We start from the raw sequence: 53,917 nt of genomic DNA on the forward strand, positions 1-53,917 counted from the left end.
ATAGAACAAGTCAGCACAACCAGCCTGTGGTATTTCAGTCACCGTAATCATGAAACAAAATCAGTGGGGAAAGAACAAAAGTGATCAGCATAATTGTGTGGAAAAGTAGCTCTGGCATAATTGGGTCATTATAGCAGGCAGGGGAGCTTTCAGCAGGTGAGATCCTCTTTGCTGCCCCTGGCTGTGAGGAGAGGTGGGGGTGTCACCCCCTCGTTTTATCCCTCGGCCAATCATCATCTCTAATAGATGAGACTCCACAGGAAGTGACATGTTAACTAACACTAATTATGCTCTCTAGGAGAAATTGCAATTAGGCCACATGTTAAAACCTTTTGCGGCTGCCACGTCTCCCCCTGTGTCACAGCCACCGTTGGTCCTGTGGAAGATCACCACCAGTACGTGTCCACCAGTCTGTGTGTGTGTGGGTGCCTGCACCTTTGACTTGGAGGAGAGCTGGTTCAGGGGGTCTGGCCTCGGTATTTAGCAGCCTTTTGATTAGAATAAATGAGGGCGCTTTCATCTCAGTGAAGGATGTCATGAGCTAAAGGGCAGATACCTTTCGGTGTATCCAGCAGTGCCAATGACAGGTGCTGTCATTTAAACCTGGTCATCCTCAAGAAATGTGTTTTATTATGGGCCTGCACTGTTACAGTAACTGAAAAAGAATGTGGACCTGGACATTTTAATTGTGCTCATCCGTGATGTTAAATATTTCATGAAGTAATCATTCATTCATTTATTGCCATCCATATAATGCAGGATCGCAGGACACCGGAAGCTATGCTGGCATTAGCTTGGCATAACTTGTTGCCAATCGCCCATGTACCAACCATGGTGACCTTTTTCTTAGCCAGGCAGTGCATTTACTAGTCCGTATGAACTTTTTAGTCCATTAGCTTTATGTCTTAATGGGCATATAGAAACAAATAAACCATTTACACTCATATTCATACCTAAGGTCAGTTCAGGGTCACTATTTGGCCTCTTCCCCCGATGGATGTCTTTGGACTGTGGGAGAAAGCTGTTAAACCCCTGCAGATCCAGGGAGAACATGCAAACTCCCCAGAGAAAAGTCCCTGGCCCTGCGTGGCACTTGAACGTCTTCTTTAAGTTATGATGGAACTAAGCATGTTGCACTATGTTGATCAGCTACAGGAGTGTACATGCAGCAATAAATCAAAGCAGACAGCCATTTAAGTTGTTTTCCGTTACATTTTTATTTGACATTTGTTGGAATTTCAGTTAGGGACAGAGCTGCACGGTGAGATTGCATAGGTGTGATATGAAGAGGCAACACAGCAGAGGTTTTTGTGTAAAACCAGGTGATTGGTGAGCACAGAATGGTACCTGTGTTTCAGTGGTCTTTGGATAAAATTAGTGGTCTTTTATAAATTGGAGGAAAAAAATCCCTAGCAAATCCTGCTACAGAGCCACAACATGCATGGATGGATCTCACTGGTCCCCAATAGTCCAGTTAAACCCCTGTCTTAATCACACATTATGAAAGTAAACACTTCAATATAGGCATATTTTCTTAATATAAGATATCCCTTTACAGCCGATGCTCTTCACAAGACAACAGGTTTAGTGCAGCGGCGTTGTAAACATCTGTTTTTCTTTCTGTGAATAAATACTCTTGCACCAGCATCTCACCACTGCTGCACATGTTGAACAATTTCACATTTCCATTGACGTTTTGGGACAATAATAATACTTCCTAAATTCACAGCTTTGACTTTTGTTCAGCCGACACAGAAAGCTAATTAACAAATGAGACTAAGCCTGAAAAATTAAGACATAAATTATACTTTTTTGATATGTACTGTGGTGGCAGCTGTATCTCAGTACACATCAATGTGAATATAGCATCCATAATATTCTTTTTTTTTTAAATCAGCTGCTAAAATCTAAAAAGACAGCTGAATATATTCAGTGGTGTTCCTCAGCATCTCCCTGAGCTCTTACACCCTAAAACAAGTGAAGGAAATAATGAGTTAAGCATGGACCTAAATATAATAATAATAATAATAATAATAATAATTCACTTTTTAAACAACACGAATTACCTGTTTGGCTTCTGACCAGCAGATGGGGCCAAAGCAACTCTTCCTCTCTGCAGAGCACTAGCAGGAACCTGCGGGCCTTTTGTTTGCTGCTTTTCCTCCATTTGAAAAATATCAAAGGATAGACAAAAGTGATATTTTGCAAAATTCACTGAAATAATTTTTTTTCAAAAGCAAAGGGGAAAAAAAAAAAATGAAGATATGAAGAGCTAAAAATGCATTACCAGTAATGGCTTGTTGACAGGACAAGGTGGCGGAGGTCTGTTCGGGGGGTCTGGCCGGGGTTTGGGTACTGTAGAAGGCTGAGAGTTGTTTTTAGGGCTCCGAGAAGCTAAAAGTCCCGACGGTGGTGGAGGAGCCTGCTTTTGCGCTTGCTCAGATTTCATGGAAGGTAGAGCTTTAACCTGAGGAGGGGTTTGTCTCTGAGGTGTAGTTCTAGGTTGCTTCAGAGGCTGAACGAGTTCATCTTTCTTCCCCGGAGGGACGGGAGGAGGTTTCACCCCAGGGCGTGCGGGAGCGTTTCTGGACTGAGTTGAGCAAGAGGGACTGGGATGTGGAGAGGGTTTACTCTGGAAGAATCGTGGGAAATATTTTAAGTCACAATTAAGAGGAAAACAGAATACTGTCTAGGACATAATTGCCTACCACACGGTCCAATTCCTGCTTTTTCAACAAGAATGCTGGGTTGGCGTGACCACTCACTTGACTGTCAGCACATAAAGGCTTCCCCTCCACTGGGATGGAACAGCTGAGAATTTAAAAAGCACCAATCCATCTTTCAATCACTCAAACAACTTACAGAGTGACATACAAGAACAGCCTTAAATTATTGTTCCCCTATGAATTAAATACCTTGGCACTGGCGGTGGAGCAGAGGATTTCAGTGGGCTGAGTTTGTGCCCGTAGCACCTCCACAGTCCCACAACAGCCAGAGCCACAAAGATGACCAGGGGGAGACTCAGCAGCATGGGTAGGAGGTTGCCTGGGAGGAACAATAGAAGAAGATTGGAGTGAGAAATCCTCATCATTATCAGTATATATATTATAATCAACACAAAACAGAGCTGTCTCACTGTGGTTGATGACAGGGCCACTGTCCAGACTGCCCCCGAAACCCTTCTTTTCACATAGAGGAGGAGCCCAGCCAGCATCACAATGACAGTTATGGTTGTTGTTGCACAGCTTGTGAAAGAACATTAAAAAAAACCTGTATTAATCAACCCACCCAGGCCCAAGCCACTACGATTACGGTAGTACCCCCGGGTAAATGCAAAAGACAACACTGGCACTATACTGTATTGGTAAACTGAATAAGGAAATATCTGCATCTTAGACTATTTTTCGTGCTTTCCCACCCTCGTATGGCTTTGCTGTTCCTTAGTCAAAGAAACTCACCCCGTGTCCATTGCACTTGTTATTGCACTCATCAGCTCTGAGGAAAGATGCATTGCGACATTCCCCATTAAAACAAATCTGTTGGAAGGAGAGGAAGTATTAAAGATGACTGACTCCCATAAAAAAGGGGGGTGGGTATACACAATCTAAAAAAATTAATGCAAAATTACACGTTTGTGTCTCACCGAATCGACTCCACACTTGGTGCCCGTCATGACCAAGCCTGGGTCCAGAGTGTCACTCTGAGTTTCTTCGTCCACCTGTCCAGCCTTATACACGTGTGTTCCCATACACCGGATCTTCTCGTTGCCCACACTGACGGTGGTTTCAATGCGAACAGCATTGTTTTCAATGGGCTTGGAAACAGATGTTAAACACTGAATTTTCCCACATTTAGCATTCCTGGAAGATATAATGAAAGACGAGGGTCAAACCTTGGTTGAGAGGGGTTAATCCCATGAAATAAGATGATTTTGAGGTTTTTGTATCTTTACCTGTCCTTACAGGTCTTGTACCTCCCCAGCAGATCTTTTCCACAGTTTCCAAACATGTCCCCAGCTTCATTAACCTTCTTGAAACACAGCTCAGGGGCTGGACGTCCATCTTTGGTCAGAAGACAGAAAATACAGAGAAACACTCATTTTTACAGCACGCAAAAACACACACCAAACATCACAGGAGTGTAAATGTGGCTGACTGATGGAGACCAGATGGTAGCCTTTAATGTGTCTATGTGACTCCCGTGGAACTACAAAGGCTCTCCAGGGTAGGGGCTGTCACAGTATGTACATGGAAACCATCCAATAACAATCCCTAATCCTGTAACCTGCTGACATATTATCACTCCACTATGATATACACCGGATGCTAAACTACTATAAATGCTAATGTAAGACATTCATTCAATTGGGACTCCCTGAAAATGAAATAACATCATTGGAAGAATAAAAAACTGTGCTGAAAACAACTGTAAATTGAGTATTATAGCGACCAATAATAATTTACAAGTAAAATATTCTGTACTAACGTGTCTTCCAACTGTGTCATTTATAGATTCTGCCCTCTAGTGGAAGAACTGCTAAATTACAGATACACGACTGGTCTCAGTATTACACACTAATTTTTCACTGCAAGCAGTGAGCAGATAAAACCGAAAGGGTTGGTGCAATATTGAAAGTTTGAAAATAACAGATCACAGGCCACCGGTCTCACCCACCTTGTCCCCAGAGAGACTGACACTGCTGCTCCAGGGTCAGACACATGCCGGTGTAGCAGTAGGCTTGCCCACTTGCACAGGTTGTACCATCTACCAGGTAAAAATTAGCTGGACAAGATTCTGTTCTGCCATCACAGTATTCTGGAAGGTCACATGATCCAGAAGGGGCTCGACACAGAACACCAGGGCTCTTCAACTGCACAGAGAGAGATAATAAACTGAAAATTCTGTCACAAACAGCAGAAAGATATGACACCGAAGTAGATAATATATAATTACTGCAAAATGAAAGCAGTTCTGTTATATTTTAAATACACTCTGGTGCTATACAAAATGGGAGTCATATATGGTATATATATATCTATATAGATCTATATATATATATATAGATCTATATAGATATATATAGTCAGTGTCCAAATAATTATGGCTCTGACAGTCTGAGCAGTAAAGTCTGCCTTCCCAATTTAATCTGTTGTGCCACAGGTCGCTATGCATCAACACAACAACAAAGCTAATTGCAGAGTACCCTGGAGAAAATCATTTGGTTATGTAAATACTATAAGTGATTTTTTTTTTAGTAATATACGTCTGAGCCATCAGATCATTTTCAGGGGTCTAGGTAATTGAGTACCTGGGCTTTATTTAATAACAGTAATCAAAGCGACTAATTCATGGTAATTCCTCTCCCCAGTTGATCTGTACCTTGCACTTGTGGCAGCAGACGCCATGAGCACACTCAGCTCCAGCTCTCAGAGTGCAGTTGTTGGCGTTGCAGCAGAGACTGGTACATTCCTGCAACAAAGGTTTGAGTCAGTTGAGGACACATGCGTCCAAGCAGGAAAGTACGCAGGGAAAAACCCATGAGAGAGACACGACAAAGACCTCTTCTTCACCGCAGTCGCATTCCTCGCCTTCCTCCAGGTAACCATTGCCGCAGCGCTGGCCTCCGTACATCACTCTAGTGTTTGGCAAGTTGAAGAGACACTTCCCGCCTCCAGAGGTCAGGTAGCTCCTCAGCTCTTTCAGGTTGCAGTCGTTAAACACGCGTGGAAAAGGGTGACTGGAGCACGGTGGGAAAGAAGCGTAAAAACCATGTAAATGACACCACCTTAGATGCTTTTCATTTAGTCTGGACTACTGGTAAGCTTTACCCTGTAGCAGCCGCCATGATGCAGCCTCCGTCTTCGGCCCTCGCCTGGCAACAGCCTGTGCTGTCGTGGGTCATCCCGAAGTTGTGGCCCATTTCGTGCGCCATGGTTGCGGCTACGCCCACAGCTGACTCTGAGTGGTCCTGTTGAACATGAGGGTTAAAGAGGACCCAGAAATCAGTGTGAAACTTTTTTTGTGGCCCATATTGAAATTCAAGACCCTTGAAATATACTTTAAATAAAAAGTATTTTCTGCACACTGCAGTGCTTCTGACTGTTGCATTTAATGTACTTTACCGTATTTACTCCACCAGACTGGTAGTCAGAGCACATGGCTTTAAGCGGAGCCAGGCCAATGGTTGTACCCTGAAATGCCCTCCCCCTGGAGACACAAAAGGCCACTGTAGATTAGTTCCATCTGGACAATGGCCACTGGGATGCAAATGGTGCTGGTTACTGTCTCACACACTAGAGATAAAACTAAGCGAGGGATCTGCTTGGCAGAAGAGGAAACTGACAAATCATTAATAAAAAAGCGGGTAAAGGAAAGGGCCGCTCACGTGATGAGCTGGGCATTGTCGTTAGGCAAAGTGCGGAGCTGTTTGCTTCTCCATGACAGGAACGCTGCCAAAGTGCTGTGAGGGTTGTCTGAGACACTGATCATGTCCACGTTGGTCCACACCTCCAGACCGATTAATGCAACGCGGATGTTTAGGACCTTATAGTACTGTGGAAGAGCACAGGAACAGTTTCACACATTTTGACTTGTCGGTGCTAAACATAGAGGTGACACATTGACATCAGGCTTTACCTTATCAACCAAGTTGGCGGCTTCTAGTAACTTCAATTTAGTCTTCTCGAAATTGCTCCCGTGTTTGTCAAACTATAAATTACACAGGCCGTTTATGAAACAGAAACAGAAACGCCCACATACACCCACGTTTCTTCAAAACAACGACAGGATGTGCGTTTGAGATGTGCATTTACTATATTTATGTGTGATGTCAAATTATGCTATTTACAAAGCCAGTATCATAAATGGAATTTATGACATCCTCCTGCAGTCCCTATATGGACATCCTTGTCTGGATTGAGAAGAAAACGCTAATCTTTATGTTTTATATCACACAAACTTGCTCATGTCATAGAGAAGATCCATCTAACAACTAATGTTGTTAGTCTCAAACTCCTCCTCATTGCTGCTTGACTGTTGTTTATCTGGTCCTCACCTCGGCCTTGTCAGCCACTAACAGCAGTTCTACATATTTCATATTCTGGCTCAGGTCCCTTTTGTTCTGAAAATGGAAAACAGTTGAAATGAATCATGTGGTGTCACTTGTGGAAACGCCGTTTAAGGCAGGCGATCGTTTCTGAACTCACTCTGCTCAACTGCGGTGACATCATCCCATGGATGAAGTCATCAAGCTCCTCCTTGTGTCCCGTGTTGCCAGGGTGATGCAGGCAGCTACCTCTGGGTAGCTGGAGACTCTCCGCTCTAAAAACAGCGTGCTGCTCTTCGCCCCCGGCAGCAGACAGAGGCTCTATCAGGTAGCTGACGCTTGTGTTCAGGGAAATCAGTCCCCTGAGAAAACAAGACACCGCTGATGGTTCCATCAGGAAATGAGGGGGTGAATGTTGCTGTCTGGCTGGATGATGTGTTACCCAAAGGAAACTGCTATTTAGATCTCAAACCTACTTTGTTGAAATAATTTTTTATATGTGTGGATAAAACCAGATGGCTGCACATCAGACTTATTTTGTTTGTCCACGGCGGTTTTATGGAGCAGAAAAATGTGTCCCAGCTGATTTACTGCTGTTTGTCAGGGAAGATCAGCTGGAACTGACCGAGCATTGCACGCTCTCCCTGCCTTTCCCCAGAACTGCTCACGGACGCATACGTCCACACTCAAACGCAGACACGCAGCGGCGATTCAAGCAGCTGCAGAAAACATCTGCAGAGTTCAGACGCCCACATGTCATCAGCCCTCTGTGTTTGCATTTCTCTTGCATCTGCAGGAAGACATCTAATATCCATGCTCCCAGTCTCCAGATGTGCTACACACAGAAAAAAAAAACTGGTGTGCGGTCCAGCCACGACTGCCGGTGCTTTGCCAGCTCCTCCCGGGGTGCCGGTCCCTCCTCTTTACAGCAGGAAGGAGCAGCTGCCCTGGATCCACACCAGGAGAAAACACAGGATCTCCACACTGAACCGTACTCAGTGAACCAACTTCTGGAGCCAATGACCTACTAACCTGCACACTCCGTGTGACTGTTTCCTGTCACATTATCTGTTTGGCCACTGTGAGATCACAAAACGAGCAGCGGGGCAACAACCCACATCTGCATGTATCTGTCCAGCCATTTTCTTCAGCAGTTTCTAGACTCCAAATATGATGCTTTAACTGGTTTCACATGCATCAGCCCAGTGGGGCATGAGCCATTTGATTTGTCATGAACTGATTGATGCATAAATGTTACTTTTGTCGCTCCTTTTTGCAGAAAACCTGTCAAGTTTTTATTTTTGGGATCAACTTTGAGTGTCCAAAAATGCTTTTCTCTACCTGAGTCCTGAGCACGTGCTCACAGCGACACTTGAACCATCCACGCCCCGAACCTCCCCATGGTAGAAACAGTGTCGCTGAAAGACAAAAACCATTAACAGGCAGCTGTGTATGGATGCAGGTGGTGCGGGATCATCCCAAAGTGTGAGAACATTTTCATAATCTTACATTATTGGCAGGAGAGGATGACTTCCGATCTCCATCCGCCGTGTACCATATTTCCTGATATCCAGGGACCAGCAGCTGCCTGGTGAAAGATTTAGAGAAAATAAATATTCGCCTGCAATTGCAACAATATGCTGGTCTAAGGGAACGATGGGATTCTGGAGCAAAGAGAGGAGAAAACAGAAAAACTCACGCAGCTCACAGCCCATAAAATATGGACCCCGGTGGAGACGCCACTTAAAACCAGACTGCTTTAGAGATTCAGAAGATCTCAGAGAAGAGAGGAAATACAAAGAATGTTGTGGCTGTAATGCGATCCACATGCACCTTTGCCAAATAACTCCTGCAAATTTCATTTGTTTTTTTTAGGTTAACCAAAGAAGCATCAAGAGAAACTAATTTTATGGTGTTTGAATGTTCAGCTGTGTGTATATTTAGACCCATTTCTGTCATCATAGTAGCCCAGTATTTGCAACGTGGCTTATTTTCCTGCCTTTCTTCCCTTTGAGCGTCTCAATCCATTCTTCCTGTTTTCATTCATAAACTGCAGCTGCTTTCATTTTGCTCTGCCCCCTCCGATCTTTAACCACAGTCGGACTCGCACTCTTTGAACTAAAGAGAATTCATTGTATTAGCCAACATGTGAGATACTATTCATGATGTAATCACTAAACTTTGCCTGGTCATAGGGTTCTTTTCTAAGGAGAGTTATTTTTTAAACAAATATACAGCACTGGACTGAAGATGAATAAATAATTGAAGTGCAAAATATGCACATTTGATCCCAAGATAGATTTCTGAAATCATTAAAATCATCCAAACTTAGCTTAGCATTATGGCCCCCAGTTAACAGTATGCCTGGAGAATCCTACAATAAGTGAATAAATCTGTCAACTCATTTCAAGCTATTACCTCCACCAAGGATTTTATGTCTCTGTCTGTGTTTGATTGTTGAAAAACTTGAGAGTTTAGGAAATATTGGTAATGGGCCAAGGAACCAATGATTCTGGTGGGACATTTGGTTTTCCAAAGATCAGAGGCCAAACAACTACAACGTTACGTACTGTAAGCCTGTATTACTACTGCCTGTACATATACTATACTACGGGTGTAAATCACAATATGTGGGGAAACTAGCTGCTTGGTGGAGCTCTGTGCTCCCCCCTCCCCCCACACTAATTAAATTAATATGATCTTTGGTCTAATTCAAATGCTAAATTTGTCTGCATGGTTAAAAAAAAACTCTTGTGACTGTATGATACTGGCGATTTGGATTATTATTGGTTAGCTTCTGCATCTTGTTTTCGGACATCACAGGAACTAAAACAAGATAACCTTCTGACCATAGCCCCATATTTAAGACACAAGCACGAGAATAGTATCAAGCTTCTCATCTGCCTCCAGGCAAAGGAAGTGAATAAGTGCATTCAATGAAATGTCAAAGTGCTCCTTGAAGGGATGAAGTGGATGATTGAATGGAAGATGGGGATTTTTCTTTTCTTCACTCAAATGCCCTAAAGGATCAAAAAAACAATAAGGGCCTGTTTACAGTGGCCACAGAGCAAGTCAAGAGACAGAAAATATCTGAAGTTTTCTAATTGCAGGGTATCAGTCTGCAGTTCAGGGGTTAAGAGGGAGTGTACAGTCACACACACACACACACACACACTTTAAAATGACTGCTGTATCCGGTCGATGTCACCTTGCATGGAGTACAAGAGATGAACTTTTCACCTCAATTATGTTCTGTCTAATTTAAGCTTCCCTGAGATTCCCATCATGCTCTTATCTGCTTAATCCTCCCTGTCACTCCAACAGGCCCCTTTAAAAGTTGCAGACGACTGACTCAGCTGTACAGCTGCTGTCTGCACGTTGGAGACTCATTTTTAATGATGAGACACGTAACGTTTAACAATGTCTGTTTTGGCTTAAAACACATTAAAATAATTCCTCAATTGTTGTAGCAGAACTAAGCGGCGGTTGATTCAAATCACAAGACTGTCTGTCATCCTGTTAGAAAACCACAGGCACCACCCAAAAATATCTTCTAAGTTGTGGTTAAACCGTTCAGTTTGCATTTTAAAAGTCTCTCTAAAACATTCTTCCACCCAATGAATCATAACTTGTGCGCCACAAAACGAAGATGGGTGAGAAGAACACGTGTGTGTGGCATTCCGAGGGGCTTTGGGCATCCATCTTCCCCCACTTCTCCCTAAGCCGGATGGCTTTGACCAGTCGAAATTAAAATCAATTAAATTTGACTTACCTAAGTATTTTACATAACATCACTGCAGTGTCCAGTTGTCCACACCAGCATAAACACTTCACTCGAATCCATCAATGTAAAATAAAGTGGTAACCACCACAGAGTGAATGGAACTCTTTGGGCTGAGATTTTAGGAGCTCTCAGGTCGTCTGTTATAAGACTAACAATGGCAACACGAACGTATGTAACACTCCCCCCTTGATGCTCCTTATTGACGTAATACATTTTCTATGTTTGGTCTTTGCACAAGAATACCAGAACACAAAGAAAACGTGTGGTCTGTCGGGCATTTTGTGGCAGACCGCTTCTCTGTAAGGTTGCCAGACAGCCACTAAAGCAGATGTGCCCATTATTCAGCAAATTTTGCATCCAGAATTAGCCTTCATGCACAAGTTAAACACAGTAAAGCACATTCTCTCCGCACCCACAGTATCCGGACCAGCATCGACATGGGAAAATCTAGAGCGTTTAGACAAAACCGCTATCTCTTAAATGCTGACACGGATCACATATCAAGACCATAAAATCCTCTCTTTGATGGCGTTTTGGAGGACGTCCAGGTTCTGGACAGATGTGGGGATTGAGGAGCGTGATGCTGCGGCCTGAATTAAGACTGGCTGAGACAAAGGATTGGTTCAGCCTCATGAAGGGAGCGAAGGGGGGCTAATGCTAATGTACACTTGGAAATGGAAGGGAGGAGAAGGGGATGTTGGGTAATGCATTTTAGGGTCAGTGGGTCACATTCTCTCTGAGTATCAGATGACATCACTACGCAGCAGTGGAGGGAGGGAGAGGGAGAAGGCTGATGTAGAGTTTAAGTACACCTCAGCCACAAATGATGAAGAGACTTTTACCAGTGTTGTGTTACGTGAGGCCTGGCGAGGGTTTCCACAACACACAGGCACAGATGAATACATCCACGGAGACAGCGCTGTGAGACTAAACAGGGAAGAAAGGGCGAGTGGATGAATCCCTGCCCTCTGCCACTCGATCTGCCATCCGTCAGCGCTTTGCTCTTTGTCTTGTCCGTGTTCTTCGGGATTGCTGTGTCTGTGTGTCGCCTGTCTGCGTGTGGCCGCGGCCTCTGAAAGCATGTGGGAGGCGTGTATTTGTACTGGAGCCCTGGGGAATGTCAGATCAGTGGAAGGAGGTGAGGGGAGAACGAGCTGCTGGTTTTTAGAGCGGACGGTGGCTGACGCATGAGGTGAGAACAGGGACAGTCGTAACTATGATATGTACGCTTCCCCGAGTTTTGGTTCAGGTCTGCGGCCAGACGGCCTTAGCGAGGACATTAATCACCAGAACAAAGTCACGGAGCGGATGAAACATTAATATCCTCAGCGTTCATGTCTGAAGCAGACATACTTCATAACCCGCCTGTCTCTACATTCTGCTTTCCATGGCTCCCCCCCTCCCCCCATCATCATTCAGTTCCTACTCCATTTCCTCCCATCTCATGCTGCATTTACATCCCTTTTCCTGCGCTCTGAGTCAGCAGCGCCAGCCTCTGACAGGCTCTTAACCAAATCAAAGCCTGACTGGGTGCAGCACTGCCCATTCATTAAGATAAAAGCTCAGGCTGCAGACCGCACACTCAAACAAAGAGACGCACCCATGCACGCACTCGAGGGTATTTGACACGCAGGAGTGCGGGAGGACGTAAATTAATGGATTCTGTGCTGGGAGTCGTGTCCAGCGCCTTTTTTTCTGGGGTTTGTTGAAAGGATGGCGAAAGCAAAAGAGGTGGACAAATGTGAAATCAAATGAGAGCGGTGTGTGAAGATGAGAGGTGAGAGGGGAAAAAGAACAGTTCGTAGAGTCGCCGATGGCTCCTTTAGCTGCAGGCTGTCGGGGAAACTGTTGCAATCGGGAGTGGTCAGGACAGAGAAGAGGACACTGGCTTCATTTTCTCTGGCTCGTCTCCAGCTCAGACACTGATCTTCACACATACTCCCGTGTTCTTCATTATCCCCCTGCCCGTACTCTCACATGGCCCTGAACTCTCCACATTAGGCCAACAGAGGAAGCAGCCATGGAAATGAAAACACAGTAATCCAGGAAAAGAGGAGACGAGGTGGTAGGAAAAAAAACACTGAATAAACTACTGAATAAACCTGTGGGAGCTCCTTTAGTTTGGTATTTATGTGTGTTAACACTTCGTGTGTATTTTGTTTCATTTGCTGTTGCTTTCAGCATATTGTGTGGTTGCATGGGTGACAACATAATGCCTTTGCAGCTATTTAACAGGAAGCCAAAATGTAATCGTACCTGCCCCTGCAGCTATCACAAGAAGCTATCTCTTTTAGCTAACCTCTGCAATGCTTATTAAATACATAATAAAAAAATAATGAAGAAAAAATTGTTATGCTGCAACTTGCGTGTCTGTTTTTTAAGATGGGACTTACAAAAGTGTTTACGCCAATGCCACTCCATATCTTATAAATATCTGCCAAATTTCACTTCAGCTTTTTGACGAAACCATAGAGAAGTGCATGGTATCGTTCAACTCGCTGTACATTTTTTTGTTGGAGGTTAGAGGAAACCATCGAAGGGTTGCACAAAAACGGTTTCCAAACATTTGAGGGAGTTTTGTCAGACTATTTTTTAGGCTTTAAGGAGGTCACAAATGTAGTCAGCCTTCTGTCCTTGCCAACCTCGACCCCTCTCCGGAGCACGCAGACAAAAACAAACATTGTGTGATTGATTAAAATTCCTTATGCCCATGAGGAGATCTGACTGTGTGACCACCTGCTGAGGAGTGAGAGCGGGGGTGGGGGGGGGGGTGGGGGCGATCCCTGAGGGGACGCTCTGTGAGACGGAGCGGAGACGTTGTCTGGTAATGCATGTGTGAGCGACGGGGGGAGTGATGGAACCTGCATCTGCTGATGGAACCAACTCCACTCCAGCTGTAGACTAGACGAATCTAAACGAGAGCACGCGCAGCACTGCGGGTGACACCCTTCACATCCCCGCACATCTGTGCAATCACACTATGCCATCACCTGCTGCCTTTTCCTGTTACTAACCTTCTGGTTCCGGACCAGCAGATTACAGGATGGTATAGGTGCAAGCGCAATCTCACTTCCTGTTTGCCCAAAGCACGCAGCTCGGGTGTCATCCTTCCTCGCCTCACCCAACCCCCTTTGCACCAGAGGGGTTATAAACCTAAATCTTGCTGAATTGTGAAGACATCTGCATGTACTGATGTATAATCTGTTTGTGCATAATTAGATTGGAGTCATTTAATAGTGAAAATTGAACATTGCGGGACATCATGTGTGGAAAAACTGCAGTGTGGAGCTGTTCTCATCTCACTTACTCATTTTTCTCCAGTTCTAGTTTGAGCTCCTGGCCCTCAGCTGTAATCACAACCAGCACCTTGGAGGGATGCTAAAAACACAGAACACGTGTTATTTATGAGGTGTTGTGTTAATATGTAATGTTTAATTCATTTTTTAGCAGAGGAGTCAGAGGAACAGACTGACTCACCTCCTGGTTGGCAGACCTTCTGTGTCTGTGGGGCTGCAGCCATCGAGGATAGGTAATCTCATAACTATGGACGTGCTCAAGGACGCTCCTCACAGAACCCTGGGTAGCTTCTCCTGAAGAACAGCCCAAAAAGTGAGATGAAGGTGGTGCAAATACATTTTTGGGACTCTGTGTTTGAATTCTGGCGCACAATCACGCGTGTGAGCGCATTCTGGTGCACTTCACATCATGATCAAGGGAATAGTGAAAGGGAACAAACGTACACCCAATAAAAGGTGCTCACAGATATTTGAACTTGTAATACTGTCTCACTTCAAATATTTTTGAAACAACCTACATGCGGTGGCGTTTGTAAGTAATTTAGAATGTTAAGAGATAGGCTACTCTGCACTGCAACAGGAGATTGACAGTATTGCTTTTAGTCGTGGCTGTGAGAAACAATCGGACTCACCGTGGTAAACGGCTCCGGCAGCCGGAGCGCAGAGGAGGGCGATGAGAGCCAGACACACGGAGGAGCGCACAGCGCCGACAGGAGGACGCCGCCGCCCTCCCGGACGCATTTTAACAGCGAGCGGCCCCGGAGACGTCTTCCAACCTGAGACATAAATGTGCGCTCGGCGATCTGCGTGCGTCTAATCAGGTGGAGACAGCGGCGCGACGAGCCGCCGCCGCCGTGGCGATGCTTGCAGGACGCGCGTCTCTCAGCCCCTCCCCTTCACACACGCACGAATGCGCGCGCACACACACGCGCGAGATTTTATTTTATTTTTTTAAATGAGAGCCTTAAAAGATTTAGGCTTTATTTTCCACCGACAGAGACATTTTTCATGAAAATAAAGGTTTTTCATAGTTTCCCATTTGAAATTTAAATTAAAAGATAGTTTTCAGGTGCGTTTTAACGTCCAGAATTTGACTCATTTGCGTTAAAAGTAGAACTTTGACACCCCCCACACTCCATTTTAAATGGGAATAAGTGTAAACGTGAAAATCAAAAAAAGATGAAACGTGTGAACTAAGCGGCAGCGCGTTTCTCCACGGTTGTAATTTATGTGTAAATATGCAAATATGGTGCCAACAACCAGACTTTGGTTCCTTAATTTCTCTTTCTTTAAATAAACGATGAATCAAAATGTGAACATAATCTTAAAGTCTTCTGCCATCTTCATCTACAAATTTCGATGTCAGGACACCCCCAAAATGTTAAGTATTCCCAGATTTTAAGGGCTTTAAGGATTTTATAACTAAAAACAGCAAATATTTTAATTTATCACGAACTACCATACAAAATATACTGATGTTAGTTGTGTAAATTTTGCAATCTGTTTAGGGCAAGTAATATATAAACAGATGTTTCATTTCTTTCAGGCCAACGTGTAAACATGCCATCTTTAAATAACTCCATTTGCCTGGACATGATCTTTGCCCAGACTGCATGTTGAGGCGGGCGCAGTATGTGCTGACCTAAAATCGCCAAAAGCCAATTTCATCTCCAGGAAACGGCAGTTGTCTTCTGTCTCATTTGTCTTGTCCAATTTTAGCACATTATTGAAAGACTTTACTCTTAAATGTTAACATCTGAGTCTAACGCCGGTTACATAAAGTACAGTGCAGGAGCCGCGGCGCTGTGGAGATCAGGGAACCAAAAATACATGTGCGCCAACACTAGACACCGACCCAGACTGCTACAGTAACAAGGCTACAGTTGGCTTCTCCCACCTTCAGCTCCAGCAGCCATTCATAATGAGCCGCTCATGTCGGAGTGATATGATAAAAATGCAGCAGAGCACATGTCAGGAGGATAGAGTGTACGCGGGGTGTGTGAGGGTATTCTTAGCACCGATGACAGCGCATGGCTTTGAATCCATTCACATCTTGAAATGGAATCCTGGCTGCAGAACAAGGCCGCTGGTAGCTGCCAAGGTATTGGCTTCTGCTTCCCTCCGCTTACTCCTCCGATACTCTCGCTTGTTCTGCAAACTGTTACTGAAATAGCTAAATTGATCTCCCTGAGGTTCTGAGACACTCGCCTGCAAAGAGGAACGTAAAAATACACCGACGAATGCGGCTCCGTGGAACTCGCTGAAACCTAAAGTGATGGTAAATGCCATTGATGATATCAAATGAGGATCTATTTGCAGAGAGCAAAAGAGAAACAGACTCAAGGTGAACATTTAAACTGTCACTGTGTGTCCTCTGTGGAATCACCTGCTTCCCTGGAAGCAGCAGGTGATTCATCTTTACGCTTTTGAAACATTCAAGAAATAAAAAAAACCCAGATGTTTAATGTGTGAAACTAGCAACATGTATAGCTCGTGTATAACACCGTCATTCCTCTTGGGCAACATGTTTGCAAAACCTGGCTGTTTTATCATCTGTCCGCAGCCGGTGCTGGTCCACTTAAATGGTCCTCAGTTCCTTTTATGTTTAGCCTCTCTTCCTCTTGTTCTAGGGGTTGTCGTGCTCCAGGATGTCAGGGTGTTCCTGCCAGAACTGCTCCCCTATAATGTCGCAGTGGTGCTCTCGCACCCTCCGCCTGTTGCGGGTCACAGTCACATCCGTCTCCTCCTGACAGGGAAGCTTCGTCCGTTTGGTGACAGTTTCCTCCTGCTGCAGGTCAAGAAGAGAGGGCATGATTAGGGTAAGATGACTGAAGGAAGATGCTGTTTAAAGAAATAAGCAGTAAAAAATGTCAAGAAACAGGTTAGCTTGATCAATCCATACACCTATTGCACATGCGTGTAGCATCATGGCATTTTATTATTTTAATTATTTGACATTACTTTGTTGAAACTTGTTATAAAATTGAAATTAGAGGGAGTAACCTTCATAACATGCATGCTTGCATTGTGTTTTTTGGAGTGATTAGCATACTAATTGCACAAGTATATACATATATACATTGAGCCCCCCCCCCCCCCCACATAGCTGAACAGACCAACAAATGTGAAAACACACTTCACTTTTTCTTACTCTACAGCTATAATCAGTCACTTGTGCAGAATAACATCTACATTTTTTTTTAAATTCACGTGCTTCACGAAGTTATGTCCAACTACAAATATTTAGACTGGAAATACTTGTAAACACATTTTTTTTACCCCAGATTTTTTTCTTTTGGGGACTGGACATAAAGGGCACAATGGTTAGGCATTAATATGTACTGTTACATACATAATTTTTGCCAAGCCACTTATTCCTTTTGTCTTATTCATCAATAACACATTTTGTTTGTTAATTCATCCTACTGTCGACAATACAGGTGGCAAGAAAAGATTCCTGAGCATCAAAAACAACATTGCAATAATTATTTTCCTTCATTTCTCATGGGTGCCTAGATATAAATACAGCTATGCATTCTTCCATAGTGATCATGTTGTCACCTTCATCTCTTGTCAAGTTATAATCAGCATTTGGTAAGATAATATGAGCGGGACACTGCTGAAAGCTCTACCTGCTACTACACAACACTTTTAAGCTCTGCATAACATTTATTTTGTTTTACTGAGTGTCGCTTGGAGCTTAGCTTATTCAGCAGCCAAATATTTCTGCAGCTCACCATTTCCCAGATGAGAATGGTTCCTTTCCTGTGGATGGCAGATTCATTGTTGTAGTTGATGTTGAACTCAGAGTAGAGGATCTCATTTTTATCTGCAGCTAAAGTGCCCTGGAAGGAGAAGGAACACATCTATTATCATGCAGATAATAAATAATAGAATTCATTAGCCACAAGAATTAGGTTTACAGAATGTAACTTGCTGGAAATAAACTAAGTGTCAAAAATAAAATAAAATTGCAGAAGATCAGGAGACCCACTACTGTTTTCTGGCAGTTTGAAAAGAAAACAGTGTGATAAATGATCTGGAAAGCACAAAGGTTGAATGGGAAGGGGGTGACTCATGATATCCAAACATGAAGCCAGAATGTAAATTTCCACAATTCATCAGCTGTCATCACCTCACAGGAGTTTCCCTCAGCGCCAACTGAAGAATAAAGTGACTTCTAAAGAGAACAGCTGTGGCAGCTGCCACAGCGGCAGACCTACAGGGAGATGGTGGCTATACTGTTTATTCATTTCCTTGTGTCTGCCACTTCTTTTAGGAAACCATAAGTGGAATGTGAATGCAATCATATTGAAAGGCTGAAATAAATAGCTGATGAGCAAACACCAGACCGTGATGACCCCTTGATGATTAAAAATGTAAGTAAAGTCGGTTGTTGACAGGACATAAAATTCCAAATAAACAAAATTTTGTATATTTCATAAATCACAACATATTAAATGAAATACTAGAAAAAAAACACAGGATATTAACGAAAAAAGGCAGTCCTATAGTTACGGATTAGTTTTACAATACTGCCACCTAGTGGTTGATATACAGATCTACACTAACCAAAAAACAATTTTCAAATCCGACTCAGCATCACTTCTGGGATATCCAATTATCCATTTGGAAAGAACTAATGACTGTGAATCCATGTTCCCTGCTGTTGTGTAAATAAAACAGTTATCTACTAGTTAACAGTCTTCAGCCAGTTAATAATTTGGGCTTCCACTGGTCGTTTTTACATTATTTTGTTCTCAACAAATCAGGCTATGTAATTAATTTCCAACTTGAATATGTGTCTGGTCTTTATCTATTGTTGATGTTTTGTTATTAAAATAAAGTTTAACTTTGTCACAGCCTATTAATAGTATAATAAAAAGAAAAATTGCAAATATGTTGCCCTTTACCTTTAAGCGATCCTCTGCCTCGGTTGTAGTGAGTCCACCTTTTTGCACTAATGTCCAAAACACTGTGTTATATAAATTATTAATGTGACCTAAAACATAAACAGAGTAATTTTTAATTGACCTTTGATATTGACAAATTGAAGTAAATCTAAAAAAGATATACTGTATATTTTAGAGAAGATAGCAGCTACTTACAATCAGCTTGCCTCCAGCTGAGATAGTCTCTAAGGTTGTGGTTGGTAGGATACAGGACAACACGGCCATCAAAACCTGGAGGATACAGCAGTGGCTGGTCCCCAAAAAATTCTTTCCAGTAAAACACATATGACGAAGAGAACTGGGACACCACGTGGGTCATGAGTTTACTGTTGAAAGAAAATGGGAAGAAATTGAAAGTCCAAAATGTGAAAAAAAGGGTGAAAAAGGGTAGTTCATAACAGCAGTACCTTGCTCTTCTCTTAAACAATGTAGATGTCTTCTTAAAAATGAAGCTGAACTCATCACTTTGACCATAAGCAATCACAATGTCCTCCAGTCCAGCCATGACAGAGCGTGCACTATGGGTCATCAGGCCTAAAGCTCTGTTATCATTGGGCTTTGTAAACTTATGCTGGTCTGCAAACCTGAAACAAAACATACCAAGAAGAGTGTCTTACTTTACAATATTGTCATTATCATTTATTTTCAGCATTATTTAAATTTAAAGGGAAACTCACTTGTGGAAGTTGCGCCCATCAAGTCTCACAACAATATAGCAGTTTCGTAGACAGCTGTCGTCTGTCTCAAAGTTTCGGACATATTCAAACTTGCTTTTTGCCATTGAAGAACTTGTAAAAAGACAGGCAGATGACTGGACAAAACAAGACTTGAGAAGTCTATCAAATAGGGAGCGCTTCTGAATCACCATATGGATCCTCCTAAAAACAAACACACAAAACAAAAACCTGTGTACTCACATTATATAATTACAACAGAGTGGCATTTTTCCCAGTCTAATTTCAAAAGGTATAACCTATAAGTGTTCATCGCTATGTATACTGTTAAGAATCATACTTCTCTGAAAAAGGAACGTATTTCTTTACGTCAGTTAACAACGAATTTAAGATTTAAAAAATGGGGGATATTGAATATTTCGTGAAATAAGGTAAAATTCATGGCACCTTGTCATAACGGCTGTTAAACTTGAATTTCATGTGTCCTGATTGCAAAGAAAATAACCTCCAATACATTAGTGTCCAATCAGTATGATATTGTCTAGTAAATCTATTGCTGATTGCACAAACATAGGTTGTATAATAGGGCTATTTAGGCAGTAAAATGCATTAAAAATATCTACAATTCCACGAAAATTAACAACTCACATGCGAAGGATTGTGTACAGTCCGTCAAAAAATGTCTGTCGTGTGGTGACAGAGGCCACAGCAACGCTGGTTCCGGACCAAAACACGCACCCTAAACTTATTTTTTATGTGATTATAGCAAGTATTGTACCTATATATATATACTATAACTTGTCACCTAAGCTTCCGAAAAGTCTCCTGTGAACTAATGTCATCTGATAAAAATTAATGTCAAACCAGCGAAAGAACGAACTTTCAAAGATCGTGTATTTTAAAAAGATTTTGCATATACTAGTCACAAAAAAAGGTTGCACGGTGCATACACGACGGAGCGAAGACAGAAAAAAATTTCAGGTAGAAATTAAGGTGTTTTGAGGACTGAACGAGATAAATTGGCAAGCGCAGAGGAGTTCTCCTCTCGAATAAGAGGCAGAGTGAAACCTCTCCCCAGCGGAGCGCATTAGAGAGGCGCAACGTTCCCACAATGCCTCGCTTCTTCGTGTTCTTGTTTCAAACATGGAGGAGAGCGAAAGGAAATCTGTGACAGCAAAGAGTGAAGGCACGCCGGCACCAACCTCGACTGCGCGGTCAATACCCGAGCACGAACCGGAGGAGGAGAGCAAAGCGGCACATGATGAGGCCGATCAAATTGACGTCTGCTCTGATAAGTTCGACCCCCTCATGGCCCTGTATTCCCCGACTGTTTCGATCCCTTTCCCGAAGATAAAATGTTTTAACAACGTGTCCGAGTATGAGAGCTTTCTGAAGGGTGGCAGGGGCCGGGCCAAGCCGGAGAATGTGGAGAAGAAGCGGCTAAAGGCTATGAAAGGAGTGGCCGACCCGGAGCGAATAGAAAGACTGAAGAGACTGATGGTGAACAACCCGGTGGCAGAATCGGAGGGTGGCGAGAGCAGCTCTGCACCGCAGAGGAGGAGACAGAAGGTTCAGAAAAACGTCCTGACAAGGATGCCACGTATGTTCCGCCACAACCGCAGTTATTACCGTACATTAATGTCACAAGAGTGACAGCATGGAGTCGTTACAGATGTTAGGGGGGTTGGTCAATAGGGGGCGCTGGAGCACTACTTTCACACAAACCTGATGGTTTCGTAAGCAGCGCTTTACAATCTAATGATATAAAACCCTAAATTATAATATAGTATAGTATAATTTCTCAAGTTAGACGACTAAAAGATATACATTGACTATTGGAACCTTCGTATTCCGTCAATGTGTTAGATGCAACATGTTTAATATAATAATGTGATTTTAATCATCGCTTAATATTTTCTGTAACAAGCTCACGTTGCCAAATTAGGAAATTGCAAAATGATTATTGATTATTTTTAAGGATGTTCCAACAGTTTTTGTGGGGTTGTGCATCTTGTGCTGAAGCCTGTCATATCTCTGCACATCCTGCGTTTAATCTCAGCCTTTGCTTGCATTTCTGCAGAAGTCTCTGCGTGTGTTTCAGCTGAACGCCTCCTGTGATGTGTGTTTTGTGTTTCAGTATGTGAAGGCAGTCCTTTGGGGGAGCTGTACCGATGTGTTCAGGAGAGGATCAGGGTTAAAGTTCACATCAGGACCTTTAAAGGACTGAGGGGCGTATGCTCAGGCTTCGTCGTGGCCTTCGACAAGTTCTGGAACATGGTGGGTGAGCTCTTTGGGGTTTTTGAATCTGCTTCCACGTGCTACATTTGCAATGTTTTTGATTAACTTATAGCCTTTTAGAAACTTCACACTGATTTCTGCGTTTGTTATGTTGCCAGGCAATGGTGGATGTTGATGAGACGTACAGGGAACCTTTGCTGGGAGAAGCGTTCTACCACGAGAAAGCCCTCACCATTTCACGGGTATACAGTCATTAATGAGGCAAACATTAACAGAACCTAATTAAGTACATTTATTCAAGTGCTCAAATATTGGATTTTCTTTCCACATTAACTTTTAAAGATAAATCCCAACTCAAGTTTCCTTTTAAATAAGATTAAAATAACACTAACCCTTCTTCATTGAAAATATAAAATGTATAATAGTATACAATATGCTGCATACATATAAAATCATATTTAAATGTACTTGTACATGTTTATTTTCTATTCACATGTATTTATTGCCTGAAAATGACTTTAATAAGGTGCACGATTAATCCCTGATATTTCTGCTTTAGTGATAGTCACCTTGGTATTTTTTTAAATATTTAATTTACCAAGTTTTATACTTAAATGACATACTGTTTGTAAATTTGAATTTTCCTGTGAAGGATTCACATTAAAGCACAATAAAGCTAAAATATACAAAATGATTAATAATCCAGGAACAAAACTCATTTTCTGCTAGTGTAAAAATGGAGCAAAACCAAAAGTATTTATCTTTTTTTTTTAAATCCAGTGGTGATTATTGGCTAAAAAAAAAATCCAATCATAGATGCTGTAACAAACAAATTTGACTTGACAGTAAGTTTTCACATGTGTTTCAGCTCTTTGAAAAGTTAAAGCTCCAGGAGAGCCCGGCGGGCAGCCAGCCGACACCGAAGCCTGACGAAGGAGAAACGGTCCGTTCACATCTGCCTGTCCAGGATCCTGGTCGGAGAGAGCAGAGCTCGACCGGGGCCGGGCTGTCACACGGACTTGGAACTAAATACAAAGACTCACCGAAGGCCCGTGAGGAGAACGATGCCACGAAACCTGGAAAATGTCACACACGTCACATCAACCAGCTTTTCATCCGGGGTGAGAATGTCATCCTGGTTAATCCACAACGGCTCTGATATTTGTTGGATTCTTCTGGGTTTTGTTTTTTAAAGAAACACATTGTTCAACCCCAGCCAATAAAAGTCAGCTGTTCTTTATTCATACACCTGTAATAACGGTGAAATCAGATTGTTATATCATATTGATATGGAGGTTTTTCTCTACTCCAGACATTCTGGCACTGTAGAATAAACACTCTTCAGCTATTTTAATGTTTTCTTTCCTCTCTGCATTGAGCAGTTGTGCTTGCCCGGTAGGGGGCGGTCTCAACCATCTGTGGCACCAGCTATTTGTCCCTTCGTGTAGCTTCTCCCCGGCGTTTGAGCGGGACTGACAGCGCAGTCTCACCGGACTTCATAAATGCGTTATGAATAATTGAGTCGCTGAAGCTGGAGATTGCAGATGGCACTCAAAAGCTGTCATTTGTCTTGATGTCTCAGATTGCTTTTACTCTTTAATGGGGACATTACCCATAAAAGCACAATTTACCACGAATCATGAAGTTGTAAAGATTTTTTTTCCCCCCAGAAGCAGAGGTTACTTTTTGATTTTGTGTGACACCAAATAATTATACGTTGCAGGCTTCATTTTACATTTAATTTGGCCGCATAATTCACCCTATTTATATTATAAATAGGACAGAAAGTTAAACGGTGTAATTTTCATATATCAGAACATTAGTTTAGCCCATTTTGCAGTCTGCCTCTAGAGAGTCAGAATGGGGTCAACTGTTTAATGCACAGTGAGCTTAAGTACTGTCAAATGTGTGTTCTCTTGGTTCCATCATAATCATCCATCAACAAATGATTTAATAAGTAAATTGGGACTAAAAGATCAGTTAACATCTGCACATTCATGTTCAAATTTTACAAGCAACTATGAGTTGAAGGTCACAACACTTACACCACTTGTTCTGCACATTAAACGCATGTTGGCAAACTGAAATTAAACTCCAACTCGATGCAATTTCAGGGCCTTTTGCTGCTTGAAGCTCTTTTGAATGAAGCTAATGACACAGCACACAGCGAATAACACACGCCATTAACAAATTGCAATCAACTGTTTAATGTCGGAGCTAAAGAATCTGGTTGTGGAAATCAAAACAAAAAGAATGATCCAAAATGTTTTCCTGTCTCAAATTATTTTACATTTGCATATGATAGTGTCTCAGTAACAACCCCAACTCAAGTTGATCATGATTTAAAGAAAGGAATGAGGGAAGAGAAAGCAGATTTTGGTCATTTTAACTCTTTAAACTGAAGCAAAGTTAGAGTGTGACCAGCCTCTGAGCCCTGTGGAGTAAAAATACAGAACTTTAAATCCTCTTGAGGCAGCAGAACCTACTGCCTTAGCAATGGTGAATTATTAATCTCATGGTTGACAGATGGAAAAAAAAATGTCAGGTAGCCAACATTTATATATCAATTGCTACAAGGGTCACGGCCACATGCTCGTCATCCAAAACGTTATGCTGGCCGGTTTATAGAGGAACTGGATTGTTCATTAAGTACTATCCAAACATCAAACTGGTGCATACAAAGTTCCAACAGGCAAAAGGGCTTCCACTCACAAATCCAGATAAGCCAGCCAACATGAAGTCTTGGTTCAATCAAGATTTTGAGATGGCAGTTTCAAACAGTCAACATCTGATGGGGTGGAATGTGAGAGAATGGCGCTATACAATTGACAGACGACTGCAATTTCATAAAAAGTCTGCATGGACACAGGTGAATTCTGTGGAACTGGATGTATTTATAGATCAGGGGATTCAGAAGTCAACAGCCTGACGGAAAGGAAACCTGTATGAGACAAACAGTTGCATTGATGTGTACAGACGGTAATCTTGGCTTGAGGCACAGGTACAAACGTATATCTGTAAGCTCCATTATGGTAGCTACTCCCAACACTGCACAGTCACATAGTCTCCTTCCAGAGGTTAGCTGAAGATTAAAGACAACGTCTTTCAGGCACTCAGATTTATATTAAAGACCCCCAACACATACACATGCACGCACGCACACACACAGTCCAGCATGAGACTCATAGCTACCACTGATTATCTCATTTGAATGCACACCGATTATCATCTCATAATTAAAATATATAGATATGTCATCAAAGGCCACAAATTAAGGAAAAAAAAATCTATAAATCATCACTACCGACAGGCACCATGTGGAGTGTGCAGACACGTATACAAAGGCACAGTGTCAGTGTGCTTTGTTAAGGTCTTAACTGAGATCATTTGGTCTTCATACCTTCATCGTGTCACCTCTCATTTAGGAACTTCATAAGTTATCAGTAAGGGCTCTGGATGTCTATTTACAGAGGAAGAACAAGGACAAAAAGAGGTAACTCAATATTCTTAAATGTACATAAAGTTAAAATGGCTGATGATGTTACTCAAACTCTTCACTCAGTAGAACTACTGATAGCACATCTCAAAAACAATTATACAGCTCATAATATAAATTTTTGTTTTTGCTATTCTGGCGATTTCATTTGATTGAGGTTATAAAGCAAATCCCACTGGCGTTCTCTTAGAGGCCCACTCGTCTAACTGATGCCAACACGCTTCAGTGTGTGTCTGGCCATCCTGACAGATCAAAGAGATTACTGGTTCATGAATGTTTTCGCTTTTACATCCATGAACACACAGTCTTTGATTTTTAATTAAAGAGCGCATGAGTGGGGTATTTAGACATTTTTCAAGTCATCTTTGTTTGCAGCTCATCATAATCCTTCAGCAATGGACGGGGAGAGAGAGAACCTCTACCACTCTGCCAGGTTATCTGTGCTCTCCAGCTCCATCATTTCCCAAAATTAGCAAAGTCAGCAAAGGCATCCTGTTTGGACTGTTGGACCATCCCAGAGTTCATCACTCCTACCCCCATTGCAGTGGGCATTTGCATGTTCATGCCCATCCCCATCATGCTCTGGTTGGGCATCATCCCCATCATGCCCTGGTTGGGCACCATCCCCATCATGCCCTGGTTGGGCACCATCCCCATCATGCCCTGGTTGGGCACCATCCCCATTCCAGCTCCAGGGTGCATCATGGGATTTCCAGGTGGTCTGACTGTAGTGGTTCCAAGGCTCATCATAGAAAATCCCGGTGACAGCATGTTGGCAGGTGTTGGGTTACCTAAAAGGAAAAGCTCAGTCAATACAGGTGCCAAATGGTAAATGACTGTAATTGGCTCGATGCTTTGAACTGTTCTCACCATGCTGGAGGGCATTAAGGCTGGGCTGGTTCGGCTTGGGTTGCTGCATTCCTGGACTCAGGAAGTCCAGGCTGATGTCAACTGAGTGGTCTGACCAGGTAGAAGGGAGCGAGGGTTTAGATGTGACATTCTGAGATGGCATTCCCTGCTGCAAAGGTTGCTGGGGTATGATGGGCTGGAGAGGACCCCCCATGCTCGGAAGGGGCTGTAAAAACCAGCCGAGACACAATGTCAGACAAAGCACATCCAATTCTAAAATACCTTGCTTAACAGCAACATTGAGCTGAATAAAAAAATATATGACGATCTTAATATTTAAATTGATGGCAGGAATGTTTATCCTAAAACTTGAACTCAATAGTACTGATGGAATCTGCTACAATGTCCTTCTGACACACTGGTTTTGAAAAGTAGGTCAATAATATTTTAACATGAAAATGGAGTTGACATCCACAAGTGTTTGTTGGGTTTTTAATGTGTCTGTTCCTCAAACTGATCCTTCTCATTCTGCATGTCAGTAACAGAAGGTGTGGGTGGTTAGTAGGTGGTCTCTAGGGGAGATGAGCATCTGGCGAGGCTGCACGTTAACCCTCTGCCATCGTGCTCATCCTCCATCTTCCAGTCATGTGTGGTATGACTATCACAGCAGAATTTGTTGTGGAATGCTGTCAACGAACAGCGTTGTCGAACAGTTCATTGGTTTTCTCCAGTCTTTTCTTTTTTACTGTAATTGAAACTTTTTCCAACTAAAATCATTGCTTTAATGACCAAGGGCAAGATTCAAATTCCAAAAAAAGGAAAATAATGCAGCTTTGTGTGCATACATATTCTGTTTTAAAAGTTTTGTTATATGAATTCATTTGTTTATTCTATGTATCTATGTGCCGTTACTGCTAACTTTCAAAATTATTCTTTGAGATTACCATTTTCATTCTTAGTCATTTTATTTTCATGCTTTTCAATTAACACCTTTAATATATATTGTAGACTGAAAATCATAAAGTGTCCTGTTTTCTTGTCAGCATCTATGGCCTTTGGAACTATTAAGGCTACAGTGATTTCCCTTCAGACAGAAACTACAGGATTGTCTTGCAGTGATATGTATATCTTTAAATGATTTAAGACGGATGCAGTCATGCATACCTGTGATCTAGACTGAGGCAGGACTGTGCTGCTCATGCTCTGTGTACTGCTCATGCTAAAGTTAAGGCTCTGGGAGGACGTGAGAGACTGGGTTGGTGCCATCAAATTAAACAGGTCTGCCGAGGCAGGGCCAGATCCTGGAGCTGAGCCTGGGGTGAGGCTGGGGCCAGGGGCAGTGGCAGGACCTCCTGTCACGGCTGCAAAAAGATCATTTCCACTATTGTCAACAGTCTGAGCAGATGCTGGCATCCGACCTCCAGGAAAGGCATTCCACTCTCCAAAGTCTCCATTAGAGGCTGGTGCCACTAAAACATAAATACAGAATCGGTTATCAATGTGAGCTGCGAACAACAGATGCAAATCTGACCCATGTCAAAAGTTTTTCAGTTTACTTTTACTGTCTACTCTCAGTGACCATTGCTTTGGTTTTAAATTTTCATTGAACTAGTCCCGTTTGTTGCCATCATCCCTCCTCTCAATCTTTCTCAGCCATCTCCTCCCCCACTAACTTCTTCCTATGTCCCTGTCTCCTTGTCATCCATAACAGGAGTTGATGTGTGTCTGTTCTTGTTATGCAGAGCAGGTAGCAGGCTCCATATGGTCAGGGCTTCTCCCCAGCTTTCCTCTGAATATTCTAGCAGGATAGCAAGAGCACGAGCTTGCACACGCTTAAAACAAAACAAAGGAAATAAGAGAGATATCCACAAACCAGTTCCCGAGGAGAGGCCGAAAGACGCAGCAGGTGAGGAGAAGTCAGCAAATCCACCCATCAGGTCTGCATTAAGAAAGCCACAAAACATCAATTTTAAACAAACGAGCTCCGGTTGTCATTCTACAATAGTTAGCATTCCTTCAGTGTCAGTAGTTGAGGAAGGTGGGGAAGGGAGAGGAGGTAGATCAGTGGAGAACACCAAACATCTGTTCAATGTTTCCACCTTCTTCATTCACAAGGGACTGCTCCAAAAACATCTGGTGCACTTAGTTCCTATACATCAACTCTCTTCCCCCTGCTGTCCCTGAAACCATCGGCTAGTATCAGCAGCTGGTCACTGTCACTGAAGTCTAGACTTGCAGTTTCTTAAAGTAGCCAATATTCTATCACTGACACGTTATTCCTGTGTTTATAGATATGCAATTTGTCCAGACAAATGACACTTCAATAAAATATATTTCATCCTGGAAGGTTAATTACAGCAGTTCAGAAATCTGAAACCTTGCAATCCCAACAATTCCGGTGAATTACACCATCTCAGGATGTGCACACAAACTTTAATCAGCACAAATCACGGAAGAAGACTGTGATGTTCAGTATTAAAGTCCTCAAATAATGGTTTGTACACTTACAGTATTTTATCCCATGAGGAACTGGAAGCTTTCCCCATTTTATTTGCCATATATTATAAAAGTAGTATTTTTATTTGTTTGTTTTTTTAAAATTTAATTGAAAGATGCATTTTGGCCATGACAATTACCGGTAGTTTCCTTTGGCAGACTATTTTCTACTGTAGGTGCAAAGGTTAGTTGCATACCTCTGATCAGTTATGACGAAACCATGGTAATGATGTAAATAAAGTATTTTCTGGAATGGCAAGAATAAAGCACGTTTCCTGAAGTGTCTGTGTGACGTACCAGAGGCAGGACGTTGGCTGGGTGTCACATCCACTGTTAGAAGGTCAGCAAGGCCAGCGCTAGATGACTGAGGGGCCGCTGGATGGGACTGAAATTGGAGGGATTCTGATCAAGTCACTGCCTACAAGCATGCATCTATCAGAAGGCTTTATTCTGCATATCCACGCTGGTCTTTTCTACCTGTTTGGTGGTGCTGGTGTCAGGGCTCTTGTCTCCTGTGTAGCTGGCTGCAGCTCCCAAGTCCACCTTCTTGGATGGGACACCCCTTTTCCGTGTGGCTGTGGTCTCTGTTGCTTGAACTATGTGCACACTCTTGGTAGTAACAGTCTCTTCATCCTTAAATTCTTTAACTGACTGACCATTGTGTGACGAACGGCGACGATCCTCTTCGTTATCACTATGAAGACAATGATTAACTATTAAATCCATCCCAGAACAGAAAGCATGGAAATATGATCTACTGGTACATCACATTTCCATGTCTATCGGAGCAGATGAAAACCTAAAGACCTTGTAGACTAACAAGATTTTCATTCACAAAGTGTTCATTAATTTCCAACCTAAAGCGATCTGGCGAGTCATCTCTATCCTTCTTTCTAAATCTGCTGATGGTATCATCGATGGTGCTGCCAATTTTGTCGCTGATCTCCCCCAGCTTGTCACTGAAAGGGAATGGACCTTTATTCTTCTCCCAGTCATCGTCCCACCTTCCCCGGGTGTCGCTGGAATCGTACCGGTCCCCCGCTGGGAAGAAGAGAACAGTCAGCAAAGCCCCAACAATGACTCCATCCATATTATTCACTCCGCTAAGACTTACAGTAACTGCGGTATCCCATGCTGTCGGAGGAAACTCCAATGTACTTGTCTTTGTTCTTTTTGGCCTTTTTCCGTTCCTCCCTGAGCCTCTCGTCGTCCTGGATAAAGTCCACTAACTCCTTCACCCTCTGACGCACGTTCACACCCTGATCCTTCCCATTCTCATCTACAGAAAGTCAGTCCAGACATAACTCGTAAATATGAGACTACACTGAGCAATAAATGTAGTCAATCCAATTCTAAAACTGCAAGAAAATAAAATGGATAAATGTGAATGTGGAAATATGAGAAATCCTTAAATAAAACTGAGTGGACCAGAGTGACATTTCTAGACCGGGTTTATAAACTACACTGTGATGGTAGAGATCGTGTCGGCGCCCATGGGATGGTTAACGTGCACAGCTGTGACGGCACCATTAACGCTGAAAGCTACATACGGTCTTTTAGAGCAACACTTGCTGACAAATACCACAAGAGATTCCAGACTGTTGAGCAAGTCGTACATCAAACCATAGAGGGAAAGAACTCTATTCAAAAAACTTCAATGATTACTGATGGATGTTAAAAGGCAATGAGGTGTCAGCACGGTAACCAGGCCTCTGTTTCCAAGCATTAGGGGGGGATGCAAATCAAGAGGAAGTGTTTTTTCATTTCTGATTACAATGAAATATATATTATAGACTGCTTTATTTACATTTTACATAACTCCTCGACAAAATGTGAATACAAATAAAACATGAAACCTGTTTGTGCAAACAACAAAGCACCATATAGAATCTGAAATGCTTCAAAGCATTTCCTGACTTACACACCACTCTTTAGCATTTGGGGATGTAATAAAAACAAGTGATTTTTCCTTCTCATTCTTAGTTGCTTTAGAATCTGTGTAGCTTGATGTTCAGCCCTTGAGGCATCCTTTCACTGCTTCTTGTTCTTTATGCACCAAACCTTTTGAATGCCTGACAGGTCAGGGCTGCAGGCAACTTTATCAGCCAAACTTCTTTTCTACATAGCACTGCTGTTTTAATGCACACATTAAGGAGTTTGCTGATATAAGCATGGCCTTTCTTGAGAAAAGATGCTGACTTGATGGCAGCACATGCGTCTTCAAAACCTTTGTGTGTCATTCAGTGTTGATGTTTTTACAAATGTGCAAATGATCCATGCGTCCATCTTCAGTGTACCCTCACACTAGAGTGCCCTTTTTACTAGAGAGCTTTAGAAACCGGATCTCCAAATCCCAAGTTGAATGTGAAAAAGGACAGGAGCACCATCACAAAGGAGAACTTACCGACACAATGGTAGCTTTCCAAAGACCTGAGGTCATAAAGATGCTCTCTGGCACTCGTAACCACCCTCTCTGAGCCGTTCTTGATCAGATGTGCCAGCAATAGCAGGGACTGACATCACAACAAAAGGTCACATTAGGTTCAGCTCTTTATAAACTATTATTATTACTACTGATGTAAGTTCTTTATATCATATAAGGTAAATGTGTTTAATGGAGGGTCATGTGTACTGGCTCAGATTAAATAGCAGTTCTGATTTCTCCCAGGAGCATATATAAATCAAACCAATGTAAAGACTGTTCAGCTGTTAGGCCATATAGCAAATGTGTGTCTAAGGGACATTGGAGAAGTATGAAAGCAGACCTTGTAAACTCTCCTCCAGTTTTTCTTGTTGTCCCTCAGCATGCGATTCCACAGCATGTTCATCACCTCTGGGAACTGCTCATACATGAAGGTGGCTCTGATTAGCAGAACAATGCCACAGGAAGAGACAAGGAGGACAAAAGTCACAGGTTTAGTTAAGACACGTTACAACCAGTAACTGGACAGGTTACTCCATGGACACACGGGCATCAACACCCAAAGACATTTGGCTGTGCACTTAATTCAGTCAACTTTCAGGAATAACTGGTTTCTTTGGTACATGTGTTTGTTTTCCCATTGGATTTGAAGAACAGTGAAGTAAACAAGTAAAACAAGTAAAAAAACAAAAAAACAAGTTCCCGCAGGGTTCCTGAAAATGTTTTAGGTTTGTAGCTCAGTTTAAGTGGTATATAAAGTGGTTTTACTTTGAGATTTCACTCATCAGCTGTCCTGACGGTCCCCACGGCTCATCGTTGGTGGCTTCTCGCACTTTAGACTCCACCTCTGAATAGTTCATCACCACGTTGGTTCTACATCAGAACAAAAACATCAAACATCAATATCACGGTGTTATGTTCGGTAAAATTGCACAAACTCCTTCAGCTACAACATGTCGATTACAGAGTGAGATAAAAATGACTCTTGTTACAGTCACACCCAGGCTTTTGTGTTCGTAGCATCAAACAGCAACGGGTCGCAGAACAATAGTGAGTGTGCGCACACTGAAAAAAAACAGGACTTAAAATGCAGAAGCATTAGTTTGTATCACATAAAAAGGCTAAAATAAATGCTGGAGAGGTGTCAACTATGATCTCTGTTTCGCTTCTGTCCATCAGCCTGATCAACAAATGTTGCATAGATTTAGTCACAGTAACCAAACAGCCATGCAGTTGAGATGAGGAAATCCTGCCACAACATGACCTAAAAAATAGTGTGAAAATATTTGGGCTGTGCAACTTAGGAACAACTGCCACATCAGCAAAAAGCTGCACTGATTTCACACTCGCTGGGCTGGAACTGTGTTACTTTTGCAAGCTTTTGGGTAAAGTTCTGACCCTGACGGCACACACACATTCACACACAAGTCCATGCCAGCAAAATGACATAAAGATGATTGTGCCAAGGTGGGCTCCATTTACAGGAATGTTAAGGTTTTCAAAGAAAAGCGTTGTGATGCAACGTCTTATCTTATTTAGATAACCAGATAAAATGGAAGTTGCACTGTTTTCTCATAGTGCCGCATGATCATGCCAATTCCTGTTTGAAATGAAATTAAGTACCAGACTTATGTTAGTTTTCCTCACTTTCTGCACTTAACTTTTAACATCTCATGCTGACACTGTCAGTTTACTGATGTATCCATTTTAGCTCATTATGTTCAAAAACTTTAGTCTATCTGACTGATATTTAACTACCGGAGCAGTTACGGTAGTGTTAGCTACAGCAAGATTTCATGTGAATCCACGACAACTGTCGTTATTACGAGAAGGGAGTCAATAACATTCGCCTCGCAATAAAGTTCGAAAAAGATTATCATACATTGGCAGCGGGTCAGCTATCCGATTATATGAGAATTAGCCAGTATCCATATAAATTCTCTGCCAATTATTCAGTCGAGGAGCTGTCAAACTAGCTTAGCTGGCCAACCTGGTCCGTTAGCCACCTAGCCCAGGCGGCTCGATAATTAGCTAGCTAAGTGAACTAGCTTGGACCGGAGAACTTTAAACCAACATCTCCCATATTGTACAGCAGAGATACGCATTAATCAAACTACGGTAAAGAAAAGTAAGTGACACAAAATATTGCTTAGAACAATACATGTATATATACTTTCATACGAGCTAACAAACTGGTTGGTAGCATAGAGGCAAGCTAACTTCTACGAGCGTCGTGACGTAAAAGTTTTGGGTACGTGTCTCTTTCAAACAGGTAAACTACGGGCATAAATGACACATAGAAGACACGACAGAGTAAGGAGATACTTACGCCTTGTCAACCAACTCCTTGACCTTCCACATGTTCAGCATCTTGGCTCCGTGAAAATGTTTTTTCTGCCACGGCAAAGCCCCAGAAGAACGCCGAAACCAAACCTTGAACTCTGGAAAGTAAACTCTTTCACTCTTCCTCACCTCAAGCCAACGTAGAAGGCCGTGCGCACGAGCAGACAGACGGGACTGGTTACTGCAGGAAATTCTGAACTACGTCACTGCCGTAAAGCACCATGGGAGTTGTGGTTTGACTTGGACGTCTGATTCAACCGTTTCAAATGCCATCGAATCTGTCAAGAGGCCTTTTTTTGTACTCTCAGTTAAACAAAGTTTATATTATTATTATTAATTATTATTATTATCATTATTGTTATTATTATTATTATTATTATTAATAGTAGTAGTAGTAGTAGTAGTACACAAATCTTGTATATCTTAATTACTTTTATGTCTAAACTGAGGGCTTTGTACTTCACTGGCTTAATTTTTCTTCTCTTTAGTTCATTCTGCCTCGGTTGCAAAAAAATGTTACACTTCCTGGCTCATGTCTTGTGATATGACTTCAAGGTTCCTCCAACGCCTTCCTTCCATGATACCATCTATTTGTGAAAGCCACAACATGAGAAATTAAATATCTTTTTTAAAAAATCTTCTACAATCTACAATTGCTTACTTTTGGCTTCCCCCTTTTTTTGTTAAGCTACTTTTCATCTTCAGTTAGAAACATTTCAGGTTTTGATGATTAAGGCCTTGTTTCACTGCAGATACTCCTGTAACCGCTTCTTCCAGCATCTCTACGAGGTCCTTTGTTGTTATTCTGGGACTAGTTTGTGCTTTTCTTACCAAAGCACATTCATATACAGGAGACAGAACAAACATCGTTCTGAGTGACTTGGAGATAACAGTCCACTGGTATATTTGTGTGTTTAAATTCGATACATTCAGGTAACTGGAAACTGAATCATAAAGTAGACATATTAGCAAAACCATACAATTTATTTACATGAAATCCATAGTTGTTAAAAAAATGTTAATTATTTCCTGCAGCTTTCAATAAATGTCTAATCTAAGCAGGACTTGCCACTGGGTGAATAAAAACATCTCATGTATTGAATGAAATGATATTTTAGTTAAGTTGCCAAGGGTAGCGGGTCAACACCCTTGTGCGATCTCCATCCCTCCTCATCTGGCATTCAGGCGTGCTGTGGTGACCCAGTGATGCTGTGTGACAGGCCAGGCAGGGCCCTGGCTGTTTGTGTCAATCCAGATCAATCACCCCCTCTTCTGGACGGACAACGTCATCAACACAAGGAAAAGGTCACGGGGTGTACTCAAGCCAGGCCTGATGAGGTGAGCACGGAGGTCAGCACAGAGCACTGAGCATCCTTCACTGACTGCGAGGCAGCAGAAGAGTTTTTACAGAGGAAAAACCAAATGACAACGGTTTTGAGCTACTTTTGTTCAAATTCTCCTGTGACAAGATGTGTGTCAAAAGTATTAAGATGCTTTATCGCATTGACTGATATTCCACTGGGCCGTACAAACCTCCAGATGTCCAGCATGTGACATTCTCTCGATTCTCTAATGATACGTGTAAATACGGCCAACAGCTTACGCTTCTATAGGAGAGCGGGAAGAAACAACACAATAGCCAAAATACAACCCATTTGAGGAAAAAAACAACAAGAAACAGCACTTAACGGCCCAGAATGCACTGCACCCAGGGGAGCTACCTCAATTACTGTTACACGTCCAAGGAGGAGAACTCTGGAAGAAGTGATTGCCAAGATGGAAATTGCTGCATATGTGTGTGTGTGTGTGTGTCTGTAAGAGAGAGAGAGAAAGAGAGAGAGAAAGAGAGAGAGGGAGAGAGTGTGCGCCTGTTCGTGGATGTGTGAGTGTGTTTTATGTGCCAGTGTAGTAGGTTGGAGGGGGATGGAGAGAAAGGCACTCAGTAAAAAGATCTTTCAGAAACACTTTGCCTCAGTGACGTTGACGCGAGCTGTTGATTGACATGCACTTCTGGACAGAAACCAGAGCTATCAACCTATATCTCCCTCGCATTAAGAATGGTGCAGTCCTCGGGGAGGGGCCTAAGTGGTAAATGATGTAGCTGGAGACACTCTCTGTCAACAACCTGCGTGTATTTGGTCGAATGTGAGTGCTGAGGATGGCAAAGTATTCAATCAAAGCTTTGATTGAAAAACCCCATGTGTCCTCAAAGATCAGGCATCAGTACATCCATGTCAGTTGCACGGGCGTGTGCGAAGAGGCGTCTCTTCATGGAGATGGTCTCTGCACTTATGTTGAGGTGGCAGAATGTAGAAATCCAATCCCCAAACACATTTATATAATTAAATTGTGCCTGTTTTTGATTTTGACGAAATAAAGAAAATCATTCTTTTGAAAGTGTAGTGGAGATTTATTTCCCCTTCAGAAGAAAAGTTTGTGCTTCTTTGATGCTCATATTTTATGATCAGTTTCCCTTCATGGGCTTGCTGTCTGGTTGATCATCAATTTTGTCATTATCAAAACTTTTGTCATGCCAGATGTAATGTAATTGTAACCCAAGCAGCACTAGGGGGCACTCTGACTGTACTGGAACCGGTGGCTGCTATGGTATGGCACAGGCAGGGGCGAGTGTGTTCATTGTCTGTGCATGTGTGTGTCCATCAGTCACTTGAGCTACTGGGGGTCCAGTCTGTATATTTATACAGTTGAATTTCCCATGACAACTGTGGTCAGAACATTATCTCAGTTCGGGGAATGTGCACTAAAAGCGGCTTCTACTCTTCTAGCATGTGCTTGCAATCTCTGTAAACGCCGTGTGAGTTTTTCTTTGCACTTTTACAGAGTCATTAGGAAACAATGTTCTTTGTTTTCTATATTAGCTCAGAACTAACTCTCTTTGTGCCTGCAGAGGTTGCCCTGATCTGCAGAGTCACTCACTGGGGCCACTCACTTTCCTCTTGTCAAAGCAAGAGTTCTTTGGCTGCTGTTATATTTCAGGCTGTTATTGTTGGCCCCCACACAGCCTCAGTAAGATCTTTAGTCCTTTTTCCCAAGCGATATAACCCCCGCACAAAGCACACAGTATCTGACCCCTGTCTCCCAGACACATGACAGGTCCACTGCGGTGAGGGCCTGTGAACATTCAGGGCAGGACTATTGTGCTTGTGCGCACATTTATTTGTGTATGTACACTTTTAAGTAAATCTGTAAGTAAATGTGTGTTTTTGCGATATATCTGCATCTGGTTCAGTATGCCAGTGATGAATATATGAAACAATAAGAGCACTTGTCACATGTTCAAAGTTGCACTGACAACCTGCTGTGATCTCAAACCACACACAGATGTTCTTAATGGGACCAAAGTAGCATTCACATTCTTGTGGATAGCCAGTCTTCTCTCTCAACGGGAGGCGATTGTCACCATGGTGACAAAAAGTAGTCCTTTTTTTTTACTTTTTAAATATGGGAACTCTTACGCCAACTTTAAGCCCTGCAAACACCAGTGAGGTTTTAACGGTGGTTGCTCATAATGGCTGATTCCAATGAGCAATTGAAATATCTCTTTCTTGGTGAAGAAATGAACTTAGCATAATTGTCAAGGCTTCTGTTTATGAGGCAAGATGCTCCAACAAACCTCTGTCTTGTGAATGGCTGACACACAAAGGAACCCATACAGGTAAGCAGAGTCCTCGGAGCATCTGCTCCTTTACAACGATATTGAATTAGCAATTAAAGAGAGTAAAAAAGAGGAGAAAAAACATCTGGAGCCGTAAGCTGCAGAGGATATAAATCTGGGGAAGGGGGGGGGGGGGGGGGGGTATATATGAAAATGAGCCAAAGTGAGACTCTCAAGGACGCTGTCTGTGATTGGCCCATTATGTGCCAGTGGTGTCAAACATACCTGGGGCAATGGGAGAAATGGGACAGAGCAGAGGGCATTGGAGGGCAAATGGAACAACAGTGAATGAAGAGGTAGAGTGTACACATAAGAAGCATTGTGAGATAATGGAGGGGAGAGAAATGCAGTATTAGCAAAGATAAATTGACTGTAGGGATACTCATTCGTTTGTATCTCAAGAGTCCACACAGGAAATCACCCTGATACGCAGCGAGACTGTGGAAAAGAGAGCATGTGTGTGTCTGTGTGTGTGAGTGTGAGTGTTTGTGAAACTAGCAGGGTTGGAAAAAGACCAGGAGCTGCGTGGGTGCATGAATTAAACAGAGGTTTGAAGACCAACACATTGCCAAACTGTTATTTTGCATGTACTGACAGAACAAGGCTTGAAGTCAACGCGATCTGAGGAGTATTTTAGCAATTATGTCCAGTTTTGTTTTAGAAAAATGTGAAGTTGGATGGTTCCATCGCCACATCTGTTTTTGCTGTTACTGGCTCAATAAATTTTGCTGGCAATTTATTTACATTTTTGTTAGAGTAATACAATCAAATCATTCTGTGTTAAGGAAATGATTATCTACAAAGAGGAACACATCGAAATTCACAGGGCAATCAGTGAAGTAAGACAGACCTGAGATAGTGCGACTCTGCACACCAACTCATTCCGGTCCTGCCACATCATTTGAAAGAACTTTCAAACCCAGATGTTCTAACTGACCACTGGAGTGTCCAGTGATGCTAACAATGCTAGGCTAAGGTAGCACTGCAGTGTCTGTTGAATGAAACCATCTCTCCAATGGATCTGTGGAGCACAGATATAAATGAAAGGGTGAAACGAGATTACAGTGAAGGACAATATCAAACAAGTCTTAACAATTAAAAGTCAGAGAACTGTGTTAACATTCCCAATACAAGGCCAGACACTGGGCGCATGTTTCAAATGGGTCAAGGTTGAAGTGAAAACAAAAGTTAGACGATTAACAGTCCGGGTGCAAACAATCCTACTTTGTATGCTAATTTGGAACGATCATCATATCGCGTAGGCACTTGCCTGCGATTGTACATTTGCACGCAAACATTTAATTATCCAAACATAATTCACAAAAGTCACTGGAAACAAACCAAACCAAAATAAAATAATTTGCATATATTTAAAAGAGAAGATAAAGTCCCTCAGGGTTGGTTAATATTTCAGAGGCATAATAATAATATGCTAAATCATTCATATTTTATCCAGTACCAAAACAAAGTGGCTTTGTCGCTGTAATTAGGGTGTTTTAGAGTTGAATCACCCTGGCAAATGACCACGTTTTTTTTCTCATCTAGGTGTGAATACAAACCTCTCTCTCTCCTTCTTTCTCCCCCAGCCCATGTTCTGTGTGCCTGTTTGTGTGTTTTGTGGTGTATTGTCACCATTTCTCCATGTGCGCGCAGTCTTAGAAAAGGATTGATTAAAGAGAGAGTGTCTGTCTCAGAGCAGTTAATGAGGTTTACTCCCATGAGTGTGTGTGTGCGTGTGCACGCGCGTGTGTGTGTAGCCCTAGTGAAAGACGTTGTTAATTGGCTAAGACTTACTTTCAGCAGGGGGATAGTCAAGGGCACAGTGCCTCTACATTTGTAGAGAGCCATTTCCTGAACATGGAACATTCAGTTTCTACATTAAATATTATTTGAGGCAGTGATGAGTCAGGAGAAAGCTCGACAGAAAGAAATATGATCGTGCTTATGGTTGAAATCTAACTCTCTGCATCAAATATCTGAATACTTCCTTGAAAAGCATTACGAAATTACCAAAACATATGCTTATCCCTGAATGGAAAAGATGTTATTTTGATGTGTGTGCGTGTGTGTGTGTTTCCTTATAACATGAATGAAACTCATTCAGTTTTTAACTCTTGGGACAAGCATGCAAATAATAGAGGAAAATGAAATTAAATATAACGTTACAGAAATAGACAGATGCAGGTATTAAGGCAGAAAGCAAAAGCAAGGTGAATAATGAAAGAAAGATATAATCCACCAAGGCAGGGTGCTGATGAGGGATATGATCTCACCTGCTCCACACAGAACTGTCCCTCTGCAGACCCCAATGTTCCGTTGCAGAGCGACACCCAGCACGTCTCAAACAGCAGGAAGCATAAAATGCTTTCATGTGGAGCACAGCCCAAAGTAGAGCAAGATCACAATATGTGAGTGTATGTGTGCTGTAAGTGCGTGCGTGTCTGCACGTGTGTGCGTGTGTATGTGTGTGTGCGAAACCCAGGCTTTTCCCCCCATGGGACCTGCACAAACACGCTTCCCATCTTTCCTTTGAGTTTCACATTCAAAGGTTCCACTCGTTCAGCTGTCAGTCATTCTCTCAGCCAATCAAGGGCCTTCGTTCTCAGTCTGTTTATAGATCAAGGGTGGTTTAAGCGTATGTATGTGATGTGACTGGAATTTTTACCATGACTAATACTAATACTGTAAATATTCATATTTTCTCCCCACACAAAAGCAGCAGTGTCAATCAAACTCAACAATTATAATCACACTGTGAGGGAAGACTATCATGGTGTTTACAACTGCAGGTCCTGGAAACCCATTGTTGGTACTAGAAGGATGCCAGAAATGCAAGGAAAAAATGATCTGGACCCCCCAACAGGCCTGAAATGTGGCTGAATGAAATGAAACCAGTTCACAGATGTACTGTATTCATGGAAAAAGAAACTTTAAAAGTAGACACAGATGGAGACTCGAAAGAACAAACCTGTGTGTGGTTGGTGGCTGGCAAGTGTGCTTATCAGAAGAGACTTAGCACTGTGCAGGCATTATTATGTTATAGGGGCTGTTGCAACCCAGATATGTCATGCCTAATTTAGTGGCTAAGACTACAAGAAAAAAAGAAAAGTGTGGGGGGTGGGGGGAGTCTACAAATTACTGTGAAATATATATCTAGAAGTATGAGCACATCACACAGAAAGATCACTTTACTTTATGAAAACTGTGATAGGGAAAAAGCATGAAGCAGATGGAGCATCAGGTACCGGCAGCCGTTATGAGAGCTCACCTCTGATTGCCATCTATTATGATTGAACAATACTTTGTATGTGGGCCGTGCTAACGACCTGTTGTCAGCAACAGGGGAAATTAACCCAAACCTCACTTTGTCTGTTTTAATGCTCGGAGGGAAAAGTGACAAAGGGAATGGAGCGGAGTGGGAGAAGGAGGAATCACTCACACACCTGTTAACGTGGTGATCGACAGCTGCCATATGGCTGTACCTGCGCCGCTTGCGCGATGGCAGAGGCCCATTGACCAACAGAGGGCAGCAGAGGGCTTCAAAGCCGACGCGACCAGTCAGAGGTGAAAAACAAGACCCCCAGGCTCACAACATTCAACAATCCACGCTGTCTACATGTCACCTCACAAATATTGACTCCACACTCATGCTATATCTGAGCTTTAATTATTAACCCACAATATGTCGGAAGCTCTTAGATACTTTTTTTTTTTTGTCAACCTGTTCTATTTTTTTTGTATGTTTTTTTTCATGCTGATACAAGGCAAGAGTGGGGTTTGAACTGCAGGGCACTGGTAATGGCAGAGTGTGTGTTCAACAGCACGTCTTGGTGAAAAACGAACTCGATCTATTCACACTACATGCAGAGCCGTGGCCTCCAGGCTTCAGCGTCTTCTCCTGTAATGACTGTGTTCCCTTGTGGAATGTAGAACATTTTCTTTCCTCAGATGAGGGAAAGCGCACAATCAAACACACATTCACCTCAAATATGCACAAAATTGTAAAGGTTGTATAGATACATGAATTAAGAGGCACATTTGCACTCACATATGGCCAAATGGACACCATCTCACAAGTCTCCAGGTCATCGATTGGGCCTCGCTTTCGGGTTTGCTTGCCTGTACCATGATCAATCATTGAGTTTATAGACCACATTGTGTGGCAGGTTGTATTGCTCTTTCTCCCGCTCTCTTACTGATCAGAGAAAATCCCACTTTAAGCAAGCGCAATGCACATTCATACAATTTTAATGACTCTTAAATTAACCATCTTTTTTTTGCTCCACACCACTTCACTGCCTAAATCACTTAATATGCATCAACACTGGCCTCACTCGTGGGCTCACTGTGACATTTTTGTAATTCCTCTGCATGGGCATTGTGTTTATTTATGAATGTATAGGCCTTTTTGGCTGATAAATGGCACAATTAAACAGTGCTCAGACTCTTGAGCAGCCGTTTGAGGCTGCTGACAGATTTTTAGTGTCCTCTCCTCTGGCTAATGATGAAAGTAAATAATGTCTTAACGAGGTTGCCGGAGCAGTTGTTTGAGGATTCATTTTACATTTGCTTTGAGCAGCGCTGGTTGAACAACAACCAAAGTGCGGTTCACAGCCTGAATTTTTAAGGCTTTGAACATAATTTAACAGCTTGTTAACAAATTCCTTTGCAATTATTACCACAGTTACCAGTGAAAATCAAAAATCTTTTATTTCGGATGTGTGTCAGTATACGAAACAATGAATTACAATGTCTTCTTCACTCTGATTATGCCTCTCTTTTGCCGCTTACACTGCTTTTTATTTGCAGGGTCAAATAAAACACCCATGTTGAGCAGCAATTTGCAGAGCGGTACGGAACTGGAAATCTTGCATCTTCCTGTATGCATTATTGAAAGGCCCCAGTTGGCTGCTGTGTATTTAGTGATGAAAGCGGCCTGATGCAATACTCAGCAAGGGTGTTTTACCGTATTGTTTTACAAACTATTGTAAAGCACGGTTAGAACAAGGGAGATTATTAGCCAGTCCCTGACTTTATTAGCCCTCTGAGGCTGCCTGGGCACTGCCTGGGCTTCTGTGCTGTTACACGCTGGGCATCGGTGCTACAAGCTGCCCCCGCATTTACGGAATGCCCTTGGACGGAGAATATGTGTGAGAGAGAAAGTGTGGGGCATGCATGCTCATGGGCTAATGAGTGCATGTGTTAATGCCTGTGTGTGTTTGCGCGCACATGTGAGTGTGCATGAACGAGATGCTGTTGGGTTGAGTCAGTCTCCAGAGGAAAGGAGAAGGACAAATGCTCCTTAAAAATAGCCCCTGGGCAGCTGGTGTACACAGTCTATCAGCAGTCTGTCCCTGGGGCCAAGGAAGGAGTGAGAGAGGGAGGGAAGAGTGGAGAGAGAGAAAGACAGAAAGAGAGAGAAAGGATGGATATGAGAGTGAGAGAACTGTGGAAAATGGGGTAGGACATTGATGAAATGGAAACAGGAAAAATAAAATATATATGAATGAAACATAGGAACCCCACTCAACAAAGAGAAACCTAAAAGTCACGTCGTGAAATTAAGATGGCAAAAGAGTGCCTCCTGATCCCAGTTGTGAATGCTCTAGAGCTCACCGTGGAGGGATAGGGTTTTAGAGAGAGCAGCTTTGTCCCCAGACGTCTTCAGTTACTAATATACCAGCATGCGCTCTGCTAAATCGCTCCCAGTCGACGGGAGTAGAGATCCTTGAGACCCACTGAGACCCTTTATGGAAATAACTCTACACCATTTGCTCTCAATAACTTGCCATAATATTTGTGTGTGTGTGTGTTGTGTGTGCATGGGGGTTGACCATATTTGAATTGAAGGTGCTCATTGAGCATTTGCGAGCACAGTTTTAATGGGCATGCACATAATTTATAGATGATTTTTACAACTGTTCAATCTACTGGGAGCAACAAAATCATCAGCCTATTAGATATTTATGACATGGGAATGCTCTGATTTTGAGGCTGCAAGGTGTGTGTGGTTTTTTAAAATCTCTTTTTTGTGATTCTGGATCTCAGGTATGGTACTCTCACATCCTTAAAAAAATAGATTAAACCCAGAGATAAAAAGGAATCTCAAAAGGAACATGTGTGATGGAATATGGTTCCCAGCGTGCGTCTACGTTTGTGGGTGTATTTCAACTTTAAATGAGAAATAAAGAGCTGGAAGTCATGCTATAGTTGGCTGAATGATCCCACACTCTCTCAGTATCATCAACACACCAATTAGAGCGGCAGACTGGGAAAGGATCAATGCATTTCTGAGTGTGTGTATCTGTGTGGGTGGTGTGTGCATGTATAGATGTATTTCGTTAGTTCCTCCACTGAGCTAATTGAGCTGTTTTTCCTCAACAGTTGGGAGCTCTTAGACTGCGGACAGATGCCCTTGGGCAGAAGGTGTGTGTGTTAGTTTGTGTGTGTGCATCTGTGTGTTTGCCTCTGAGAGCATGTGTTCCACCCTGCCATATAGTGATCACAACAGTTTGTCAGTGCATACCAAAAGTAAAACCTGTGTGTTATGTGTGTGCACGGCATGCAGGCCGTTGGTCTGTCACTGGCGTATTTAGTGGTCTCCAGGCATCATTACTAGCCCGACTGTCACATTGAGCCGTCTCAGTTGAGCTCTTTATAAAGCTTTGTTTAGAATACTTGGGCCACATGTGCTCCGCCGCGACTGATGAGCTCTGAGCGGGTGCTGATGGACTCAGTGTGTGTGTGGTTGTGTTTGTGTGTGTAGAGACAGAGCGAAGATGTTACCCAGCAGTAGGAGACTGTGTTCCCTTCATCTCTCTCTCTCTCTGTCTCTCTCTCTGTCCACACACACACACACACACACACCACACACACACACACACACACACACACCACACACACACACACACACACACACACACACACACACAGAGAAATGTTTCTATACCATATCACATCACCTATGCAAACAGCCTGGCTCACAATGTCATTGCCTGGGTCACGTTTATTTTAGAGAGGAAAGGATAGTTGACAATTCCCGCATACAGGAAGTTCATCATACTGTTCAGAATGGAAATGTCACATTCCATAGATAGTTTCTTTTTTTTACTGTTATATTTGCATAAAAATAATGCTGCTTGATTTAAAATCAAGGCTCTTATCAGGATAAATGGATGGTTTTGAAATCCTTATTGGGTTAAATTATCTGAAAAATTCAGATAATTAAAACAGGAGCCGGCAGGTCTCTCTCTTCCTTTCATACAAACAACATCCAAGAAACTCTGAATTGTTCTAAAATGCAGAACACTGCCATGTTAGACAGATTCTCTACACTTTCCTCTTCCTCTTTCCTCTACACTTTTCTCAAACACGTTTGCCTTTAGATATAACCACAAGCCTCATCTGACAAGCCTAACTTGATATAAAGGAGGAATCCTTACAGCTAAAGTAAAGATAAGAAGATTTTTTACTGATCCCTGGAGGACAACTCTTGGTAAGCATCAACCCAGAATTAGGAAGAAAACATATAGAAATATAGAACTAGATTTAAAATCAGTCTTAATGGGAATGCTTCAATTACCAGCCTTCAAATTCACATGAAAGACAAATTAACTCAGGTATCTAATCTATTCTAAAGTTAATGAACTTCTGACCAATCCAAGTGCGTCGTAACACAAGTGGTTCTTTTATTTGAGTCAATGATCTGAAACGTCAGGTAGCGATGCAAATTTCTAAGTTTGTTAGGGATTAAAAACCTGCTGAATGTTTCTGATATCTCAAATGACATCTCAAAACGAAGTACGAAGCAAGCAGCCATGGAATCAACAAGTATTGGGTGTTGTTTTCAAGAATACTTCCCTGCAGCATCAGCCTGGTGCTGGTTGTCTATCTTCACCACAGCAGCTGCCTGTGATGGTTATCTCTCATTCATTTTCAAAGACACACACACACACACACACACACACACACACACACACACACACGCATACTTGCAACTTCCTCATTTGCACACATTGGTGCACATGAACACTCTTGTTTTTTTGTAGCCTCTCTCTCTCTCTCTCTCTCTTTTTTACAACATAGCTTCCAGCTTAACTTCCAGCAGAAGTGCGCCACTCTTAGTCCTTCAGCGACAGTCGTTACTTTGAGCTACTCAGAACTTTCTGGTAGGAGACTAGTGACTGAGTCTCTCTCAAGGGAGCCCTGCTATATAACTTATACTCACTTTACAGGACTTCCATATCAGTGCAAGGCATATCTCTGTGAAAGCACTGAGATAGGAGTCAGGATAAGGCAATCTGATGTTTTGTGGCAAATATATCTGAGGTAATGGATACTGTGTGAAAGGCTATGCCTGCATGAGTGAAGTGACAAAGTTAGTTTGGGCCTTTACAGATCTTTAAATCCCTGTGGATCACTCAAACTGCCCCTTTTACACTCAGCAACTTCGGTGATTGTGTGTGTGTTTGTCAGATGATTGGTACCTAGGCTAACAGAGATGAGTCCCTTAGGTCCCGCTGTGGAGGTTCTCAGGTCTGGTCAGTTAACCTCCATCTCTCTCTTTGATCGCTGCGGCTCAGACGACCCTCAGGGAAAACAACAGCACACTCAGACCTCAGCCAGAACTCTTTCAGAGGATAAACACACACACACACACACACATACACACACACACACACACACCACACACACACACACACACACACACACACATACACGGAGTTACTGCAGAAAATGTATCGACACTTGAAGAGCGTAATAAACTTTGCATGTATGTTATGTATGCAGTGTTTAACTCTCTCTCTCTCTCTCTCTCTCTCACAGACACACACACACACACACACACACACACACACACACACACACACACACACACACACACACTTTCATACACAACTTGAACAAGGGGTAATGCAATACAGCCAGTGTCAGTGAGAGCAGGGTACTTAAGGTGCTATTACACTCCCATTACCTCTACTCTCATGTGCAATCAGGGAGAGGTGATGGCCTGCGCTCTGGAAACACACACCCTGTTTCCCCTTCTGACAGCGCTACAGGCAGGAACCCATGGCAGCAGCTTCAAGACCACAAGGTGGGGAAAGGTGAAGGGATTTAATGTGAAGAGTGTGTGTCATACTCTGTCTGCATGTATAAACACAGGGTGGGAATGTTAAGAAATATAAGGGACATGCTTCTGTTTACATGGGATGATGACAGTGATAATGGATATACAGTTTTCATAAATCTGTTTTAATGATACATGTAAAGAAATCCTGCCCCCATTTTATGCCCTCTCTCTCTCTCTCTCTCACTCACGCACGCCTACATGCACACACACACACACACACTTTTCTTAACACTTTCTTTCAGCTGGCCCCAGATAGTTTTGCTCTTCCCCCCAGCTCCTCTGGGACCCTTTCTGTGTGTCGTTAATCAGAGCTTCTCAGCTCAGCTTCTCTCCCTCTTCCCCTTTTTCTTTCTATTCCAACACACACAGACACAGACACACACACATACACACCTACAGACACACACACACGGTAAGCTATATGCAGTCTTGCAGTCTCTCTCTCCTCCTCCCCTGATCCTTGGTACCATCCATCATAAAACAGCAATGAGAAGGTGGGGTTGTGTGTTACTGCAGGTGTGTGAAAGTGTGTGTTGGCCCATGTATGTGCATGCCAAAGGCGCACATCTCTGTGTCTCCTCAGCAAAAATGAATTGAGACTTTACAAGAAGAAAGCAATTAGGCCGGGGCTTTACCCTATCATTCACCGGCTAATGTATCAGAGGCAGAGTGAATATTATTAACGGACAAGGAGGGTGAGGCTGTGTGGATTTTTACAGCCAGGAGGTAGGACAAGAAAAGACTAATGATTGTGATGAAGTAATCCCGAGTTGAAGGGTTTTAATCACTTGTAGGCTTTATGGCTTTTCTGGTGACATGCTCTTTTTGATAACTGCATGGCTTCCAGCTCCCAGGCGCTACCATTCAGTGAAGACTTGTAAAATATAAAATGAGCCATTATAGAACATGGACATGGTTGATCGCATGCAATAATACAATAATATTCCTTTACTGAAGGCCACGGGGCCACAAACCTTCACCAATTTTAGATTAAGACCTTAGAAGAGTATGATCATTACGAAATATAAATTTCCAATAAACACTTTTGAGTCTCACCAATATTTTGTGCAAATAACAGTGTGATATCAACAATACGGTCTTGATCTTTATTAATGGGTGGACGACTTTTTCTGACATTGAGGAAAAACCTTCAAACTGTGTTCTTGAGGGAGCAAAGAGACACCCCCCCCCCCCCCCCCCCCCCCACCACAAAAAAACATGCGTGACAAAGCTGGAAAATACGACAAAGAGAAGTGGAAAGTGCAAAGCAGAGCAGGGTGACCGGGGTGGAGCTGTGATGGACAGAGTCCAGCAGGAGTAGACAGAGGAGAGCGGAGGTGAAGGAGCGGCATTGGGTCAGTGATGCGTAGAGACAAACCATTTGCACCTCAGCGGCAAGTGAGCAGAGTGCGCTTGACTTCTCTGCGTGTGACCGCGTGTGTGACATGGGTCAGGGAAAACTGGGTTCGTTTCCAGGATAGGCAGCACTATAATGGGGAGTTTTAACAGCATTTTTTTCCCCGTTTTACATCCCGACAGCACTTTGAAATGTCATGCATTTTAAAAAAAAAGTTGGGTCTCAGTGGGTCTTGCTGACATTGATGTGGGTGTAATTTCTCCAAACAGGAACCTTCCTCTTTGTGATTTAAAGCGACATGTCACACTTTCTGGATCCAGTTGTTGACATGACTCAGTTCACAACAGCAAATGTGATACGATAACTCAATCAGGCAAGACATTAAACATTGAGATAAGCCCAAAGTCACCCTGAAGAAAAATATGAGGCCAATCTGTTCTGGTCGGTTTCTGTGTTACAGTCACAACTACAGGAGATTATACCGCTAAATCACTTCCACATGGGCTCAATGAACACTTTGCAATCTCTCCCACGATACATAATGAGGTGGCTTTTTTTGGACTTCAATTAGAGGAAAAGAGAAGGTAAAAGAAGGAAGTATAACAGAACCTCAGTGCTTCAAGAAAGGGAAGAGCTGTCAGATAGGTGCGGAATTATTTGTAAAGAGATTATAGTTGAAGCATCTCACAACCACCATTTTGTCTTCCAAGAATTTCTGCTTCATATCTTTCAAATGCGAAACAAATGTTGTGGGGAAAGCCTGAACAAACATTAAAAACATTCTTGTTGTTGCACAATCTGCCGTCAAAAACAAAAAAAAGAGAGAAAAAGCTGCCCCACAAGAGGAATAAAAGAATGAGAAAGTAAAGAGCACAGTTAGCTCTAACACCCCAGACTCATTTTTTTCAGACTTACATATCATTTCCTAGCATTTTTAATGATTTCACGCCAAACTCCAAAGCAACAATTGAAAATATCTGCAGGTACATTTTCAACAAGACAACATAATCTTGCCTCTCATTAGATAGGGCAGCCTGAGCTGCGGAAGCAGACAGCACATAATTAGGAAAATACATGCTGTTTAAACTCACCTTTCGTCCTCTGCTTACTGTTTGATGTCATGTGAATATTTATTTCAGGGGAAAGTATTTCCTTAACTATTTAAATTCAGGTATCATCCAGTTTGTTAGCAGACGCATTTCAGGGATTTAACCAATTAAATATAGCTTTTATCTTGAATGGTGTCCATTTCAGGTGTCACTCGGTTGCTTCAGATGGTGAAGTTCTCAATCAGCTGAAAACACGTACACATATCAGTATTTCAGTGACAATGTCAGTTTCCTTTTGGTGAACCAGAGCTGAGCCAGAACCTTAATGTCCCACATCACTGAGAATGGGTTTCAATTTCTTTGTCAGCTGAAATAACTGCTTGGTGCTGTATATAGCGGGGCAGGGAGATCATGCAGCTTCACAGCTGCAGAATGTAGAAGGTAAACTGTTTTGATAGTGTTATTAACTTTTATTCAGAGAGTTGTGTCATGACAATTCAATATATTCTAACCATAAATTTGGATCTGGGGGTCTTGAGAACATTTTGAAAAGGCCTTCTTAATTACAGTACAAACAATGTGAACGATCACAGCTGTAGTTTGGCTGTAATTCAATATACCTGCATAAGCAAACCAATCAAATATGTGCCCGACATACAGTACAGGGTTTTTTTTGTCTGTACATATTTGTGTCCTTATTCTTGTGCTTTTTAAAGAAATTGCTTATCTTTGTAGGGCTGCTAGCATAAGCACAAGTTCCAGAGCTCCTTAAGTTAGGGAATTTTACATATATCTGCTCCATGCTTGATAGGAATCACTTAAGGAAAGAGCCTCTTGTCAGTTATAACATTCAGGAATAGGATACAATTTATCTTTTAAATGTGAAATTATATCCACAAACAAGGGTCAAACATCTAGGAGAAGAAGACGCACAAGTTCTTTTCACACATATGCCAGAATTTGCTAACAGATGTGTGAAATTGCTCTTCTGTTTTTAATTGAGAGTCAATAATCTGTTTAATAAAAGGGCCTGGTTGTTGCAGTTTATCATTATGTTAATACTCTGAGGTTACTTTGCTACAGATGCTCTATATAAATCTCAGCCAAATGTTTTATATGCTGTTGCTAAATCAGGGACAGGAAGGGTGATATTGTTGAAGCCATTTTAGGTTTTTCTCCCTTTCCCGCCATAAAGTGAACCTGTTGAAATGGCTCCTTTGTCCACAGCAGTGTTTCAATACAACAATCCAGGGTAAAATCAGAGCATTTGGTTGTTAACTTCGGTTGGCATGGCTGGCTTGCTTTTATAGGTGGCAGGAGCTGCTAATCCTTCAGTCCAATATTTACTTAGTCCAAGTTATGCTTTCCTGGACCCTGGCTATGCATCGCTCCAGTTCCCTACTCATATATTCTTGGGCCTTGATGTATTCCTGGCTCAGGAAACGACTTTTAATGCCCCGCAAGGGCCGAGTTAGAATTGACAGTGTGTGCCAGAGTGAGAGCGAGAGGTAGGAGGGCTTGTTGTAGTTCCACTGTGTTTGTAAGGTCACTCAGAGTACATCTGTATGGAGTGGGAACTCACTCGCTTTCACTGTCACAACCACTCACAACAGCCATCTGTAATGCTGTTATGTGGAGCACTGTGTCCCTTTGTCCCTTACCCACACAGACACACGCACGCGCAACCACACAGTCACACACACAGACGTGTATACCCGCGCAAACTACAGCCCGCAGACTGTGACACGGTGTCACCGTTCACACGACAACAAATGAACCAGGCCCAGCAAATATTAGCATAATGCAAGGTTCTAATTGTGGAAGCATGTGTTTTTCATGAAATAGTTGTTTTAGGGTTTTATTCAGTTCAGCTGTCAAACAATTCAGCCGTGTTTTGAAATATAACTGTAGAGGCCAAAAGAGATTCAAAACCAAACCAAAACATTGCAGCAATCCTGGTTTCTAATGTTTCTAATTTGTTAAAATATGCTGAGTGAATGACAAAAGCAGGCGTCTGACTGGCCAAGAAAAACACATCGGAGGCATGGCCATGTGGAAATACAGTCTTTTTAGCAACATGATCAATGTAACCTTTGTTACAGGAAGGTTAGGGGGGCGGGGGGAAGGACAGTGGGAGGCAAGGAGGCTACATGCAGGGACAGTAGTTTCATATTTGTGCACATGTACTAAAAAAGCAGAAGAATTCAAATAGACAGTCTCAGTGTACTTTTGTATGCTCCATAAACTGTTGTACATTGTTAGTTGAGATATTCTGATGTGGTGGGAATAAGTTACATATGTACATATGTTATTTTTGCACACACCCATAAAACGCCGTAAGAAGAAGAGAGATTTAATCATTTGCAGATGAAGTGTATTTCTTTCCAGTTTTCCTTTATGCTCCTGCTCTGGCCAGAAGAGCGTGTAAAACCTCCACCACCCCATCACACACGTTTCTAACCCAAAACTAACAGACAGTGGGCTGATGAAGGGATGTGTGTGGATGTGTTTTTGGTGCTGGGGAGAACTAAATTCATATAGTTGCAGAGTGCTTTCCCCTCTGCTGCACTGTGCTGCCTCTCTTTCCCCCCACCACATCCCTCCTCGCATATCTGTTTCTCCAAAAAATAACATACAAACCCTCTGTGAAAGGATTCATGGTTTATTAAACCGGAGGTCCTTTTCCTGTTTCAACACCAAAGAGAAAAAATAAATACCACTGACTGTTTTCTCTCCCTCGAACTTAGTACTCCATCTATCACTTCATCTGTTTTCATTAAATATCCCCCTCAAACCATTTTGTAATCATGCAGCTTTTTTTAAAAAAAAAATCTGTCAATCTTTAAATTTCAATATTTCCTCCACTTTCCGTGCTCACCCAGTCTGTCTGCTTCACCATCATTATAATCACAACACCAATCAACTCCACAGCCCATTAAAATAGTGTGTGACTGCCGAATGGGCCCCGCTACTTTGTGTGAGTGCGTATATGTTAGGAAGAGGGCAGACTGGGATAACTCATGGTAATGTATCGTCCTGGGCGCTCACCCTGACAGTTCCCCCTGCTGGCGCCTGGTCATTCATTACTGCTAATTTGACATGTTTACGGACCCCCCTCCTAACATTACATACTTAAGGCGATCGACTGACCTTAAATGGAAACACCTTCAGAGGTGCAGGGTGTCAATACCAGATGAGGGTTGTTGTGTCTGTGTGTATGTGTGTGCGATGTGCGCAGTTACCTGTGAAGCATCAATACTGAGTTAGTGGTTAATCTGGAGAAGCAGGTGAGTTATGCCTGTGGACACGCTTTGCAGCATTATTTGGCAAAGTGCGGCTAAGAGGTGACCAACATGCATGTGTATGTGTGTGTGTGTGTGTGTGTGTGTGCATGTTTGAGAGAGAGATAAGACCCCTAAGAGCCCATATCTGTTCAGATTTTGATCACAACCTCTTTAATTTCCATCTCCTATCTCTGTTTGTATTTTTACAGATTCAGCACTTAAATACAGCGTTGTGTCATTAAACGGCCAATCTTGCATTGTCCCGCGCTGACACACAACATTAATCACCAATTAGCTTGTCCTGCGACTGGCCACCTCTCTCATTAGAATATGATAGAATCTAATGGTACTTAATGATGCTTAGGAAACATAATTAAATGAGTGAGCTGTAGAACATGTGGAAGAACCATGCTGCATCAATCAAAGGGGACCCTGTCAATCCAGCGCTCGTCAAGTGCACGCAAAGTGAAAAGAGTAAAAAGCAGGGTGTGTGTGTAAGTGTATGTGTGTGTCGAAAATCACTGGCCTCTATCGTGACCTCATTAGGGAGAAATGAAGGGTGGACGTGTCCGCATCACCAGATACCATAGGCGCTTCAAAGTGTGAATGACATTAATATGTCTCTGCCTCTGTATAAATGTCTGTCGGACTATCTGGCTGCGATGGAACAGATGAGGGGTGAAAAAAAGCCATCCCTCTGAAGTATCTCCTTCCATCTCTAATTAGCATTTGAATAAATTGAATAAATAAGCTATATATTATTTATGGAATTACTTTTTTTCATGAATCAACATAACAAAAAGCCTGTCTCATATGCTCAGCGCAGCGGCCATTGTACTGTCAGCTGAACTAGTGTGTGTGTGGACAAATAGCTTATCTTTCCCCCCCATTTAAGTAGAACAATAAGGATAAGTGTTGAACATGCTTGTTTAACACACAGAGTTCACTTGCCTCCTCCACTTCACTTTTTTCCTTGCCGGCAGTGGTGAAATCCATCTTTCTCTCGCTATCTCACTAACATCCATTACACACCTCAGCCCCTCACCTCCCTACTCATTAGGGCAACACACTGTAAATTAGCAGCAGCAATTACAGGAAATATAAAGCACAGGCTCTGCCGGGCTCCCTGTGACAGGTACCACACAGATCACAGGCAGACAGCCGCAGTCATCGGGATAATTACTGTGGGAAACGACCGTGCGCTCTTGTAAGCACCAAATCCAAATGTGACAGTGCACTCATTCCGGGTTCGTCTGCGCTCAAATATGCTGTTTCTTACCCGTGCAGTCATTTAAAGAAGGCAGCTCATTTGCACCTGCAGAGACAGTACACAACTTCTTTCCATTGCCTCCCTTCTGTGATGTCCATTGTGACTATTTTCCAACATAGGATATTATTAATATTCATTCCTCCTCTCCTTGTCTTTGGCTCACAGTCTGCCTCCATCCTGAAAACCCTCCTCCTCTCCCCACACTTCCATCCTCTCTCCTTTCCATTTCTTTCCTTTCTTTATGCGGGATCCCCATGGGGACCCCTGTTTTTCTTTCAAATACGCCTCTCCGCTTTCTCCCTTCATGTGTCCAGGCAGGGAGGAGAATGAGAACGAAGAGGAGGAGGAGAGCGCGGCGTGGAGGAATATGTGCATTAATATATTTCATTAAGACACTGGTAGCACAGGGGCTCATGAACCGCACCTGTCTTGATGTGTGAAGGCTCCGCCGGTGGGTTTCCGAGGAGCAGTTCTCCAGAAATAGCGTCCTTTAATATTCCATCTCTGGAGGTCTGCTGGCTGCCCTATTGTCCTCCTCCCACACTGACCACTCTTT

At 42.5% G+C, this 53,917-nt stretch overlaps 4 protein-coding genes across 6 annotated transcripts; 1 reads left to right on the forward strand and 3 right to left on the reverse strand.

Moving 5' to 3' along the window:
• Positions 1 to 1,192: 1,192 nt before the first annotated feature.
• On the reverse strand, positions 1,193 to 15,008 carry adam19b (ADAM metallopeptidase domain 19b). Its single transcript, XM_057042610.1, has 23 exons — positions 14,758 to 15,008; positions 14,307 to 14,419; positions 14,137 to 14,207; positions 8,555 to 8,633; positions 8,387 to 8,463; positions 7,206 to 7,407; positions 7,055 to 7,120; positions 6,637 to 6,708; positions 6,386 to 6,552; positions 6,123 to 6,207; positions 5,829 to 5,968; positions 5,560 to 5,737; positions 5,380 to 5,469; positions 4,675 to 4,870; positions 3,953 to 4,061; positions 3,644 to 3,860; positions 3,459 to 3,536; positions 3,137 to 3,245; positions 2,916 to 3,045; positions 2,709 to 2,811; positions 2,288 to 2,632; positions 2,067 to 2,161; positions 1,193 to 1,968 (listed from the first exon to the last, which is right to left on the reverse strand). Exons 1-23 carry the CDS (start codon positions 14,864 to 14,866, stop codon positions 1,962 to 1,964), a joined length of 2,838 nt encoding a protein of 945 aa, XP_056898590.1. The 5' UTR covers positions 14,867 to 15,008; the 3' UTR covers positions 1,193 to 1,961.
• A 1,560-nt stretch (positions 15,009 to 16,568) lies between these two features.
• Positions 16,569 to 20,809, reverse strand: thg1l (tRNA-histidine guanylyltransferase 1-like). Its single transcript, XM_057042617.1, has 7 exons — positions 20,400 to 20,809; positions 19,755 to 19,955; positions 19,485 to 19,661; positions 19,234 to 19,403; positions 19,039 to 19,127; positions 17,863 to 17,970; positions 16,569 to 16,913 (listed from the first exon to the last, which is right to left on the reverse strand). Coding segments are annotated over exons 1-7 (909 nt in total). The 5' UTR covers positions 20,402 to 20,809; the 3' UTR covers positions 16,569 to 16,751.
• A 44-nt stretch (positions 20,810 to 20,853) lies between these two features.
• lsm11 (LSM11, U7 small nuclear RNA associated) lies at positions 20,854 to 23,337 on the forward strand. The gene is made up of 4 exons (XM_057042616.1): positions 20,854 to 21,351; positions 21,889 to 22,028; positions 22,148 to 22,231; positions 22,858 to 23,337. The coding sequence occupies exons 1-4, from the start codon at positions 20,895 to 20,897 to the stop codon at positions 23,146 to 23,148; spliced, it is 972 nt and encodes a 323-aa protein (XP_056898596.1). The 5' UTR covers positions 20,854 to 20,894; the 3' UTR covers positions 23,149 to 23,337.
• An 843-nt stretch (positions 23,338 to 24,180) lies between these two features.
• Positions 24,181 to 33,780, reverse strand: clint1a (clathrin interactor 1a). Of its 3 annotated transcripts, none has more exons than XM_057042615.1 (13): positions 33,582 to 33,780; positions 32,021 to 32,125; positions 31,596 to 31,692; positions 31,235 to 31,343; positions 29,945 to 30,109; positions 29,688 to 29,871; positions 29,487 to 29,524; positions 29,308 to 29,426; positions 29,128 to 29,215; positions 28,208 to 28,273; positions 27,499 to 27,803; positions 26,356 to 26,560; positions 24,181 to 26,276 (listed from the first exon to the last, which is right to left on the reverse strand). In XM_057042615.1, the coding sequence occupies exons 1-13, from the start codon at positions 33,620 to 33,622 to the stop codon at positions 25,942 to 25,944; spliced, it is 1,857 nt and encodes a 618-aa protein (XP_056898595.1). In that variant the 5' UTR covers positions 33,623 to 33,780; the 3' UTR covers positions 24,181 to 25,941. The 3 variants fall into 3 exon arrangements, with proteins under 3 accessions (XP_056898595.1, XP_056898594.1, XP_056898593.1); XM_057042614.1 differs by having other exon boundaries at positions 24,181 to 25,449; positions 26,020 to 26,276; positions 29,308 to 29,524; XM_057042613.1 differs by having other exon boundaries at positions 29,308 to 29,524.
• Positions 33,781 to 53,917: the final 20,137 nt, after the last annotated feature.

Source organism: Takifugu flavidus, chromosome 9, assembly GCF_003711565.1.
Source record: "Takifugu flavidus isolate HTHZ2018 chromosome 9, ASM371156v2, whole genome shotgun sequence".
Classification (NCBI taxonomy): Eukaryota; Metazoa; Chordata; class Actinopteri; order Tetraodontiformes; family Tetraodontidae; genus Takifugu; species Takifugu flavidus.

Excerpts from the sequence above, each read along its gene's own strand:
- adam19b (XM_057042610.1), bottom strand. The coding sequence starts at position 14,866 with ATGCGTCCGGGAGGGCGGCGGCGTCCTCCTGTCGGCGCTGTGCGCTCC. Across the intron at positions 5,470-5,559 it reads GCGACTGCGGTGAAGAAGAG|GAATGTACCAGTCTCTGCTG; the intron begins GTCTTTGTCGTG and ends CCTTTGTTGCAG. Across the intron at positions 4,062-4,674 it reads TCAGTCTCTCTGGGGACAAG|ATGGACGTCCAGCCCCTGAG; the intron begins GTGGGTGAGACC and ends TTCTGACCAAAG.
- thg1l (XM_057042617.1), bottom strand. Across the intron at positions 19,404-19,484 it reads TTGTTTAAGAGAAGAGCAAG|TAAACTCATGACCCACGTGG; the intron begins GTACTGCTGTTA and ends TTCTTTCAACAG. Across the intron at positions 19,128-19,233 it reads CAGCTGGAGGCAAGCTGATT|GTCACATTAATAATTTATAT; the intron begins GTAAGTAGCTGC and ends TTTATGTTTTAG.
- lsm11 (XM_057042616.1), top strand. The coding sequence starts at position 20,895 with ATGGAGGAGAGCGAAAGGAAATCTGTGACAGCAAAGAGTGAAGGCACG. Across the intron at positions 21,352-21,888 it reads CGTCCTGACAAGGATGCCAC|TATGTGAAGGCAGTCCTTTG; the intron begins GTATGTTCCGCC and ends TTTGTGTTTCAG. Across the intron at positions 22,029-22,147 it reads TCGACAAGTTCTGGAACATG|GCAATGGTGGATGTTGATGA; the intron begins GTGGGTGAGCTC and ends TTATGTTGCCAG.
- clint1a (XM_057042613.1), bottom strand. The coding sequence starts at position 33,622 with ATGCTGAACATGTGGAAGGTCAAGGAGTTGGTTGACAAGGC. Across the intron at positions 31,693-32,020 it reads CTGATGAGTGAAATCTCAAA|AGCCACCTTCATGTATGAGC; the intron begins GTAAAACCACTT and ends TCTGCTAATCAG. Across the intron at positions 26,277-26,355 it reads CCTTAATGCCCTCCAGCATG|GTAACCCAACACCTGCCAAC; the intron begins GTGAGAACAGTT and ends TTTTCCTTTTAG.